General features: G+C 34.0%; 1 protein-coding gene and 1 long non-coding RNA gene across 2 annotated transcripts; both read right to left on the bottom strand.

Moving 5' to 3' along the window:
* Positions 1-9,147: 9,147 nt before the first annotated feature.
* On the bottom strand, positions 9,148-9,849 carry LOC132698898 (uncharacterized). Its single transcript, XR_009618445.1, has 3 exons — positions 9,768-9,849; positions 9,536-9,626; positions 9,148-9,264 (listed from the first exon to the last, which is right to left on the bottom strand). It is a non-coding gene; the product is annotated as an uncharacterized LOC132698898 (long non-coding RNA).
* Positions 9,850-30,252: 20,403 nt separating this feature from the next.
* LOC132699291 (uncharacterized) lies at positions 30,253-31,422 on the bottom strand. The gene is made up of 2 exons (XM_060665926.1): positions 31,009-31,422; positions 30,253-30,948 (listed from the first exon to the last, which is right to left on the bottom strand). Exons 1-2 carry the CDS (start codon positions 31,420-31,422, stop codon positions 30,253-30,255), a joined length of 1,110 nt encoding a protein of 369 aa, XP_060521909.1.
* Between the last annotated feature and the right edge of the window lie 32,200 nt (positions 31,423-63,622).

Below are 63,622 nucleotides of genomic sequence, written 5' to 3'. Positions count from 1 at the left end.
CCTTGTGGAAAATAGACAAAAGTATGGTTAATTAGAACTCCCTTTCTCTTCATATAATTTACCCACTTTTTAGAATGGAATTGAGTAGCATTATCATTCAAGATTCGTTCAGGAATTCCCATTTGCTTAAAATAGTCCTTTTCCAACCGATTAATTATAGCTGGTGCTATGGCACGCTTTAATGCATAAAGTTTGACATACCGTGAAAATGCATCCACTACCACGAGCAATTGCGTTACTCCTCCACGAGAAGTAGGTAAAGGACCCATTAAATCTAAACAAATTAACGTTCCTGAACGATCCAACACTAAAGAATTAAATGTTCCCACACTCATTTTAGATACCTTTGACTTCGGACACAAATCACAAGTTAAAACGCGCACAGATTTCGATATTTTAGGCCAGTAAAATTCATGCTTCATGTGTTCATAAGTTTTCTTATACCCCACATGACACAAATCATTATGTTGTTGTTTAACTAAATACAAAACTTGACTTTCCGGAACACAGAGTTTATAACCAGGTGACTCTAGAGTACCTTTTCGAAATAATATACCTTCATGCAGTTTTGTACCACATTATTACTCTTTTTTCTTTGGCATTTATATTACTCAAGTCAGGTTTTTCCAAAATTTTATTTAACGTTTCTATTTTTTCAAAAATCCAATTTTGATTTTGTTGGTCACACTTAAGAGTTTCAATATGTTCTTTTAACAATTTATATTCGCAACTTAATTTTAGCATCGAAATATCAACCTTACTATATATATATATATATATATATATATATATATATATATATATATATATATATATATATATATATATATATATATATATATATATATATATATATATATATATATATATATATATATATATATATATATATATATATATATATATATATATATATATATATATATATATATATATATATATATATATATATATATATATATATATATATATATATATAAGAATCACATTTGTCTACCATTCGATTAACGATAGGATGTCGAGATAAGCAATCTGTATTTTTTACCAGTTCAATTAGTTCATTTTCGGTATATTTATGACGTTTAGCAGCACTAACGGTATCATCAATAAAATTTATCGTGATAGATTTTTCATTGGCATTTTCTAGTTCGAACCTAACTTTTGAAATATTACCTTCATCTACTATTGATAAGGATAAATTAGCAAAATCTATTAAAATTTTCTCATTTATCATCCAGTCAGCACCCAATATAATATTTTTGTTTAGTTTTGGAACAATAATAAAAATAATATTTAACTCTTTACCCCCCACTTCAATAGGCAATAATATTTGTTCAGACACTTTTTGTTTCTTTGCACCTATAGCAACTGAAATTACGGTATTGCTTATTGGTAATATAGGAAAGTTTATACCTTGAAATTTTAATAAATTTGCAAATTCTTCAGAAACTGCAGAAACTTGGCTACCCGTATCTAATAAAATTTCATATCTTTTTTCATAAATTTTACCCAAGATTACAGGTGAACAGAAATGTTCCACTGGCTCATCTCCTTCGCTGTCTGATACCAAATCACCATACTCAAATTTAGTAATAACCCTCGTCGACCGATTATTATTACTGTTCTCGCCTCTGTTTTCGTAATTACGTGTCTGATTACTTTGCCTATTACTAGCACCAGCTCTCTTCTGTCTATCATCATTACTGTCCAAATTATGTCGTCTCCAGGGACCTCAGTCTCCCGGTTCAGTTTCGTCAATTTTCTTTAAAAAATGCTCTAGTTCGTCTACTGTTTTGATTCCCGTTATAAAAATTCCCCTCTGTATTTCGCAAGGAAAATGTGCCAACCATTCAACTAAAACAGACTCGCCAATTTTTTCAGTTAAATACATTGCTTTTCCAGCTAATTTTAACACATAATCAGCTCTGCTGCCCCTTCTATACTGACCATACTTGAGTTCATAGAACAACTCCCTTTCCTCAGTAACCCCCCAATAACGTTTTCGAAAAGCCAACAAAAACTCATCTAAATTATTAAAATGACCTTCTTTTGTTGCCACCCAATCTGCTGCTGACCCACGTAAACAATCTATTGCTAAATTTACTTGTAAATACTCAGGTATCATTGCTTCATTTATCAAACGTCGCAGTTTTTTCTCAAAATATATGGGGTGCACAGGGCCGTCCGGTGAAAAGACTAAATTACATCCACCTCGATCCTTCCAAGACGACAGATAATAACTTGATTCTTTTGCTTGAAAAAAATGCTCCTCATGCTCCATCTGCTTGTTTTGGGCCGCTACTTGATTCCTATCCGTTCGTTCACCTCCAACAGTAGCTAGCACTTCCTTATTTTTAGCCACTTCAGTTGTTAATTTGACCACACTATCGGCCAATGACTCAACCAAATGCCTTAAACTCATACCGGGGCTAATAATTCCATCCAAATCCTTATCCACACTAATACACTTTGTATTTCGCTTGGACATTTTTAGACACGACAATATACCACCATAAACTCGTAAATAATGATTCTGAATCCAGCAAACTGAATCGATTCCTTCTCAGGTCGTATTTTCTACAGTTCGAGCGCTCGTTGATGCGCTAATTTATGTGTTGCCTCGGCTAGCCAATCGGAAATAAACAACAACTGATTTCGTACTTTCTATTTTCCTTTCAAAATTGAATTACACGCTTACATATTTGGTAATTTAACAAGACAAATTAACAAAATAATACTCGCCAAATTGGCGTCTTCTCACCCCCCACAGTTACCCATTTCGCCGTTCTCACTCGTCTTCTTCTTAACTTCTAACAATAACACTTTACCACAAACACGACTGGGACAAGGTATTGGGCATTTGGGACATTTATTTTTAAACCAACTTTCAAATAAATCAGCGGTGGTGTCTCCATGGTAATCCAGAGAAGAATCTTTAATATTTTTCGCAGACAGAGAAAGTCCATTTGGAATCCAACCATCTTTAGAGCCAGCATGCAAAATAGTTATTCTTTTACCTCTTTTTGATGGCGTGTTTGTTTTACACTTATCAGTTGAGTCAACCCAGCTCTTTTCTGGGGTATCATAAGTGTCGAATCAGGTTTCATCTAAGTAAATAATTGGAATTTGTTGTTCTCTGTAGATCCTATTTTTTTCTAGATATTCCAGTCGCCATTTCCGAATTCTAAAATATTCTATTAAAACTTACCTTTTGTCAATTTTTTTTTTAATTCTAAAACCCCTGTGTTGAATACACTTCCATAAGGTAGTTCTGCCACAATTAACACCGGTTTCATCTTTTTCAAGCCTCCTAATTAAGATATCTTATATAGGAACGCTTTGTTCCTCGTATAACTGGTAAATTTTACGCCGTATTACATCTTGATCACTTTCATCTACATTCGAGAAAATGTCAGCATCGCTTCTTTTTTTCCTCGCTGAAATGGGATTATTCACAATTTTCCATACAATTGATGTTTTAATTTTCGTCAATGTGGCCGTTTCTTCCAAAGATTCTTGCTTACTGGCACCACGTTCAACGAGACTCAAATAAACATTGTTTATAACTTCTTTAGTCTCAATAGAAATTTTTTACATTTGAGTGGGAGCATCTCCTGAGAAACACTAGACTCGCACATATTTTGCATAATTCGCACACGATTCAATACACGCTGTATTACACACGAAATAAGAATGATTACTAATAAACTTAAACTAAGTAGTATACCAAACCAAAAAATATTAAACACAGGTAGGTATAAAATTATTTTCTATTACGGACCACAATTTTACTTGTATTTAAATTCCGAAACTTTAGGTAAAAATCTTGTTGCATTGTATGTTAATGACAACCCATGGATAATCCCATTCAAATGCAATTAGTCACTTTCCTATATCTATAAACAGACCATACCAATTATTTAAATGAATTTTACTGCATCACTTATTCAAAAATGGTTTTTACACTTAAAGAAAAGTGCGACATGGTTGAATGTTGTGTCGTGTTAAATTTAAAAGGAGTACATTTTACTCATTTAATCCTACATTCAATTGTTCTTCTGTTTTCACCAGCACAATCAGTGGAAAAAATGCTACTTTATATCTCTACCCATAACAAAGTTACCAATGATGAACACTTAATTTAGATCAGTCTGGGTAAATGCAGCTTTCGATTCGATCCAGCTGAAGTTTCTTTCGAATTTGCGTTTGCGAAGACAGACGGAAAAAAAATGGCACGTACCGGAAAAGAAAAGCATTTCGGCATTTCTGCTGAACATTCTAATTCGAACGAGCGTACAAGTCTTAAATCGTGCCTGCCGATTTATCAAATGCCTGCTCACACGCTTTGTCTACGTTGTGGCATGCGTTCCCATTGTCGCGGCCTAAAATAAAGTGGCGACTGACAAAAAAGACCTTAATTTTGGCGGGCCGTGGTGATTTTTCACCCGCTCGAATAGATGGTATGTTCCGCAGTAGATTAGCTGTTGGCAATTAATTGACGTCATTTAGGTTTATTTATTTTCGGCAAGGAGACGATTGACGTTGATGATTTCTTTTGTTTAAAAATGGAGACAAGTTTACGTTATCCTGTTCGCGAAATAAATTACCCGGGTATGATAAAAACAAGTTCCCCCCAAAAACAAAAAATCATAGTCACTTAAAGTGATTATTCGTTTAGGACACCTTTTTTGACGCTCTATATAAGATAGGAAGCTTTTTATAATTGTAACGTAAAATATGGTCCATTCTTTCCACCTTCTGTAAATTTCGCTTTGTCATAAATCATTTATTTTGATCGTAGAATCCAAATATATATATATATATATATATATATATATATATATATATATATATATATATATATATATATATATATATATATATATATATATATATATATATATATATATATTCTCACGTATTGATTCACGGATGGAAAAATGTGATGACACTATATTCCGGGATATCATCCGTTCGCTCGTTGAACTCCGACTGGAATCCTGCATCCGACTGGAATCCTGCAAATCTTGCATCCGACTGGAATCCTGCAGACGTTTCGCCAAAATCTCACTTGGCATCTTCAATGCTCGCGCTCCGAAAACACTTCGAACACTGGGAGGTTATCGGCGGTGCGTGCGGTATTTATACTCTGCGCCGGAGATGGTAACGGTGCTGCTTGTGCGTGGGGGGAGGTGGCTCCGCCCCCTGAATTGTCGCGTTGTTAATTTCGCCCGATCGTAGTTGCGATGTCCCCGTTGGCTGCTGCGCATCGCTCTGCTGTTTGATTATCGTTCTCCACGTGTTGGATAAATGCAGAGCGTCGTCTCTCGTATTGAGGTGTCCGGACTTTTCTATCATCTGATCATCTGAATTCCATTCACCCAAGGATTCAATTTACAATAGAACTTGAAGAGGATAACAGTCTGCCCTTTTTAGATGTGCACATCACAAGGACCGAAGATGGACACTTGGAACACACTGTCTATAGAAAACCAACACACACTAATAGATATCTGAACGCTAAATCTCATCACCACCCATCACAGATACAGGCAGTGGCAAATACATTAATTGCTCGGTCCTTCAGGCTCACAAACGAGAGGAACAGAGATAAAGAACTGAAGAAAATTAGTACCTGTCTTCAACAAAACGGATACCAAAGGCGCACCATCAACAAGGCAATCAATAAACAACAACAGCCGCAGCAGAGAGTACAGGACGAGACCCAACGAAGATCGATCGCTGTCCTGCCATACATCAAGGGGGTTACTGACAAAATCGGCCGAATATTACGGAAACACGACATATCAACGGCATACAAACCTGACCATACCATCGGAGCAATACTAAGAAACCCAAAACAAAAAATTACTCTGGAAAACCAAGGAGTATACAGTGTAGCATGCGGATCGTGCAGCCTGACGTATGTGGGACAGACCAACAGAAGGATTTCAGCCAGGCTCGAGGAACATCGTTTAGCCATAAGAAACAAACAAACAACATCTGCTTTGTTTCAGCACCAACATCAGACAGGCCATAAAATTGATTTCGGCACTTGCAAACAAATAGCTAATATTCCTGATTTTAGGACTAGGATTATACGAGAGGCCATCGAAATAGAAAAGTCCGGACACCTCAATACGAGAGACGACGCTCTGCATTTATCCAACACGTGGAGAACGATAATCAAACAGCAGAGCGATGCGCAGCAGCCAACGGGGACATCGCAACTACGATCGGGCGAAATTAACAACGCGACAATTCAGGGGGCGGAGCCACCTCCCCCCACGCACAAGCAGCACCGTTACCATCTCCGGCGCAGAGTATAAATACCGCACGCACCGCCGATAACCTCCCAGTGTTCGAAGTGTTTTCGGAGCGCGAGCATTGAAGATGCCAAGTGAGATTTTGGCGAAACGTCTGCAGGATTCCAGTCGGATGCAAGATTTGCAGGATTCCAGTCGGATGCAAGATTTGCAGGATTCCAGTCGGATGCAGGATTCCAGTCGGAGTTCAACGAGCGAACGGATGATATCCCGGAATATAGTGTCATCATATATATATATATATATATATATATATATATATATATATATATATATATATATATATATATATATATATATATATATATATATATATTGTGTTTCACGAAGTCACATGACGATGCTCTATAGATTAAATACAATTTTAATCCTGCGGCCGCTTCAATGAAAAAGTACAACATTGATATTTTAAATGGGAAGCCATGTATATTATTGTATTTTCCGACCTCAAAATACTATATGATTGTTTTTAATTAATACGTTCCTGTATCTATCTCTAGTGGTTTTTCGAGAAATTAATTATTACATTTTCATTCACTGGAGCCAGTAGAAAGTTAAAATTTTCTACAGCTTAGGGAGGTACTGTACATTATTTCCTAATATCGAGATTGGTTCTATATTATACAGGGCTGGTCAAAAGTAATGAATTGTCTACGATATACAAAAATGGTGAAAAGTACATTATTTCAAAATTTAGCACCCTGTGTATTATCACATATTATAAAAGCAAATTAAATTTTCTCTTCAATACATAAATCGTATGATTTAGGTAAAATACTTATGTTAAATATTTCATTTTCCGTTTAACAGTCCAATAAAGATTTGCTCATTATTGATTGCGGTGCAAATGTTTTCCATAAAATCTATTCTAAATGGGAGGAAACTAGTATTCTAATGCTAGTTTAAAGAGTTTCTTTATTATGCATGGATAATGCAACCACATCATAGCCAGAACATGCGGAAAGTTTATTGAAACTAACCTTGATTTACAACACACCAACAAGAGAAAATTTTTCTTTTCTTATTTTTTTAATTTTTTAATTTATATTTCAGGTAGCTGTGAAGTAGGTCGTCACCAAATATTATTTTATTTTTGAATGTTGCATTTATGTCAAAAGAGCAAATGTATCAAAAACTATTGGATTTGGTTATAGGAATGTGGCGAAAAATATGTAACTTTTATCTTTGGGTAATTTCAGCAACACCAACATAATGTATATATAAAAATATATATAGTATATATAAAAATATATCTTTTCTATTTGAGTTTTTTTCCCAAACATTGAATAAAAAAGTTGAAGTTGTGCATTATAAATGATCACCCGTTACAAGAAACAATTACAATAAAAGAATCAGAACAGAATTTCATACAATACACGAGTTTTATTAAACTCTTCCTAAAGCATTTAAGTTATTTCATTTCTTAATACTTTTTGGCAGCCATTTAAGCTGTAAGTTCTCTAAGCTCTAATTTATTTAGCACAACAGTATTTAACATCTGTGTAGTGTTACATTGATTGACTAGAATGAAATTAGTATGGTGTTTAGTATTAAAGTGATGAACATTTATAAATATTTAAGAAATAATTAACTCTATCAGAAATGTATCATATTACTATTAGATAATATGACGGCAATGATATAACTTGCTTTGTTTTAAATATAATATCTAGTATATTTTATTATATTGTTTTAAAATAATATCATAAACTGTGTGTGTTTTTTTTCTATTCTGTATTACCAAAATATAATATAAAAAACTCTACTTAAAATTATAATATTAAAAAAAAGCAAACGAAAAAAATTAATGCAAAATTGCCACACTTTTCTAATCCTAAGTGATTCGTTGCTGCTAGTAAACATCTCTATATCGGGTCAATCGAATTTCTTCCAGCAATTCTGGCGTAAATTCCTCAAGGATTTCTAGGTATAAGCTTGCTGTCATACCTCCTTCAAAAATCTTAAAAACTATATGCATCAAAATTTTCATTACTCTATATAAAAGAAGTTGGTAAGTTTCAGTTAAAAAGATGGAAATATACTCCTTTAAATCCATCCAAAAATTCAACATATTTTAAAATTAAATATTTGAAATTTATTTTTGTTTATTGTCACAAACAATAGTCATTTCCTTAAATCAAGCATTTAGTTTTCTAAAATTGTCATTTCTGTGCTTGTTTCTGAGAACAAATGCGTACTATATTTTTGAAAAGGTATAAAAGACAAATTTTATATTCTATAAATATATAATACAATAACTTGTTGACCTGCCCACAGAATCCAAGACTTTACAATGTTGAACAATACATTATAGTGGTTCAGTGATGTAGTCCTTTTCACTGTCTTGTGGAGTCTTTTTTTTAAATAAATAAAATAAAACGTCATAGAAAACATAACCCCCTATTCATTAATAACTAGTACCAAGCGACCAACATCAACATAGTAAAACGCATTAGATTTATGCAGTAAAGTGCCTATTAAGTTCGCTGCTTGCTAGACAGGCTGGATTTACTGGGTCAACAGGATCGAAAGCATTAGATGCCTAATCTTGGAAAAAAACTAGCAACGACTCAGTGCAGTTTTTCATTACACTGAACCAAGCAAATGTATGGAAATAAATTAAGTTGAGGATAAAGAAATAAAATTTTAAGAAAAAAAATTAAGGAAGCTTAATATCCATGATTTCATATTTTCCTTATTTGATTGGTAAAAAAATTGTTTATAGTTTATTTAGGTTACTTATAAAACATTAATTACAACATAACATTCTCCAACAATAATATCGTGCAGAATCAGTGTGAGCAAGTGCTAAAAACAATTTTGCGAATTATGCTATATTATTCGTAAATTATTTTTAGTGACAATCAAAGGGTCTATTATGGTACTATCTACAGATCTTCTAGAGTTCTCCTGAGGCGTTGGCTCCTTCAGAGCTTAACTGAAACCGAAAAAAAATTCATTTATGGTTTTACTGGCTTAGCCTAACGCACAGTAAGTACACTTCTGTATTCATAAACTTTCTAGTTGACAATATTTATAGATTACTTTCCTGACATATATTCAATGTGCTTTTGCCATCTTCAATTTGAATCTATAATGACTCCAAATTTTGTAATTTAACTAGATTTATTTATTTTAAGGATAAAATTGGTGGCGTTTTTGACGGCTATTCAATGTTGTTATTGAGAAGTCAAGAAGGTTTGACTCACCAACGGCCAGCATTTTTATCATGTTTCATATTCCCTTCGGCTCTTTCTTTACACCTCAGACCACTCTTCTCCAATAAAGTAGCCGTGTCATCTGCAAAACAAACCATGTCTCATTAAGGTAGATATTAAAGAGCACTGGGCCAAGCAGTGTCTCCTGGAGGACATTAAGATGTACTATTTACAATCTACGTTCTATTTTATATGTAAGATTTGATTAGTTTATTAACAATACCTGTCACTCCCAGTTTTTCCATTTTTATTAGCAAATTTTGATAAGCCACTATGTCAGATGTATCTCTTACTGACATCTGTTGGCAGGCGACAGCGTTCCCCGTACTAGATTTAGGCTAAAGGCATACTGGTATTCTGAAATAAGATTTTTCTTTTCGAGATATTCAGGTAATACATTTTTCAATTATTTTTGACAAGTTACTGGTCAGAACTAGGGTTGTGCAATTGACCGGTCAATTTTTTTTGTGTCAATAGACCGAAATAATTTTTAAAATAACATGAAATTTATTTGAATTATCATTTCATTTTATCTAATTGGTCAGAGTAATATTGATTTATTTGCATTATAATTCTCTGTGTATAATTTTAAATTTATCTGAAGGAACTGGTTACTTTGGCTACCATTCAAGGTTAGGGCAGTTTGTTAGATAGATGCAAATAATCAAAAATGACGTTTTAAAAGGTTATGCATAAATTATATAATCAAATGTATGGGGTGAAACGTGAAAATTTGAGAAATCGCACAACAAAGAAGCACAATTAAAAAAATAGAAAAACCATGTGATACAAAAACATTAAAAACAGCCTACTACAGAAGAAAATCGATTTTAGCTCCGACAAGACACTTGAAACGTTGAATTGTCGTTTCGCAGCCCCAACAGTACCTGATTTTTTTTTGCGTCTAACCAAATTCTATAGCGAGTTATCTTAATTAAGTGACTTATAATTAATAATTTTCCTTATGAAATTGAACACGTGCTTTTAGAAATACTTTTTTACTTGATTAATTAGGTCATTTACCAATGGAAACTCGTCTCTTATACACTCGGCATCCAAACCACGTGATCAAATATTGCCGTCTGGGGCAAACGATTATCATACTACAGGTAGAAAATTTTCAGATATTGGAAGTAATTGGTGAAAGGCGATATTAGAAAAAAATTTCAAATAGTTGTTATGATTTTTTTCGTAGATATCAGATGAATCTGAAAATAGGCGTTTTTGCATAGCTTTCACACTAAGGAACAGACGACGGCTTTTAATCGTTTGCAAAGAAGCATAATTAGGAAAGAAGAAAAACCTTGTTATGCAATGGCGACATTAAAAATCGCGGACTACAGAAGAAAATTGATTTTAGCGAAAAACGTTAAAGCTTTTAGCTTCCGCGGATTTGCTCGTATTTTGTAATATACAAATACAATAACGAAATTCAACTCTAACAAGACACTTGAAACGTTGAATTGTCGTTTCACGCTTGACTTTTTTCGCGTGCCTCAAAAAATAACAATGCCGGGCTAAAATTTTACGTAAAACTTTCACTGACTGACATGACGTTCTGCTAGTCATTATATTCCTTTTTGTTTTAAAATTGGGAAAATAAGTGAAGAACCGTGTTAAAATCTCGCGCCTTCCCATCAAAGTTTCGTATACATTTGTGTCTGAACGCAACAGGAAATTTAAATTCTTAGCTAATGGATTTGTCATTTTTGTAGGGGGGTCCAAAGCGTGTCGTTCTGCTCTCTGGGCGTTACTAAGTGGCGGCTAATGCTGTAAAGTACCCACTTAAAAAATTATGAAGATTTTGTAAATGTTTATTAACAATTAAAAAACAGCCATCTTAGACGGTATTTTGCCCTAACTTTTGTGTTAACCGATTCACTGAAACCCTAGGTATTTTCAAGTTTCCCAACTTTTGTATCAACTAACAAAAACTATAGCGTCAACGATAAGTCAAAAAACTATTGTTTCATATCTTTAATTTTAATAACCTAACTAAAACTAACTTTCAAAATGAAACATTGTCTACCAAATTAACATTGTCTACCACTGTCCTCAAACCGCGATTAGAACCTAGTTCGGCCGGCTGTGTTAACTTGGGCTAGTTGGAATTGGGATCTTGACTACTGTTTACAAAGAAAAATTGAATACAGAAAAGTTGGAATTTGAGCATAAATGTTTAAATAACATTTCCTTCTTATCTTGTTTTAAAAAAAAAAAACGATCAAAAATAAAGACAACGAGAAACAAAATAAAGATAAATAAAAAAAAGACAACCATAAAACTATGTGTATATGTAATGTGCTACAAGAGCATACAGCTTTTTTGTTTTAATATTATGGCTTTTCCCCTCCATTATGGAACGAATTTTTGCAGTAAATTGCAAATATACATTGTGGATCAAAAATTAAAGGTCGATACCAAGCTAATTCTTTTTAAATATAACAACGTTTTCAAATTAAAAATAACTGCATGTCCATTTTTTTTTAAATGATCGATAAGCGCAATTTTTCAATTTTGAGTTATATGATGATTATTTAAATACCTTCCAGTTTGTCCTATGCATTCACTGTTACTTCGTTGCAGTGTGTGCATCATTCAGTTTTGAAAATCAACAATAAACAACAAACTATTCTTTGCAGTTATAAAAGTAATTGATAAATCAATGTTTTTCAAAATTTCCCAAACGAAAAATGTGTCTTTTATCGGTAAACGGTATATTTAAATATGGAAAAACTTCGTTCAACATCTACAGACATGATCGGACAGTTTTAGTTTTGGAATTTAATTTATACAAATATAAAAAATAGTGAAATTGTCAATAAAAACTTCAGAAATATTCTTAGGATGCTGAAACCTGTGTTATTTTCAATTGCTGATATATTTTTTCATAATTATTACATATATTGTAATCGCACCCCTGATTTTTTTGTTCAATCTACCTCAAATTGATTTATTAAGGCAGTGAATCTGTGAAAGAACTAAAGATAGCCTCCAATTTAGTGAGTGCTATAAGTACCAGACAATAATTTGTTTTTACAAATATTAAATTTTCTTCCACTGTTGAGTTAGATATTTTGCATTTATTAAAGCGGCAGCAGATGCGTAGTCTAGATCTTCAATAACTTTTTCAACTGTTCAAAATGTTCGTCATAAAATATAACAGCGGCTAATTTTCAGATGGGGAGTCACTATTGGAAAAAATTATTTCAAGAAAATCCCTATATTGAAAAAAATCTAAAATAGTTGGTTTTGTTTTTTTTTTGTAGACATCAGATGAAACTGCAAATAGATGTTTTCCCATAGCTTTCACACTAAGGAACAAATGACAGCTTTCACGAATTTGCAAGCTTATCGGTACTTTGAATCTGTTTTAAATGTGAGTACTATCTCAACCAACTGCATCTCCAGGAGGATTCGTGTTTTGTGAGTGTTGTAAGGGGGGTGCTTGGAAATTAAATATTCATATTTATTGAAAGCAAATCATACTGTGAACATTGACGAATATCTTAAATTGAAAAGCCTAAAAATGAGGGACGAGTATGTTTGAAAACGGGTCATATTTATTCAAATATTTGTATAAAATTTGCAATATTGTGATTTTGGTATGTGGTCGCCGAATGCATTCTTTAAGCAAAGAATGAGTGAAAGATGCACGTGGAACAGAATGGTTTCATTTTGAATGTGTAAATTTAGAAACTGTTCTCAATATATTTTAGTATAGCAACCAATGTTCTGATTAAAAATAGAATTTTAAAAATGAAGTATATTTTTTTGCAAAACAATAAATAGTTTTATTTTATACTTCTAGCTTTCATTAAAATAGATGTGAGTATTTGTTTGTTATATGATTATTACTTGTGTGTAATGGTTCAAATTTGAAAAACGCACACCGTTGCAATATTTATTTTATTTTACATAAAAAAAATTTGATGTTTACAGCTCACACATTTGTTACATAATATTATAAAATAGGTATTTTAAAAGATCAAATTCTTAAAATGATTTTCAGTCTTTATAACTTTGTAAAGGCGAGGATCAACAGACTAAAGCAACTTAATGCTGTGGTACATGTAATGGGAACATATTCCGTTATCCTTTCAAATATTAACAAATGAACCATTCCATATTAAAAGCGAGCATAATATTTAAATTTGTTTATATCTGATGGATCATTAAAGCTTATGGCTAATTCTTTGTTCCAAATCTTCAATTTTTTTGGATGTAAAACAAAGCTATTCCAAATTTATAGTCAACGTCAAATCGGTTTGAGTGAATTTTTCAGTAGGTTGATTCTGATCTTTTCCGAAACATCGATTTCAGTTATTCTTAGCTGTTTGTTCTTTTGAGCAGTTGACACTGAAAAAAACTTACTCGATCGTGATTTAGTTTGCAATATTTTGTCAAAAATAATCTTAAATTGGAGTTGCTCAATGAATGCCTTATATAAGTGCTCATTCAACGGGGCTTGATATCTGCTTTCGACGAAAGGTGGGTTAAGCATACAAAAAATAAGAATATCTTTTTCGCTTAGAAACAAGCAGTGTATCAGATATTTCATCAAAAATTGCTAAAAATTTTCTAAGTAAAAAGTTATCACAAAAATATACCATTGAAACGTAACGCTAGTACAAGCAACCTAAAAACTAAGCTCGCCATTCTCTTCAAAACTGATCAAATTGTAAAATAAATAATAAATAATAAATAATAATTTTGTAAAAGCATTTTTGTTTCCCGTGGTATAATTTAGTGTTTAGAATTGATCCCTGTATAATTGTTTTGTTATGCTAACCCTTACGGGAAAATAAATAAATAAATGAAATAATGACTTGCAAAAGAGGATTAACTGCAAACAGTCAAGGTATGACGTCACCACACCTCGTGCTATCTTGTTATAAATTAAATCGAAATTGGGATGCGATAAATCTCGTACAGACAACGAAAATAGATGATCGAACGAAAATAGCATGGAAGTTCTTATTGCTCGGTTTGTCTTGGCGGCCCCGGCTATGCCAAAAGACACAAAAGCAATTTGAATTATTGTATTTTATATTCTTCTAAGCGTCACTAACTCGGCAAAAATTTGCATAAAAGCATTCTTGGCAGATATTTCGATGTTTTATTAGCCGTTTAACGGCTGGAAGCCGTAATATATAAGGCTGAAAGCGCGGCACAATTGAGATTAAATGTCGGTACGGTAAGTAAATGGTACGTTTTTAATTTATTTCGATATAAGTCACAAAAGGAGTTTCGGAAACGGCATATGATCGGTTCGAAAAGATCCGATTAGTTTTTTGGTGTTCCAAAATACATTTCGTACTATACAATCGATATTTTCAAAACTTTGAAAATGATTTTTCTTACAACCACAAAAAGTTTTGGCACCTTGTGTCAGTTAAAAGTAACGCGGATAATTGATAATGAGTAGGAGATATTTGACCATTCTCAGACATGTAATTTGTTTGTGAAGTTCTTTAAAAGCATATTTGTTGCGTCGAAGACTAATGTTGGATACCGCGCCCTAGCAAATATAATGAGCAACGGTGTCTTAAGGTCCCTTTCTCTAAGCAAAAGTGAACGAAGTACTCAACTCGCTTGATCCTAACAAGATTGCTTTCGTAATCTCGTCGATGCTTGTGCCCCTGCTTACCACTATGTGTGTCTTTTCACGTCTCGCCAAGCTTCAAAGTGACGGCAAACTTTGTAAAATATAAAAATTTGTATCAGTAGTAGCGATTTCCTAAGATTTTTCTTCAAATATCTCGCGCACCCTGCATGATAAACGAAAACTTTCTCTCTCGACACAGTTTACGCTACTATTCAAACCAAATTATTCCATCTTTAACAGTTTTTTATTTACGGCGAATAATTTATAAACAAAGACGGAAATTTTCAGGAACTTTAAAATTTTTTAGCTATAAACGACACACCAGATATATAATTCAAAGAATGTTCGAGGTAGGAGTTATAGCTTTGGATCTGCCACGTGTATATGAATTTTTCCAGTAGAGTAAATGGTTTCTGTTTTCTGAAGGCATACAGAACGTTGTAATATTAAATGACGATATCGCGTCTAGATTAAGTGCGAGAAATAGTGGTTTTCTTATCGTTTTTTTCAAATATTTCGACAGCGTATGTGACAGACGAACACCTAAAATACAAAAATTATAGCACTTGATGCGGGTAATAATACTATAAAAACCAATTAGCCATATTTTTTACGAATTTTGATTTATGGCTAATAATTTACTCCAGAAAAAACAAATTTCAGGATCTTTTAATTGAAAAATCCTGTATATAATCGAAAAAAATGTTTGAAATAAAAGTTATTGCGCCAGATCTTCCGCGTTTCTTGGTTAAGTATGAGATTTGGTAACTCCCAACAGTTTAGATGTGACACCTATTCAGTTTTTTTTATAGCACAGAACAACCTTCACAATGTGACAAATTCCTCAACGCAAAAGTTTTATTTTTGAAAATTATAAAGAATAACTGTCTACAGTACTCGAACTCAGTCACCTCAATTTCAATAGGTGCCTTCGGGGAGCTAAGCTTCATATGTACGCGAAATTTCGAGTAGATAGCATAAAATAACACTTATTATATTTCATAGCAATGTTCCAAAAATAGTCGAAAATTGCAAAAAAAAAAAAATGGATACCGACGTCGGATTCGGGCCATTTTTTACAGGCTTATGTGTTTCCAGGAGAGCTGAAAAGAAAATAAACCTCAATTTCGTAGATCAAAATGTTCAAAAGTTATTCCAGCATAAATACTTTCGAAAAATTCGATTTCATCGTAGCAATAAATGTGGTGGTTCGGAAGGAATTTCGACATTTTTTCGGAAGAGGATGCTGCAACGCTCTCTCGGACCTTTGCTTATATTATTTAATCAATGATTCGCTGCCGGCGTCTTTCCAGAAATTTGGAACATATTGGATGTCATTCCACATTATCGCATAATGAATAAATTTGGTTTACTTTCTAAAATAAAAAAATGCTGACATTTTCCATGGCATAGATACTAACAGAAACAGTTCCATTTCAATGCTTTGAAAACAAATACGAAACATATCCTTCTACAGGTAGAAGAGGCTTTTTTTTACAAATTAGGTCACTAAAATGCACTTAAGATCTTAGTCTCATTGACATTTAAAAATCGCTATTATAGTTTTGGCTATTTCAAAATTTCGAATTTTATGTTGACACATGGGTAATATTCAAACAAATTATTAACACTAAACTAACCAAAATGCCCTCTACCGGCGATACGAGCAATCTAAATCAATCTGCTCAGAGTAACGTTGACAGCTTGAAAACGACTCCAATTTTGATGAAATGAATTATTGATGTTTGTTTTCTATAATGTTCGAATAAAGCATAAAGCAAAAAAATTTTCTCATTTCTGCTGTCTGTCATATAATATTATTTCCCAAAAAACGGACTGAAAAATTCGAGAATGTGAAATCTCATTATTTTCTTTTGTGCGTTTTAGTTTTTTCATCCCAGGTCTTTACGATAAATACTTACTTAATTACTTCAGTTGAAATTATGTTGAAGTGATTGAAATTCCACTAAACCGCGTTACTTTATAGTACAGATTTTTGTAGTGACAGTACATTGTTTATCTATGTACGTCGAGTACAGGGTGGTCTATTTAAGATGCTCTTATACCTTATCTCAATAAGTACGACGCTGAGGAAAAGAGTTTACTTCAAAAAGTATTTCACCCAACCACTCAGTAACCAAATGTTTTTTCTAATTAAAAGAATTCATTTTTTTAAATAGAACACTCTGTATTTAGCACTTTTCTTGGGTTTGCGATTTAATTCTTTATCATTCTATATATATAGCTTTTATTACGGAAATTGGTAGTTTGGAAGTTATAACCAATTTTCTGCAACAACTTGTGTATTTTATTTTACGTCTAACTAAACATATATAATATTGTACCGGAACGAAGTTTTTTTTTAATATTAATAACTTAAGTTCGATATAAAATCAACAAGTAATGCTAGGAAATTACAATTCGTGAAAAAACATGTTTTTCTACTCCCGTCAGTAAAATACTTAATTACACACCGATCCAGCGTGCGGGAAGCATCACTTTACCACATCAGTTTAATTTCCCACCGATCCAAGCCACTTCCGGAATTGGGAGCAATCGCATATTTTCGTAGATATTTCTCGCGCTTTGAATTTTGCCGTTTGTCAATTCTGACGGTCATGTCAGTGAATGTATTAGTGTTGTTTTGAGAAAATGTACCCAAAGATTAACGGTCGTAGAAAAAGTATAGTATGAAACATATTCGGTAAACTTTTTTTCTACTCCCGTTTGTAACATACCTAATTACCCACCGATCTAGCGTGCGGTAAGCGTCACTTTACCACGTCAGTTTCCTTTCCCACGAATCCGACCCACTTCTGACATTTCCGGTATTTTACCGCACGGATTTGGGAGCAATCGGATATTTTCGGAGATATTTCCTACGCTTTGAATTTTGACGTTTGTCAATTCTGACGGTCATGTCAGCGAATGTATTCGTGTTGTTTCATGAAAATGTACCCAAAAACTAGCGGTCGTAGAAAAAGAATAGTGTGCAACACATTCGGTAAACTTTTTAACTCATTCGCTCTGCTCGTGTCAAATAAACTCGTGAGTCAAATGCCGTTTACGCATAACATACTATTACTTGCTTGTTGATTTTATTTTGAATTTAAATAATTAATGTTTGAAAAAAAACTTAGAATAGGATATTACATAGGTTTAGTTAGGTTTAAAATAAAATGCAGGAATTGTTGCAGAAAATTGTTATTAAATTCTAAATTGTAGTTATAGTTATACGAGTATATAAAAAATGATACTGAATTAAATAAAAGTGCTAAATACAGGGTGCTTCATTAAAAACAATGTTTTTTTTTTAATTAGAAAAAACATTTTTTTGTTAATGGTACTTGTGTCCACCCTGTATAATATATTTTTGCCATAGGTTGCTCAAAGTATTAAATATTAACCACTTCAATGAATCTATTATAAAAATTTGCAATTTTACTTTTCAACTGTAAAAAAACACATTTTTCCGAAGACCCGTTTTTTCGCAAAAAAAAAAATGGAAAAGTTTATTTATCTCAAGAACTACTCAAAATTTCGTATGCTATGTAATGACAAAAAATACTAATGGACCTGATGGAATTTCCAATAAAATCTTGAAAGCGTGTGCTGCTGTGCGTGCAGAGTCCATTTATATTATTTTGAGAAAATCTTTGGACTCCCGGCGCACTCCCAACCCAGTGGTTATCCGCAAATGTAACACCGATTTATAAAAAGGGTTATAAGCTCGATGTTTCAAATTACCGCCCTATCAGCCTAGTGTGTTTTATAAGTTCTTGAACGAGTTGTAGTAAATCAGCTGTTACCGTTTTGGATCGACTGCCATATTATACCTACATCGCAGCATGGCTTTGTACCCGGCAGATCCGATCATATTTTTGAATCACTGAACGTTATCTCTTGACACAGGAGATACGGTGGATATTATTTACCACGACGTCACCAAAGCTTTCAACAAAATGCCACATCTACGCTTGTTATTCAAACTTGAAAAGGGCGGAGTGGGGAGTAAACTGCTAGAGTGGATAGCGGTGTTTTTAAGCCATCAATCGTTTAGAGTTCCCCACGGATCGGTGCTGGGACCAGTGTTATTTTTAGTGTATACCGTGGATTTGCTCTCCAGCATTGATTCTCATGTGAGCGCTTATGCTGATGACACAAAATTATTTGAAAATCCTTTAAGACATGCGGACGTATTCCAGAGAGACTTGAATAATATTTCGAAGTGCTGTTCAACTTGGCTATTGCTGCTGAACGCTCAAAAGTGCTCTGTGCTGCATTTTGGCAAGAACAATCCCGGTTCGAACTATTATATCAATGGAAACTTTGTGTTAAGTGTTGATTCTCAGATGGACCTAAGTATGACAGTTGCTAATGATCTTGTGTGGTCTGTACATGCATCAAATAATATAAAGAAAAAAAAACTGGGCGTTATTTTTGTTAAAAAAACTTTTAAAAATGCTAGTCCTCGTATCGCCACTTACATTCACTCTATCCTGGAGTTTGCTTGCCCAGTCTGGAACCCTGGAACTATTGCGTGACTGTGATATTCTGGAAAGAGTGCAACAAGCAGCTGCGCGCTGACCATTTCAACTTAGTTAACCGTCTTAAAATACTAAGTATGCCAACATTAAGTCAGCGTCGGCTGCGAGGGGATCTCATTCAAATGTATAGGTTTGCGCATGACCAATTTCCATCTGACGTGCCCTCTGTGGTCTTAAGCAATCATAAACACCTACGTAGTCTTCCATTTACAATAAGAAAGGAACAATTTAGGAGTTCACATCGCTTGCATTTTATAGGTAACAGGACTTTCGATTATTGGAACAGTTTATCCCCAAGTGTTGTGTGTGCGTGGAACTTGTCTGTATTTAAACGTCGCTTGAACAGTGTATTGTTTCACAGCAATAAGTAAATATTTATTATATGTATATCATTCTCATGCTACTAATTATCAATGTGCATAATAGATTCTCCTCTGCACTTTATTCTTTGTAATAAAAATAATAATAATATTTCTATAAATAAAAGAGCAATAAGGAAATTTAGATCACAGGCAAAGTTTTCTAGAAGTTTTAATTAACAAAAACTATAAATTCCTGGAATTTCCATTTTCGAATTTATCATGTACTAGCATTAGTTCTAATACTTGAATCTTAGTGCCTCTTATCATACGAGAGGCAGGGAATCAGACTCTAATCATCCTTTACCTTCGTTGTCTCCTTCTGAGATGAATTCTCACTATACAGCTGTGGATTTTTATAATGTACCGCCCAAAAATAAAAAATTTTCTTCGGGTCTATTCTTTTTGTATACACCGATCATGAATACTTATAATTTAAACAGAGCACAGACGAGCAAACATCATTCGAAAAGCGCTTAAGCTCTTTCCTACCCCGTCCCGTGCATCCCTTTTGCATATTCGACCACGTCACATGTTTCAATGACCGAAATGATTGGCAATAGCAAATTAATTACTACAGGGGGCGGAAGGGGCAGGAGTTTGGGGGTGCGATTTTCGCTTTGGTTCCCGGCATTCACACACATGTGCTCCTCTAGAACACTACGTCATAGGGTTTTTTAATGAGCATATGATGACTCAGACATTCACTCTTTTATATTTCGATTGAAATTTCGAATGAAGTTATTAGAAGTTTAATTCCTCGCGCTTTGTACCGTGGGGTCGGAAATGGTGTTTGTCGTACTAATAATAGAATGAATTTTTCTATTTTGCTCTATATGGGGATTAATGGAGTTCGATGTCAGTAACGTGATTAAGGGCGTGCTGCTAGGGCATCGGTTCTTAGGTAAAAGCTAATACATTTTGTTTGCGTAATTGATGTAGATTTTTGATATACCGGGGAAGCAGAAGTACAGATTGTTATGTGGCTAAATATTGGCTCCCTTGTACATTTTATAGCAAAGTTGTAATAAAACTTTTTGAAGGAGCTGGTATAATTAACTCATGTACCGAGTTTGAATAAATTTTAGTGAGCCAATCTTCAGTTATTCAATTAAATACGCTGGCAAATTTTTTTCTATTCTCGTCTGTAAAATACCTATTTATCCATCTAGTGTGCGGGAAGCGTCACTTTACCACGTCAGCCTTATTTATTTATTTTGTTATTTATTTATTTCGAATTTGAACTTTGTGAATTCTGACGGCCATATCAGTGAAAGTATTCGTGTTCTTTTGCGAAAATGTACCCAAGAGCTAAAGTTTCGCTCGTGTGAAATATACTCGTGAGTAAAATGCCGTTTACCACACTTGTTGCATAATACACTATCGACAACATGAAAATTCGTGACGGTAACTATATTTTTATTTGTTATTGCTATAAGTTATTAAACGCGCTTTAATTAAAGCTAAATATGTGTTATTCAATTAAAGAAATAGCAACAATAGTTAAGTGTTATTTTGCAAGAAACTGTATTAGAGCAGTGTCTGAAATGTTTTCAGTTTATTTTCCTGCTAAAACCATATCTTCGATTTCAATCAAACGTATTATTACCCAATTCGAGTCCAAAGATACGGTAATAAATAACTGCAAATGTTGAGCTGAAAATGTTGATAATAGAGTAGAAGAAAAGGATAACTCAAGATTGGACAAGCTGTAAATCGACACCGTGTGAAAAATAAAACGACCCACTATACGATCCGAAAACCCATAAGAGATACGAAAAAATCTTTCGTTCAAGTGTTTCTTCGACTCTCCTAATGATTTAAAATATTATAATTTTGTTCGAAATTTTTGGAATTCTTGGTTAAAATAAAGGTCATTTTTTTAAGAAATTCCTATTCGAATTTTGCATAGTTTAGGCAGCAATTGACGTTATGTGTTTTTTTTTTCATATTTTGATTGCTCCATATAAAATTGTGACTAAGACTAAGACTAAGGAGGTGATGCACTACTCAATTGGTTTGGACAGGATGTCCCAAATAGGTGGTCCCGTTTTGGCGAATTCAATTAACAACATCTCAAAATTTTCAAATGGAACTCCCTATATTTTTATTCAGATGTCATTTCTAGGATTAAAAATTAGGGAAGTTTGTAATTTAACTTGTATTTAAATTTTTCTTACTTTTTGAGATTCAAAGTTTAAGCAAAGCCACAAGCCTACTTCTTTTAAAGATATAATACTCCAGATATAGTAATAAAACCTATTGCTAACAATACAGATTTAATAAAGGTTCAGAATTCACATTTAAAGAAACGTTTATTGGTTAATTATCTAAATTGATTGAAAATACCAAATAACAAAAATATGTAATTAAAGTTTATAGGCTAATTAGGTCCATAAGGTTAAGTTAAAAATGTTCTCCTTAAAATTCTCGTTTCATCTGGCATCAAAATAATAAAGAAATATCAAAATATTTAAAAATGACTACATAAACAAACTTTGACATTTCTGTTTGTTTTTGTTGTTTTTCATATTTCTATTTAAAAAGTTCATAGTTGTCAAGTTTTTTGTTCGTATGTATTTTATTTGTATTTTAAATAAGTAATACTTTTTTGGTTAACCTATAAACTTTAATTATTTATTGTTGTTATTAAGTATTTTCAATCAAGCTAGATAATTAACTGTTAAATGTTTCTTTAAATATGAATTCTGAATATGAATAACTCTATTAAAATATAGAGTCGATTTTTCTCAAAATCTCAAAATCAAAAATCTTCAAGTATTAATGGACACCCTGTATTGTTAGCAATAGGTTTTATTCGTATATCTGGAGCATTATATCTTTAAAAGAAGTAGTATCCTGCTATGCTATTTAAAAAATACCTAACATTGCCAACAAGTCACCTAATGTGGTTAGCTTTAAATTCAACAAGTTTTTATCTTAAACCTTGAATATCTCAAAAAGTTAGTAAAATTTAAATATAACAAACTTATATATAAAAAAAAACATAATTTCAAATTCTGCCAAAAATTTCTTAGGAAAGTTATCTTTATTTTATCCAATTATTTCAATATATATATATATATATATATATATATATATATATATATATATATATATATATATATATATATATATATATATATATATATATATATATATATATACAGAATATATATATATATATATATATATATATATATATATATATATATATATATATATATATATATATATATATATATATATATATATATATATATATATATATATATATATATACAGAATATTACATTTAAAATAACAAAGTTGATATCGGAGGGGACACTTTTTGGACACCCTGTATCACCAAATTAAAATATTTTAAATCTTCTGGAAAGTCCAAGAAACTTTTGTAAGAACCTTTTTTTCGTACTCCTATGGGTTTCCAGATCATACAGTGGGTCGTTATATTTGGCACACTGTGTACATGAAACCACAGTGTTGCGCACATTAAAAAAAATCGAATATTCTTCCTACAAATACGAAAAGAGCCCCAGGAAGACGATGAAGAAAGAAGGGTTTTGTTTTGAAATGTTGGAAAAAACAAGTAATGATAGGGATCTTTAACAAAATACTTTACATTGACACTCAACATCAACTGTCGGTATTGCATTCAAGACAATGAATACCTTTTTATTCATATTCGAAGCCAATATCCTCAAAAAATAAATATTATTATTTTTTTATGGACAGACAGATACCTATTTGGACTTATTACAAAGTCAGATTGAAACCGCACTAGAAGAAGTTGTTCGGATAAGATCTGGTACCAGATGAATGATTATCCCGCCAATAATTCTCGTACGGTTAGGGAGTATTTGGAAAATACTTCCTTCTGTGGGGTCACTATAAAAATGTCACATCTGAAAATCTGAACCTTCACAAATCGCTATTTCCTTGGAATGTGACAGGATTTCACAATATCAACTAAGCAATGTTACAAATGAATTCTACGATCGCTTAGGATATTGTTTAGCTGTTAATGGAGGGTTGTTTTAACATTTACTTCAAAAATAATCTTTAATTTAAGTAATGTTTCTTTTTAGCAGTGTTTTATAGCTGCATTTTTTTTATAATTATTAATTATTTTTAATAAAAGGGTCCATTTTATAGTCGTTCCTTGAAGCTTGTTTCTTGCTTAAACCGTCATTCCAAGAACCCTTTAAGGGACAAGGATGTCTTAAGAATCGAGTGGGAGTTTGATCCTAAGCAAGACATACTTAGTTTATTTTGTATTTAGTGTACACCAACTTTTATTTAATATGTCATTGTCCAACTTGTCCAAGGCCAATTTCTTGCTTTAAATGATCACATGTAGTGATTCACAGTAATGATGATAAAATCCAAAATCAAAAAACTGAAATTGAGTATGAAATTATTATCAAGTACTGTCGTCACCGATGAATTTAGAAATTATATACTAAGCTGATTTCTAAATTCATTATAACGGACTTTTCATAAAACTAACTTCTTCTTTAAGTGCCATCTTCGTTCCGAAAGTCGGCAATCCTTAAAACTATGTGTATTTTTAACCAGGAATGTCTCCTCCTTCCCACTGATCCTCGATTTATTTTTCGTTGCATTATGAGTTGAAGTATTGGATAGTTGCTTTCCCTCATAATGTGTCCGATGTACAGCAGTTTCTTCTTTTTAATAGTCATAAGAACATATCTCTCTTTTTTCATTCTTCTAGGTACCTTAGGTACCTTGGTTATTCTCTGCATTCATGAAATTCGTAATCTGCTACTATTCACTCAGACCTCCAAAGCTTCTATTTTCTTAATATCGTCCTCATCTTCATAAAAGTACTCTGGATTTTTTCAATCCGGGTTTTTATTTCCTAACAGATGTCATCATTTTCATTAAGATAAGTTTTTTTGTCCCGATAGTTCTTTATGTCCCAAAGTTTTTTATGTCTATTGAATCGATCTTCTTTTTGTTGTAATTCTTAAATTTCTTCGCACTTTGTTTTTTAAAAATATTTTGCCACTCCCATTTATTTTTAAAAGCCTTGCCTTGTGTGTTCTGGTTTGACATATTGCGTTCGTAGGTTCCATCAGTGCCGATTTGAAATAATGACAATTTTAATTTATACACTGTCTTGTCTGATATTCTCCTTTTAACTCAAGCCTCCGTAAGTTGTTGTAGGTTGTGGCTTATCTCCTCTTTTTGATTTTTTTTAGTTTGACTTGAAATTACCGATTTAATACAGATTTTATATCTGTCTCTTATTAACCAGTAACCAATCTGATTTCTTACCAGTCTCGCTTTGTTATCACGCGGGGATTTCAAGGTAAAGGTCTTCGCATAGGAACTTTGAAAAAGGTTATGTGATTGTGTAATTTTTCTCTTGCCGGAATTGTACTAATCTGGCGCCTCTTTTATTTCTTATTCCTATTCCTTATTCGCCAACATATCCATCGCACTAACCATTTCCAACCTTAGCATTACAATCCTTCAGGTTAATTGTGACGTCCCGTAATTTTGTCAAGAATAGAACCGCGTTTACATTTTCGTAAAACCGCTTGATTTTTTCGTCGGGCTTGATGGCTATGGGAGTACATACCTGTATAATATTGAGCTTGGTCGTGTTCGTTTTAAGTTGGCACGATTCTGTCTGATATAATAGCAAAACTAATCACGGATGACGCAACATATATCGATTTGACATTGTTTCCAGAGAAACGAACCTTCTTAGACTACGAAAATATGCAGGTGTTATGGATATTATATTCGTTCGTCTTCCCCTGTTCAGTTTTTTTCTGGGAGTAATATACTAGTGCCGGTTCTGAGCCACTTTTGGCGGGAAAATCTCAATTTTGGTTAATGTTCAGGTGTGTTCGGGTTTTCGTATGCGTTCTCATTCGGTTTTTCGGGGAAAATGTTCAGGGTCCGCATGCACAGTATAAATCGCATTCGGCTATGTTCGGACTAACTCACATATGCAGAAGAGAGGGGGAAGTTTTGTGGAGAGGTATGTAAACAGGGGTGTATAAACAGCAACTTCTTAAGTTTGAATCGAAGTTGATCTGTTTCACTGAATAATAAATATGAACAACCAGAACTTTTGTATAACGGAAGATGGAAACATGTTGAAACTTTCTAATTTATTTTTAATAAATTTAATACTAGCTCTATTTTAGATTTCGTTCTAAAATGTCAAGGTCGATTTGCATTTCAACCCTCTCCTCTCAATATGTCGGCATGGCCTCGACAAATCGGTTACAGTTATTGCAACCCGTCTGAAAACTTGATTCAGGAAGAAGAAGAAAGTACAAATGAAAATGAAAAAATCGAATATCACAACAATTATTCCAATTTGCGACGAGATTCTAAATCTTCAGTAATGGCAAACAAGACTTTTGAACATCATCAGTTTATTCAAACAGGAAATTGATCATTCTCTACATGTTCTGAATGATAAATTAAATAAATCGTTTTTATTGTTTTGTATAGGTATAGGTATAATGGAAATAAAGAAATATTATTTATCAAATTGCGTTATTTGGGAGGAGAGGTATTGTAACGGGTTCAATTTGTCATTGGCTACTTCGACTTATGTTTCTCACATGTAGGTTAATAATGCTCGAAGACTACCAATTAAATGTTTTATTCTCACAATTACACACTGTCTTAATCCTCAAAGCTACTGGTATTGCTAATTATTCTTCACTACTTCATTCTGTTCGAACACACTGTAACTGTTTAATTGGTTGGTGTGGTTTGCCTGTCCTAAAATAAATGTAAATAAGTGTAAGTCCTTGCATTTTTGCTGCAATTTAAGATGTTACTGCGGAATGCGGTTGGATTGCACGAGACGATCATCCTGTATTCCTTCTTATTTCCGAACTAACGACAATTTCTATTCTTGTCCCTTGCTTTCATTTATTTACACTTGTTGCTTTTTGGAGAGGTTATATTTCAATCCTCTGTCAACGCGAATGCACTTGGCCATTAGTACAGTTAAGCACTCTACCTCTGGCCCACGTTCGTCTTCAATTTCCTAAGACGTTACTGTGTAATCTCATTCATGTGTGTGTAATAATTGATTATTATTGGTAATAGCGGGTAGTAATTAGGTAATATTTAGTCTCCTTGCGTTGATTAACTTCTGTCATTATTGGCCCATTGACCCTAGTGGTGTCGGAACCGAACATCGTATTGCCAGCACCATCGGTCTCTTTTTTTGGAACTTTGTGAAACTTCATCGGTATTTCTTTCTTTGGCTCTACGATTTCCGCCGGTGCAAGTGGTTGCAAGATTTCAATCCGAATAAGTTTGTGGCATCTCGTAGTTTTCGAGGATTAAACCGGATTGAAATCGTATAGAAGTTGCGGATCGTCGTTTTTTGGTAGTATTTTGCTTGTACGTCCCCAACATTACAGCTTAGGCTGGATTAAAGCTAACCAACCTTGCACCTGGCACTCTTCACCGCCACCCACGATCATCAGGCGGTTCTGGTTTTTGGTTTTGGGATTTGGTTTTCCTTTTGGAACCAGTTTTTGATTGTTGGACTGGTTTTGGCTTCCCATTTGGTACCGGCTTCCTTAGTTCCGGTTCAATTGGATTTGGTGCCTCCTTACATCGTGGACGGCACGTGTTACGAATTCTGCAACCCAAGAATTCGTCAAGTCTTCAAGTTAGCTCGGTTCAGGACGTTGCTGTGCATATCTCCTTGTCCAAGAGTGATAAGCATTCGTGCTTATCCCACTGACTGGTGAACCCGTACGCAGCATACAGGACAGCTATCTTAGAGCTTGCCCGACTCGTTCGTTGCTGGTAACTGGAGGATCACAGATAAGCCTCTATTTACGTTTCGGCTAATTTTATTCCAATTAAATACAAATTTCAATTTTTAAATATCGATATAAATTAAAGAGCTCAGTTAGGGTAAAGATAAAGTACACAATTATAGAAACATTTTGTTTGTAAGAGTTATTTGTAAACGATCGATCGTAACCAAGCTTCTTGTGCTTAGTGTGTACTTGAGCCAATATATGGAGATTTAAACTGACGTGCCGGTTTATTTATTAATTATTTATTTGGTTTTTGGTTATTTGGGTTCGAACTTTGTTAACTTTGTGAGTTTGTTGGGTGGCTAGTGAGCAAGGACACTAGTCACTATCACTAATTTATAGTATAGGTTGGGGTTTTGTCCTAGCTGGCGCCCCGGTTTGCAACCTTTGATTTATTTACTTTCTTTTTTTATACCCCGCCCATATTTTGAGAAACTGAGCTGCTTGGGCCCTATATTTACTGCTTCCAATCGGTAGCAAAGTGAGCAAAGTATAGTAGGATTGCTTCGGTCTCCCCTCCACCTTCAGTGGAAAAAAGACGTGGCAGTATGTAACCAAAGATTGAACGTTATTCAAGGAACACAGACATTTTTCCAACATCCAACCAACATTTACAATTCTAGGGCAATCAGTTTCTTTAATATCTCCTTTAACATCAACCATATTCTTCGTCCGTCAATATCAATTAGAACTACAATAAATATTTCTAGGTTCATATGTTATCAAGTCACATTTTGTTTATCTCTCCAACTATTGCGGACATTACTGAGACCTTACCACTTACAATATTGTAAGCTATATTTTGTTATTTGCTTACCGCTGATTATTAACCCAAAGCATAGAAGTTTAGGAAGAAGATTTTATAGATCGCTTCCAAACGTTTGAGCACCACGACCGATCAATCATCAAATTTTTCATGTGCGATACATCGCGCGCGACGCACCCTCAAACAAACAGGGTGAAATTCAAAAGAGAGGCGTTAAAAAAACGAATCAGCAACGGACCGCGGAAAAGGATAATTTATTGCCGGCACGTTCTAGGATAATGCCGAAAGGATTTTCGGTCCCTTTGATTTCCAGTCGTGTTTGTTTCTTCGTTTCCAAAGGCGCTAATTGAATTTTTTTGTTAAGAAGTTCCGGAACATATATCCTAACTCACGAACTTAAACCGATGATTTATCGCCGTTTTTTCATGAGTACCGCGGGATATAATTTATAATTGAGGAACAATTCTTGTATCGATTGAAAAGGAGATGAAAACAAATAGATTGACTTAAAAGGAAATAAAATTTTTCTTATTAATACATACAAAAAGCTACAGTTTGTTCTAACAGTGATTCGTGGACCATGCCATGCCCTAAATTTATAAAACAATAAAATACATATGAGAACCTAGAAAATTTCAAAACATCTATCTAAATTCGGTCTTAAGATTGATTTGAAAACACCATAAGAAATTTTTTAAAAAACAATAAAACTAAATCATGAAAAACTCAAAAATCAGGAGTCTACCTGTTAAAACGTGGATTACGTCAATCAAATCTTTATCGGACATGTAAGTAGAACATTTAAGAAACGCATTAACGGGCGTATAAAAATAAACATTCGTATTCTAAGTATTCAATTCGTTTTAGTTCAGAAATGCACAGGTTTGACAATAATTTTGATATTTTACAAAACTAAGTTTCTTGAAAACTGTGGAAATTAACAAAAAAGATATTCGAACGAAGTAACACATGTAATAATGACTAATGAGGCGCCGTGGTCAAATTAATAGTATATTATTTAACGAGCGTATTATGAAGGCCATAATAAACGAGGATGATTTATAAAACGAGCCGCTTGCGGCGAGTGTTATAATCATCTGAGTTTATTATGGTCCATAATACTCGAGTCAAATACTATACTTTATCTACAACCATCCACTTATATAGGGTACCTCACCGGAATTGAAATGTGTCATTTTATTGTGAAAAAAAACTATACATGGGAGAAACCTGAAAATTCGGTAGGAAGCTAATGCTGATGGCAGAGCAATTCAGCTAGAATATTCTCAAGATGGTGGCACTTCCGGTTAGGCCGGAAGTGGATGTTAACTTGCTTTATATGAAATGGAACATAATATCATACATTTTTAGATTCTACCATTCACTCAATATCAACACTGGTTACTGTTTATGTATGCTGTTTATGTTATATGTTTATGTGTTATGAGTTGTGATGTAATAAGGAATAAATTCAATGAAAGTCCTGGATTGAACATTTAATAAGTTTAATAATATTTAATTAACATTTACACTTCAGCACACAATTATTTTTAAATTGACGCTTAATAGGATCATTATGTATTACTCTGTCTATTTCATAAAATTGATTGTTATATTAGGGCAGTTATTGAAATTCATCGTAGTTGGTGTAGTACCAATACTAATGTCCGTGGTGTCTTTACTAATCGAAAAAGTGTTATGAGAAGATTCGCTCGTAATAGTAGACATACCTGGATATTGTGAGGGGGTAGAAACAAAAGTACTGTTATTAATATTACAATTAGGGTTGATTTGACTTAATATTTTAGTAGCTGCATCGGTCTTGTTCTTCTGCGAGTCTGCAATATAGCCTTCAGCTACAGAAGCCGACTTCCAGCCTCCGTGGCGCTTCAGAGCTGTCATACTTGCCCCTGCGTCGACATACAATGTGGCTGAAGATCGTCGTAGACAGTGCCCGGTATATCTTTCTGGGTTTTTGATTTGTAAGAAACTTGCAATTTCTCTGCCCATTTTGGCAAACTTGTTAATGCCGATAACTTGTTTTGTGCATTTTCCATTTTGAAAATTCATAAAAAAAGAATCTGATGCATTTGGCAGTCTCAGATTTGCATATTTTTTAACAATATCATGGAACTTCTCAGTAATAGTAAAATTCCTAGGGATCTTGGTCTTCGTAACGGGAACTATTACTCTAGTGCAACCTTCATAAAATGTAACGTGTTGTATTTTCATTGCATGTAGTTCATTTGAGCGGCATGCACCCATCACTCCCATAATTAATGCAACCTAAAAAATTAACACCTCTTGGTAAATACCGTAGGTATGTAACGTCTTATCATTCCTTACCTTTGTAGCCAAATATTTTGTATCAGGAGCTTCATAAATAAATTTATTTATTTCCTGTCCGGTAAATGCCTTAGATTTTTTGGGTTGATAGCCTTCTGATTGTCTTTTTAATAAAGCATGTAGCTTCGCGTAGTGGTCGATCTTGACATTGTGTTTAATATAAAGTGTGCTTTTCAGCATGGAATAAAACGTCCACAAGGAGGACGACTTATACTTTTTAGCCAATTCTTTGAAATACACTAATAATGTATCTTCAGAGAAGGAGGTGGCCTTGTTTCTTGATCGCCAATCCATGAAATTGTTGTAGGCAATTTCATAATTGTTTCTTGATTTCTTGGGAAGTAAATCCAGAGACGCAGCTTCCGCTGCCGCTCGAATTTCCGGGGGTGTTAGTACTTCGTTTTCAGAATCCATTTTTATTAAATCTTATGTTTTAATTGCAAGGCGAAATTTTAAAGCTTCTCTATATGAATATTATTTACTTTACAATTATTATTTCATGAAAGAAAATGTTTGTATTCACGATGAGCGTCGCGTCGGGTAAGCTGTCGCTATGGATACCCGCTGCGCGCTGTCAGATTTAGCCTGCACGGCCTACTAATTCTTTTTAATTATTGTCATATTGGTTTGTATTTTTTGAACTGTTTTTGAATAATAGAATTGAATTGGTAACGTGTGTATGACTTTAATATGGGTAACTTTATAGTAAATTTTCATAAAAATAATAAATGAAATGTGTGAATTCTGCGCCGATTAATTGAAGCCCGGATTATTAAGAATTCCAGAATATTTTATTACACTTGTTGTTTTATGATATAATTACACTTGTTTTTTTATGATATAATTACACTTGTTGTATTATGCGTAGCATAATACTCTCACTGTCAGAAGTATTATGCGTCTATTATTAAATGGTTGTAGATAAAATTTATAACACTACAATGACGATAATTAAGAATCGATATATATGCAATGCTGTTGGTTCACTTAGTTCGATTAAATATCCACATTGCGAAAGACCCAAATCAAGTATTATTCCAAACTAAGCAATCATGATAATCGTTAATGTGGCATTTTATAAAAAAATACATAATACATTTTGTTGAAACCCACTACGCGGTATTTTTTTTTAATTTTTTTTTGGGTGGCATTAATCCTCGTATACCCGCAAAACTCCACGGAGCCCTGCAGCCGACAGCTATTTCCGTTTTCCAGGAGCGGTTCGGATTTTTTTCGGGCCATTAGCTAATGGGTAATTAAAAGTGTGGTTTGTTTCGGCGCGTCATGGGCGTCGATATTCCCTTTGAAGTAAGGTCAGTTACGAAACTTGATTTGGGACAATAGCAGAGTTCATGATGCCAAATTATTTTATTTATTTTTTTAATTTTACCTCAGTGTATCTCTTTTAGCTAATTTTATGTTTCGTTAATAGTATATAATATAAAGTGTGTGTGCAAATTTTTTATTATAATTTTTGTCGTAGGCCATCACTTAACTCGTGAATACGTCTCTATGTTTTTATATTTTATGTTTTATGTTATGTTTTTATCCGCTTTGGCGTTTTTGGGACAACAAATTAAATCCGTTTAGTATTGCAGTATCGCGGACTGTAGAATTGTAATTATATAAATAATAAATACATATTAAATAATATTATTCATCAGAATACTTGGAATCTGTGCTATCGCTATCAGCCAGGAATATAATTAATGACTTTACGTTGTCCCATTTTTTTTTTATAATGAGATCCTCTTCAAGTAGAGTTTTATAAATATTGATACGGCTTGAAAATATCGCTTAATATTTTGAGCAGTATACACATCAGGCTATCATGTCACATTTTGACAAAACAAAGTTTGTTTTGACGTTCAATATGGGATCTAAATGCGAACATTTTGAATAATAAGAATGAATACGCATATTTTTAAGAGTTTGGGGTTTTTCCTTTGTGATGTTTAACTGCTTCGTTATTGCATCCATCTTTTAAAATAAAATGAATTATTAAATATATATCTATTACTAAAAACTCTTGTTGAACTGAGTTGGCTTTTACTTGATGAAAATCTATTTATCAAAATAAATAAGAACTAAAAGTTCAGATTTTCACGAAATTATATATTATGACATGACAATTGTTTCGACAACACCGTGTCTTTATCAAATGTTTTTTTTTTAACTCTTGCATTAATTAGCCTTTCCAGTGTGTTTGAATACTAAATTATTGTATTCTCTTTGGTAAATTTGTGAAAAAACCTTGTCAAAAGTGTAAACTATGCTTATTTTATATCGGTATTAGAGTATTCAGTATTTTGTTCATTTCTATTGTTTATCGTTGTTTGTTATCGTAAGTTTTATCGTTAAAAAACTTCTAAACTAAACAGACTCAACTTTTATTTATCTCAAAAATCAAAAGATAATTTTAAACTTTTAAATAAACATCTTAAAAATAAGTAGATTTAGTTCTTCTACTTCTTCTTCTTCATATTAGGCGAGTCGCCTGTTCCTTCGTCGTCCCTGCCAATTAGACTTGTCGCACCAACGTTTTCGAGGACTTCCTATACTTCTGCGGTGATTAGTCGCGTGCAACTCTTACTGTCCTTCTGTCGTTCATTCAGCTGATGTGTTCCTTCCATTCTTTCTTTCTACTGTGTACCCATTCATTTACATTTTCCACCTTGCATGCTCTTCTTATCCTCTGATTTCTTTCTCTGTCTCACAGTGTTTTTCCAGCCATTCTGCAAAGTACTCGCATTTCTGCTATTCTTTCTGACTATAATAAGTTCTGAACGTTTAAAGATCCGGCTTACCTCTGACATCCCATTATGATTAACTTTGGTTAATAAAAATTGTCAATATATTCAAAAACAAAAATAACCTATCTTAATAATTGTATCCAAGTGGTTTTTCTAATTTTAATTCATGCAGAGGTATTCCTAAAGAAATAACTAAATTAAAAATAAACTTTTATTTTGATAACTAAAATCTAGTTTGATCCAACTAATAGAACAATTAGCTAAATAAGAACTAGTAGCTTTTCTTCAACTGAGAGTTGATTTTCTAGGTGCTACTAAGCTGGTCCAAAAGTAAAAATGAAAAGCTGCACTTGTTCCCACTTTTTTCCGAGTGATATTAAAAATTTGGCATTTTTAGACACCCTTTGTAGCAGGAATATGCTTTATCTTATCGAAAATGTGAAAACTCACCTGGATAGCCCACAAATTTTGATATATAAACTAAACTTGCATTTGCATTAAGGCAGCGGTTTGTATGTGTAGGTTTTCTGTTAACGTTAAGTCTCAGTTTCTGATAATAAGAATATCTAATTCAATGGTAAACGTATGTTAAGATGTGTAGAGTTTAAATGGCTAAGAAAATCTCGGAGGGCTTCTCGACTATGAGGTTCAATAACAAAAGTGTAACCAACTTAGCGTCTCCATGGTTTTGATTATAGCTGGAGTATTTTTTAATTATGATGATTGGTTTCCAGGTTCTCGAATTTTATTGTACTAGAAAATTGTTTATGAAAAGGTAATTGAAAAACAGTAGGGGCATTTTATTAATTTATCTTCGGCTGTGGCTCATGGTTAACCCAAATCATGACAATCTGGAGAAATTTTATATATAAGCGGTCTTTTATCAATGCGCTTTTATTATTAGACACACCCAAGTTTATTTCGAAGGAACTAACTTTTTGTAATTTATTTTGAAATATATATATTTTTCATAGTCTACTTATACAAAAATAAGATTAAAGATTTGCTTTGTATTTGATCTCCCTTATGTGTTATATATTTTCAACACGCTTGCTTTATTAATACGGAAGATACCGTACTTAATTTGTCACAATATTATGATCCAAAAATCACTGGACTAATGGACGAAATAAGGCTTTAATAATTGATTGCCCTGTTTAATTGGTAAGGAACAAGCTTATTGAGTTCGTCTGTTAACTCTATGAACAAAACTATTTGATCGACTTGAATTGAGTTGAATGATATGAGTCCTCCGGCATCAGTCCCAAATTCTAAAGGGACTATTGGGATCTCGAAAGCCGTAAGAGATACCGAAGCCTTTTTACAAAATTTCTGGATTTCTCCGGAGTCGAACTCGATAACGTTTTGCCAATCATCCTGTTGGCTTCTTCAGAGCTTGACTGAAACTGGCTCGCATGTTACTCTGTACCTCCTTATATATTGTTTGAGGGGAGCGGAGCTAAATAAGGGGCAGAAACACCGTCTCGGGTGACTGATTTCCATATTGGTGACAGATAAAGAGTCGCGGTTGAGATTGTTAGGTTGTTTATAGATTTCCATAGACTCACGGATTTTTCGTTGATAGAAGAATTGATTACATGCAAGAATTTTAGTTTTATCGAATTAAATTTTATGTCCGGTTTCGTGATTGTGTTCGGCAACAGCTGATGAGTTTATTTGTCTTAGTCGTAAGGCTCTTCGTGTTCTTTGAACCTAGTTGATATTTTTCGTCTTGTCTCTCCAATGCATTCTTTGCCGCATATGTATGGAATGCTGTAAACTCCTGGCATCTCAAATGGAATTTTGTCTTTGACGGACCGAAGATATTGAGAGATTTTTGGACAAGTGGTAAATCTGGGTTAGACGTTATACTTCTTTACAACTTTTGATATGCGGTCAGTGATGTTTCGAATGGAAGTGGCAAGTGTAGGATTGTTTTCCGCCTCATTGCTAGTGGAAGATTGTGGTGAAGTGTATTATTTGATGGAAAGCTTAATATCTTTAATGTGGAAATTAATAGGCAGAAGAGCAGAAATAGGTGTTTTCATTCTGGGTTTAGTGACTCGGGCTGAGATAGTTTTACGGCTCTGTAAACAAGAGAGTTGATAACCTATGATTTTAGGGCCGGATGGTGATGTGACAATGCACTAAGGTATATCGGTCTCTTTGCGTAGGTTTTCTGTAAACACAATGACCCGATGTAAGGTCCGATTTTCTATTGATAAGAATATCTACGAATGGAAGGTTATTATTAGTTTAACACTCAATGGTAAAACGTATGTTAGGTTGTATAGAGTTTAAATGTCTAAGAAAATCTACTTGGGTTTCTTGACCATGAGGCCAAATAAGAAAAGTATCATCGAAATAACGCTTCCATAATTTTGGTTTTAGATGAAAGGTGTCGAGAGCATTCTTATCAAAGGTTTCCATAAATATATTCGCGATGACTGGTGATAGTGACCGTTATAAGAAAAATATGTTCCAGATAAGCATTTTTCGAATAAGGTGAGAAGGTTTGGTTCAGGAAAAGCAACTTTGGTAAAGAGGGATTCTACGTCTAAATTAACTAGAATATCTTGTGTATCTAATGTAATGCTTTTCAATTGTTCAATGAAGTGAAAGGAATTAAGTACGAAACTATCAGAAAGTTAGGTATTTTGGCTAGAGAATATGTTGGAGATGACAATAGGTCGAAGGGGTAATCCTGGTTTTTAGATCTTTGGGAGTCCGTAGAGACGCCGAATTTTAGAATCTTGAGGCTGACAGATTTTTTCACGGTATCTGGTAGAGAAGAAGCCTTAATAACCAGTTTAAGGTGGCGATCCGTAGATGATGTAGGATCTTTTTAAAGTTGACGATATGATCCGTCTGTAAGAATATCTTGAATTTTTTCCTGATATTCATTTGTGTTCATGACGACTGTAGCAGGTCTTTATCTGTTACCGATATGGGAATCAGTCATCCGGGACCGTATTTATGCCCCTCATTTAGCTTCGCCACCCTCAAACGATATTAAAGCCGGTACAGAGAAAAGTGCAAGCCAGTTTCAGTTAAGCACTGAAGAAGCCAAGAGGATGATTGGCGAAACGTCAGCAAGTTCGATTCAACAAAAACCGACGCAGGAGGAATCCAGAAGTTTTGTAAAAAGTATTACAGTAGCCTGTGGAAGTTTCTTTGAAAAACTTGATACGATACACATTATTAAGTTGTTAGCATGATGTTTCGGTTTTGTGGGCACACCATTAACTTGGTTTTTTTTAAATACAGAACTGAATTTAATATTTTGAATGAGTTTGTCACTCTCACAAAAATAAGGTGGCCAAGAAACAGAAGCATTGCTCTGTCAAATAGTCATTTGTTTTCAAAAAATTGATTAATGAAAGCCTGGAGAAAAATCAAAAGAAATTCGGGAGGGGGAATTTTCTTTATAATTTTGGACATCCTGTCCACAAATGAATAAGTTTTTCAAACAGATTTAGATGGAAAATGTTTTACCAGCAACAGCATATTTTTTCCCGAATGATAAATTGAAGAAATCTTCCCACCAACACAGTTTTACCTGATCGGCTCCTGTCTGGTAGACTTCACATTTATCTAAGCAAAAGCACTCGGCAAATTGTTGCCTCCGGGGCATTATTAATATTAAAGCATCCGCTTAATTGTCAGTGCAGTGTTAGTTTGCCCCGAGATAGTTAAACGCGAACTACACATTTCATTATTTAAATTCAGTGTTTGGATTTAAGCCATAATCTGTTATTGTGCAAAGTCTATTGTAATGGACCATAAATAAAGTTGAGCCGGTTTGCTGAATGCATACATAATTGAACCCTCAGGGTCATGCATACTGTAAGCAAAGTGTTTCTGAGCTAAATATATTACGCATTTGGTCTCCGGTTTGCGGGAAAACAGCTACCGCTAATGTCCGTCTCGTTATAAGAGGAGAAATAATGTTTCCTATTGAATAATTGCTCGACGAGAAATTATTACTTAGGTTGCAATTTGTAGTTAAAGAATTACAAGCGAATACAAAAAGTATAATTATTGAAAACACAACCAGTTAACAAATGTATAAAACAGATAGTGTATGTACTAAAATAAAGTCGGAGTCATTCACAGCAACACTTCGAGAAAACAGTGTTTAAAAAGTTTGTTGATCACCTTACGATTTCTATAACGGGTAGTTGTGATTCGTGTCTGAATGACAAATGAAACGTGATTTTGAGTGGGTGAGAATATCTTATATCTTAATTCATTAAAAATATCTTCTATACGATTCGATCATTGTCAAAAACCAAGTAGAGACCTTTCGCCTCACATAAGTAGATTTGGAGTTGGCACATGATGTAATTTTTAAACTCATTGCTCTTCTTTGGTCTCCGGGTTGGGAGCCAACATCAATTTACTACAAAACTTGAATGATATATTAACAGAATCACAAAAATTAAGTGTTTATTATGTTCCCAAATAGCACAAGGACGTCCGTAAGACGTCCTCGGGAAATCTGACGGGACATAGCGTATATCCTAGGGATATACGCTATATATATAGTTAAGGGATATCCGTAAGACGTCTAAAGTATGTACTATGTTACGAATTGGAACGTCCCCAGTATATCAGATCTGTATGTCCGTAGGATGTTTGTTAGGACATATTAAGGATATCCAGTAATACTATATCCGACTGTGAGGATATAGGATCTTATTTAGATATATCAGGGACCTTACTTATTAGGTTATTTCCAACAGCCTATAAAAAATACTGGAAAGGTAATGTCCAGTAGTCCAATTTATTTGTACGACTATAAAAATTCTATCCCAATATTTAGTACTCGCGTGTGATAGAATTAACCTATTGGGTATGGTTGGTGAAGTCATCATATTTAATCTTAAATTTTGATTTTGATGGTAAAAGTGAAGGACTGCCGATTGATGCCATTAATAAAACACATTTTATTATGCACATTTTTTTCTATTGTAGATATGAAAACATTGTAGGCATATAATATAGCAAAAATATAGAACGACTAAAACCTAAAAGAACAACTAATATTTGACAGGTTTTCTGTCATTCTTTGGTGAAAGTAGCTCTTTTCAGCCAAGCAGCTATTGAATTCTCACATCCTTTTGATGTTTGTGATGTGTTTGCCTTCTTATCCGCAACTGAAAATATTTTAGTTTTGAGAAAGACAGGTTTTATATCTGTACTTTATAAAAAAATAAACAGAACGGGACTATATATACATGTATGTATTTCATTTCATTAAATACGAAAGACAGGTTTTATATAACTGTAACTTATAAAAAAAAACAAACAGAATGAGACTATATATACATTTTTCATTTCATTAAATACAAAGCTATCTACAAAGATCTCTTTCATGAAAGTAGGTACAAACGCACGCAAAAAAAACTAGAATAAATGTGACTTTTCAGTAAAAGCCTATTTTCATGGAATATTTTTTGTCAACCTAAAAATTTTCCTAGTTTTTTTTTGCTCTCGATGGTACCTACTATCACCATGAAAACGAGCCTAAAAAAATAGGAAAAACGTTTTCATGAATTGACCCAACAGGATGCAGGGTGATTCCTAAAATTAATACTTTACTTTTGGGGGCTGATTCCTGCATCCATTTTAAGAAAAAATGTACTAACTATACTATATTACTATATAATTAAAAATATAATTTTGTTCTGCGGGAAATTTAACTGCTCAAAAACCATGAAGAGAAAGTGGATTTTATTTTTGTTTAAAAACAAAATAGGTATATAGGTTACAAAAAGTCAGTTTTATCTTAACTCGATCCAGCAATCACCCCTTGAAAAAAATATCAAGGAAGCAATCGCCATAATATATATTTTATTAAATTATATTTCTTATCCTTTATTTATAATACATTTACGTCCCATTTATTTTTAAAAAACATAACGTCTACTTACCAAATATTAATTTGGCCAATTGTGATTTTGAAAATTTTTTCTTTTTCTTCACCAATTAAATTTCATTGCAAGTTTATTTGAAATCAGTAGGGTCAGAGCTTGTTTTACAAATCCACAACTGCTACCGCCGCCTGATCTTGCTATCTCATTGACCTAGTAAAATATTGAAAAACAAGGCATGATGTTGATAGACTACACAACAATGATTCGTTCAAGTTAGAATTTATCATATCTTATGTTATATATACTCGTAAATAAAAAATACACTAATTATCCTAGTTTGAGACATGTCTTGGAGAGGGAAAATTGGTTGGATGTGTACAATGCGAACGATGTCAGTGCTGGCATGGAAAATTTTATTAATAAATTAAAGACATACATAGAAAATAACACAAATAACATTTTTTATAAACATAAAAGTAGTTTTAAAAAAGAATGGATGACGAAAGAGCTACAAAAAACAATTAGGGAAAAAAATCAATTATATAGAGACTTAGTTAAGAACTCGAACAACCAATTATTAAAAAGCAGTTACAACAGTTATAAAAATAAATTGCGGGTGCAAATAAAAAATGCTAAGCGTAAACATGTACAAAATGAAATTAATAAAAATCAAACTTCTTCGTCTACGTTGTGGAATTGTGTCAATCGCATCTGTTCTACCTCCAAACCTAAAACACAGATTAGACAGATAGTAAGTGAAAACAATGAGAAAATAACAGATAGGTTAAAAATTGCGAACGAGTTTAATAAATTTTATATTGAACTGGGTACAAAGCTGGAAGAAAAAATAGAACCACTCCCTAATTATCGAAATGATTTTTCCATGCTGGCAAGTACAATGCTCTTATGTAACGTAGATGTACAGGAAATTGAAAAAGTTAATAAAAAAACTGCAAACGAAAAAAGCTCCTGGATTGGACTGTATTAGAAGCGAGACACTAAGAGAGATTTCTTCTCAAATATCCGAACCCCTAACGTTTCTTATAAATAAATGTTTTGAGAGTGGGTGTTTTCCAGATTGTTTAAAAGTTGCCATTATTAAGCCATTATATAAAAATGACAACAGAGAAAAAGTTGAAAATTATCGTCCAATATCCACTTTCAGTGTTTTCTAAAATTTTTGAACAAGTACTTAAGACGATTGTTAAATTTCTTGATAAATTCAATACAATCTCAGACTTTCAATTTATTAAATTAACATTCCAAATATACGACTCATTAGATTCAAGTAACCCTTGCATGTGCGTTTTTTTAGATTTAGCCAAGGCTTTTGATACTGTTTGCCACAAGAAGTTACTTGATAAACTAAACCGTTGTGGACTGAGAGGGAGAGTATTTGAGTTGCTGCGTAGTTATTTGTTCAATCGTAAACAGTGCGTAATCATAGACAAACTCACCTCTCCTATGGCATCCTGGGTTGGGGCGGGGTCTCTGAAAATCACCTGAAAAATCTAAATGTGTTGCAAAAGTGGTTTCTAAAAATAATGTATAGCAAACAAAAAACTTACTCATCGAACCTACTGTTTGAGGAGAATGAAATTCTCGATATACATCAGTTATACTGCTTTAGTATATTAAAAGACATCCAAAAAGGAAAAATTCTTGTTCTTAATGCTAATCACACTTAACATACCCGGAACAGCCAAAACAATGACGTCTATCCCACAGTTAGAACAAAAACACACGGACAATGATCATATACGTATTTCTCACCTAGGTTATATAACATGCTACCAGCATATATAAGAGAACAAACCATCTTTACGAAATTTAAAAAAGATGTCAGAATATGGATATTTCAGACGGGCAGACGACTTTTTGATAACCTCATTAACTTAAAATATCAAAGGTAAATAAGACTTAAATTATATTTAATCAAGCATAGTCTTTTTTTACCTAAATCCTAAATTATGTATATACACATGCCTAGTAAGTTAATGTTTTTATCCTCGTTTTACTTTTATTTTTATTTTTGCTTACATGTATGAATAGATATTATATTACTATAAATGTATCCGTATTTTCTGTGGTATTTTTATTAAAAAAGCGTTTCTTGTCTCGTTCGTATTCAAAAATAATAAAAACAAGTACATTTTAAAGGTTGGATTCCGTTTTTTTTTTAGGACTTGCCAACACTGACGTCGATGTAAATGAGCACAAAAACGTTGCCAATAAAAAGTCTCCCAAAACACCAGAAATCTAAAAAACTAAGTATTTTCCTTCTCGGTTGTTCAAAATTTAACTTTTTAGGTTTCATTTTGTTTTAGGGTTTTTCACTCTTTTCCCTTATTTCTATTCTAATGTTCCCATAATGGCGCAAGAGAATATCCTCTCACCATCTATTTGGAGGATATCTGTGGTATATCGTGTACCGTAAATCCGCAACCTATCCATTCAGAGGATATCCCTGGAACGTATTTTACAGTATATCCTTAGTATATGTAGTATATCCTAAGAATATTCTCGACATGTCCCGGGACATGCGACTTCGTGAGTGAATTCGCGCATTGACCGGATATACGAGGATATTGTGTGCTATCTTGACTCATGTTGAGAGTAGAATTAGGTATAGTTATATTATATTTTGTGGGGATGGTCGACTGATTCGACTCATATATTCGTGATTCAGAAAAGGATCATACGATATATGACCGCTGTTTCCAAATCTACTTCTTGTAAAACCTATATTAAAAATTTAATATTTTAATAATGTATAGTCTAAATCTGTTTGAAATGTATGTCGTGTGTTTCAAAATAAATCAGGTTTTGTGTTGACCAGTAATTTTCACTCAGCGAATACAAGATCCAAAGACGACTTTAGAGTTCCTTATGCAAAATATAAAAGTTCTTATAGAATTCCGAATTAACGAAAGAAATAAAAATGTGTCATAATAAAATGTGTTTCCTTGTTTATATATTACTAATCTTGGATTATGCGCCATTTTATTTTATTTTTTTGATATTTTGCTATACAAACGTTGTATGTGTCGATTGGGAAAATAAAGATTATTATCACTATTATGACACCTCAAGCAAATAAAAACAAAATTAATGAACATATTATAACTAAATCTACTGCAACCCATTTCGCGCTTTTTAAATCAATTTGGTTAACGAAAAACTAAATATTTCACAGGTATCAGAAAAAGTACTACCATGTTTACAAGCAATGCTTATTGGGCAACACAAGCGCAGATTAGTTTTCTGTTCACTGCGTAATGCGGCAGCAATGCTGGAATTAATTCAAGGTATAGTCCTAAACACGATAAATGATCATGACTCTCATAATGCTATTTCCGTTTTTATCTGTTCTTAAGCAATTTTGGGCCAATAAAGCAAACTGATGCAGGGTAGTACTAAGAGGGAATCTTTTACCCAATTTTCAAAAAGTTTACTTGTCATACCGTAATGGTAGTCTAATGAGTAGTTTTTTATGTTTTTTTGCTGAAAGAGCAAAGCGTGTGGCACCCTAACTTCCATGGAGCCATATTGAAAAATTGACTTTCATTTTTTTCCCTCTTTTCATAATGTCATGGGTGTTGAACCAAGTATACGCTAAATTTCAACAATCGTTTGGTCGGGATTTATTTTTCCGCCAGTAAATCCAAAACGGCTAAATTGTCAAAATGTGACATTATTCGAACACTTTTTAAAGCGCCTTTTTTATGACTGCCATCTTGGAATTTTCGATTTTTGAATAGAGCGTACAATTTCAAGTTCGTTGATATCTCTCTCTATTCGCTAAAGTTTTTGAAAGTACAATTGCGGATAAAGTCAATCCACACTTTAAAAACGTCATTAGTAATGAGCAACATGGTTTGAGGAACTTATCAACAATTTTTGCTGACTTAAGTTTTCGACAATCGGATGTTTTCGGAGATTTTACCGTACGGTTTGAATTTTGACGTTTGTCAATTCTGGCGATCAGGTCAGTGAGTGTATCCGTGTTGATCTGTAAAAATGTATACAAATACTATAGGTCGTAGAAAAAATATAGTATGCAACACGTGCCAAATAAACTCATGACTCAAATGCTATTTACCACACTTGTTGCATCATATATTATTACCACACTGATTGCATAATATACTATTTTTCAGAGGTTTCAGTTACTTCTGGTGTTGCCACTTGTCAACACTTCTTTTAATTGCTTTCTGATTGATACCAGACATGTATTTGACTGAAATTCGTTTCATTCATTTGCTGACGACTTAAAACCATTCAATTAAATCTATTGATGATCGTATTTTCTTGCAGGATGACCTGCAATTCTTGATGCTAAGCAAATAATTCAACTTTAAATATCCAGAATTCTATTTTATTTAACTATACACTCGAAAGGGCACATCCTGGTTTAGGACCTGCGCATATGGCTGGACAGCGAGCTAACCTTTACGAACCGTATTGATATAATTACTAATCGAGCAGTGAGATTGTTAGGGTCTGTGTTTCGGACTTTAGAAGGGTTTAATAATATTTTCACAATAAGAGAGGTCTACTGTGCCTTAGTACGCTCAATTCTAGAGTACGGAAATGAATTTAAAAAAGCTGGACCATATTAAAAAAAATTTTTTTCAAAGAAACTTCCACAGGTTACTATAATATTATTTACAAAACTTCTGGATTCGTCGGTTGTTGATTAATCGAATTTGCTTGAGAACTTGAAAATAATATACATTTGGAAATGATAAACTTTTTTGTAATTAATAAATAAATGAAAAACGGTTATTGCTAACAGCATGAAAAATTACAATTGCTATACATAAGTGTGAGTAAATTAGGAAAACGTGCAGCAAAAGGTTTGAAATAAAACGCAGCCATCTAGGCAAAATCCCAGATACTGTTGAAGCGTCAAGAGGGAAGGAAAAGGTAAAAGGTAGCAATAAAAAGGAGAAGAATAGGAAAAGTTGAACAAAAATGAACAAGTATTGCAAAACAGTACTGTTGATGTTGGAAAAGATTAAATTTAAACTTAACTCTAAATGAATGGTAGGCAGCACCGAGACCAGACCAGTCCACAGAGTTAACTAGTGAAGCGACATTGTTGAGTATGACCTTATAAATACGTCCTTCCTGTGTTGGGGTACAGTAATCAATCGCAAATCAAGCCCATGGAGGTTTGCCGTAAAGAATTTTTTTTAAACAGATGCCGAGGTGACTTATTTTTAATGATCTTGAAATAAAAAGACGCCATATGGAACTTGAATCTATTATGTATATTGAGCCAATCAGCAGTTCAGAGAAAATTTGAAATTCTTGAGCGTCTTTGAATTCCATAAATCAAAATATATAAGAACTAAAAGTCCAGATTTTCACGAAATTATATATTTTTACATGACAACATTCACAATTGATAAAGACACGGTGTTGTCGAGACAATTGTCATGTAAAAATATATAATTTCGTGAAAATCTGGATTTTTAGTTCTTATTTATTTTGATAAATGGATGTTCATCAAGTAAAAGCCAACTCAGTTCAATTTCCATAAATCAACCTGAAGCATGAGTTTTGAAGTTTTTGAATCCGTCTTTGATCGGCTGCATCAAGGCAAGGGCTGTAAACACTAGAACTGGTTAAGCTGAGACCAACACCATAGAGTCGTAAAGCAGCCTCTTAATCTCTTGTGATAAGTAATATCTATAAGTAGTAGAATAAAGTAGTTTTAAAGTACCATAAACTTTTTTAATTTTTTTTGTGAGTCAAGTCTGCCAGGAGATCAGGCAACAGTATGAAATGTGACAACAATAAACAACACAGAAAATTTGTAAATAGTATAGTTAAACATAAATTTAACTTTACTCGTTTTCAAAATTGATGATTTACTTCGACGATATCTAGATTAGATAGGACATAAGCTACATAAAGATTTATTATTGTTGCTGTCATCATTATGACGTAGTTCTTATAGAAGAATATTTTAAAGATAAGTTTTAAACAAAAAAAAATAAAAAGTTGTCAGTCCCAGCACTAGGCTTACTTGCTGGGCAGTTTTATAACTAAACCCAAATACGTCAAACCGTGAAATAATGTGTATGCGAAGCGCAGCGGAGCGAGTGTTTAATAAACGAGTGACTTAAGAAGTTTACCGAACATGTTGCATACTATACTTTTTCTACGACCGTTGGTTTTTAGTTAGTTAGTACATTTTCGCAAAATAATACGAATACATTCATTGACATGACCGTCAGAATTGACAAACGTCAAAGTTCAAGGCGTGGGATATATCTCCGAAAACATCCGATTGCTCCCAAACCCGTGCGGTAAAATCCCAGAAAAGTGGCTCGAATTCGTGGGAAACGAAACTGACCTGGTAAAGTGACGCTTCCCGCACGCTAGATCGGTGTATAATTTAACATTTTACAGACGAGAGTAGAAAAAATAAATTAATATAGGATGGGCAAAGTGAAGTACAAAATTTAAATTATACACAACGTAAAAGGTCAATTTTAACAAAGTGACTTTGTATAAGGCACAGAAACGTCAATTTACAAATTATCATCTACTCATATATCAATTTGATACAAGTTCTTTGTCATTCATTTATTATTTAATTTCATAAATTTGATTTTTTTAAATTAAAACTCAGAACGCATCCAAAAAACAAACAATTGGACCTATAAAATTGTCATGTTGTTAAGAAAAGCATTGCTGTAACAACGAAGCATGACTTAAAGTAGAAGAAGAGGGATAATATTTGAAAGATCTCCCGACAGAAGCGGGATAATAAATTATTTCATAATATGTGTATCTATTACATTTATTTTAAAATTCAAAAATAAATAAATAACATTCCAAATCGGATAAAATTAGATTTTCATTTTAAACTTACTATTTTTTATGCTTACACGATTTGATATGCTTTATGTATTTTTCTACTTCCAGCTGTAAAATACCCAATTACCCACCCATCTAGCGTGCGGGAAGCGTCACTTTACCTCGTCAGTTTCGTTTACCACGGATCCGAGCCACTTCGGACATTTCCGTGGTTTGGGAGCAATCGGATGTTTTCGGAGCTATTTCCCACGCTTTGAATTTTGACGTTTGTCAATTACGATGTGCGAAAATGTACCCAAAAACTGACGGTCGTAGAAAAAGTATAGTATGCAACACGTTCGGTAAACCTTTTAACTCACTCGTTTATTAAACACTAGCTCCGCTCGTGTCAAATGAACTCATGGTTCAAATATCAATTTTGTAACTAAATTCAAATATGTACGTAACACGTTACTGCGACGTGATTTCCGTTACACCCTGTTTATCGAGTAAACTAAGACGAGGACAGATAATACCTTCGACTGATAAGGAGTCCCTCTTGTGCGATCGCTAGTGCGCTATTAATTAATCAAATCGGCATGTCGATAAAATTTCAAAGTTGCCGAGTGAGACGCGCTTATCCGTGTGTGACTCAGACGCTCGACGCGATACAAAAGGCACGTCACGTGACCAGCACGCGACGACAGGCCGTGGCCGTACTCGGCAAGCAAGTGCGGATCAAAGAACGCCATGTTAGTCCGTGTAATACAAAGACAATCGAACAGCGATGGCCACGGCTTGCCTGTAATTTATAGAGGAAGCGCGTGGACGCTCGCTCTTTATTGGTACTGGGGAAAATTATCTATGCAAATAAATGTAAGGATCATCAAAAATAAAACCACGTAATGAAGCAGAATCGAGTTTAATCCTCTCCGTTCGACAACTACGTCTTCACTAACTCATCGTAAACCCCCAAAAACATCGCATAATAATACCCTAATTATCTCCTCACCGCAGCTTGCCCACCCTGTCCTTTTTGCCTGAGACGCCGATACATTTTACGATCGGCAAAAAAAACAAGGCGGCGCCTCTTTGTTACGGGGTCTTGTCGGATATGACGTAATAATATAAATATTCCAACACTCGGCCATCCTGACTATTGGTCTGTCCTCAGACCTAATGGTGAAATTTAAACGTAACTTAAATCTTTCAAAACTACAATAATTTGACTATTCTAGCTTGGTTCCTAGTCTTACGTAATAAAAAAAACATAATCAATTAGTAGGGTATCTTAAACATAAGCGATATTCCTTTATAAACAATAAAATAAGCAACATTTGCTTATAGGCAACGTTTGCCAAACTACAAAACACGAGCGACGTTCGCTCATAGGCACGTTTGCCAAAATACAAAACACGAGCGACGTTCGCTCATAGGCACGTTTGCCAAAATACAAAGCACGAGCGACGTTCGCTCATAGGCACGTTTGCCAAAATACAAAACACGAGCGACGTTCGCTCATAGGCACGTTTGCCAAAATACAAAACACGAGCGACGTTCGCTCATAGGCACGTTTGCCAAAATACAAAACACGAGCGACGTTCGCTCATAGGCACGTTTGCCAAAATACAAAACACGAGCGACGTTCGCTCATAGGCACGTTTGCCAAAATACAAAACACGAGCGACGTTCGCTCATAGGCACGTTTGCCAAAATACAAAACACGAGCGACGTTCGCTCATAGGCACGTTTGCCAAAATACAAAACACGAGCGACGTTCGCTCATAGGCACGTTTGCCAAAATACAAAACACGAGCGACGTTCGCTCATAGGCACGTTTGCCAAAATACAAAACACGAGCGACGTTCGCTCATAGGCACGTTTGCCAAAATACAAAACACGAGCGACGTTCGCTCATAGGCACGTTTGCCAAAATACAAAACACGAGCGACGTTCGCTCATAGGCACGTTTGCCAAAATACAAAACACGAGCGACGTTCGCTCATAGGCACGTTTGCCAAAATACAAAACACGAGCGACGTTCGCTCATAGGCACGTTTGCCAAAATACAAAACACGAGCGACGTTCGCTCATAGGCACGTTTGCCAAAATACAAAACACGAGCGACGTTCGCTCATAGGCACGTTTGCCATTAATCCTCTTCGTTTTGTATACTAATCCACTTTTTAACATGGTCTGCGGCTACAACAGTTCGTCTACGTTTGAACCCCTCTCGTAAGTCTTCAACTTCGTATCTGTCATTAAATAGTACTTTTGTGATGCGAAAAGGGCCTTTGTATTTCGGATGAAGCTTATGACTGGCACCCGTAGTAGGTATACTCGTTATTAATACTCTAACTAGGTCACCGTCGTTGTACCTTTTGGCATCTCGTCGTGTTTTATCATAGCGTTCTTTTTGTTTTTTCTGGTCCCTCGATATGTGATCCGAAATTTTACACCTAAGCTCTTCCAGGTCTAGCCTATCGATTTCGTCTTGGATTTCATTCAGAATTATTGCCTCTGCCGCATGTTTTGAATTATAGCCAATAAGCGCCTTCATGGGGGTCGAATTAATACCCTTATTAAAACTTGTATTAAGTGCGCTTTGCACTTGTTTTATATATTTGTCCCAATCTCTTTCATCCTTGCCTGCAGCTGTTGTTGATAGCGCACTCACAATGGTTTTGTTATATCGCTCACATTGGCCATTACTTCTGGGCGAGGCAACGGCATTTAAAACGTGCTTAATCCCATAAGTATTACAAAATGTTCTAAAAGTTCGAGATGTAAAAGCTGTCCCTCTATCGCTTATAATTCTGCTAGGTACTCCAAATAGATATATTAGGTCGGTTAAAACCCTAATAACGTATTTACTTTTTTGATTATGTACTGGTTCGATTACAGTGAATTTAGTAAATGCGTCAACAATTACAAAAATATACTTATTCTTCTTTTTGCTTGTCATAAACGGCCCAACATGATCTACATGTAATGTATGAAAAGGAATCGGATGTTTCTCAATAGGGTTCAATTTACATTCTCGTTTAGAAAACGACTGTTTGTAATACATACAACTTAGACATGCGTTAACATATTTCGTTACGAATTTCCTCATTTTTGCGAACCAATAGTTTTCACAAATTCTTTGTAACACTTTTTCTACACCAAGATGCCCAGAATCATCGTGACACAAACGACAAATTTGCATACGTGCTGCTCGTGGAACAACCCATGCTTTGGTTCCATTTCCTAATTTTTTGTATAATTTGTTATTCCTTAACTCATACTGCTCAAAGTAAAACTTTGTATCGCTATTTTTTATTTTATCGGCTAAAATGTTTCGGATTCTACAAATCTGTTCATCTTGCATTTGTGCGGCGGTAATCCAGTCAGCTTCTGTCAAGTCTATATGAAAAACTTCAACTTTAAAATTATTGTTCGATATAGGGTTTCTGCTAAGAGCGTCAACATGCGTCATCTTTTTGCCGGCCCTGTACTCAATTTCGAAGGTATATTCTTGAATTTCCAGCCACCATCTTCCAATGCGCGGGATCAAATCCTTCTTTGATAAGGTCGTTCGCAAGGCATTACAATCCGTAACCACTTTAAAGTTTATCCCCAATAAATAAACCCGAAAATATTTTAAGGCATAAACTACAGCCATAGTCTCGAGTTCGTATGAGTGGTACTGCCTTTGGTCGCTTGTTGTTTTTTTGCTAAAATAAGAGACAACATGTGTATTACCCTCAGCATCATATTGAAGCAATATTGCCCCGACACCGATGGAACATGCGTCTGTGTGAAGTTCGGTTTCTAATTTAGGGTTATATATTGCAAGAATTGGACAAGATATAAGCTTTTGTTGAATTTGGTGAAATGCTTCTTTTTGTGGTGCGCTCCATATCCAATTCGCACTTTTGCGAGTTAATTTTGTTAGAGGCTCGACAATCATGGAGAAGTTCTTGACAAATTTTCGAAAATAACTTGCTAATCCAAGAAATTGACGCACTTGCTTAACGTTGGAAGGATAATTCATATCCAATACCGCTTGAATTTTCTTCTTACCTGGCCTCACTCCTTCTGCACTGATTTCTCTCCCAAGATATTCTATAGTAGTTGCAAGAAATACGCACTTACTGATTTTTAAAGTAAGGTTATGTGCACGAAGTTGGATTAACACCTTTTTTAAGCGTTCTAGTCCCTCCGCAACCGTCAATGAAGGAATTATAATGTCATCTATATAGGGGAAGGCAAATTCATCTTTTAACGGTCCCAGAACCTTGTTTATTAATGATTGAAAAACTGAAGGCGCATTTGCTAACCCAAAGGGCATCCTTAAAAATTCGTAATGGCCATCGGGTGTTACAAATGCAGTCTTTTCAATGGAATTAGCAGCCATGCGAACTTGATAAAAACCGGATGCTAAATCTAAACTGGTGAAATACTTAAATCCTCCTAATTTGTCGATTTGGTCTTCGATATGTGGCAATACACCACGGTTTTTAATGGTTACTGCATTGAGATGTCTAAAATCAACGCACATTCTATAGCCTCCATCCTTTTTTTTAACAAGTGTAATCGGGCTGGAGTACGGAGAATTGGATTCGCGGATGACTTCATTATCCAAAAGTTCTTGAATCATATTTCGGAGAATACCCCTTTCAACCTCAGGCATACGATAAGGATAACGTACAACCGGTGTGTCGACTATACATTTTATCTCCATCTCTACCGTATTCGTATTTCCTAAATTTTCCATGGAAGATGAAATGCAATCCGAAAAACTATGCAATAAGGAAATACATTTTACTTTATCAGCCTCTGAAATAGGGCCCAAATTTACACTATTTAAATCCATAGTGTCATAAACCTCAACCAAACTCACAGACACACTTGTAATGGGGAATAAGCTGTATAAAACTAATCGATCGTCACGTTTAATCATGATTACATGTTCTTGGTTAATAAAATCCCGACCAACTAATAAATCATATTTAAGGTATTTGTCCGGAAGAATTATGGCACTTACTTGTGCCGAAACCCCTTGTATAGTAGCGGTTATTTTACAAAGGGACCTACTATCTAAAGAAGTGCCCATAAAACTACACAAAGTCATACTCTCCGAATCAATACGTTGCAATCCAAATCTCTTAACGAGGGACTCCTTTATTAGCGTATTTGAACTGCCCGAATCTATTAAACATTTTATTTTTTTGCCAAAAATTCGGGCGGGCTGTAAGAATATATTAGGAAACTTTTCCTTTGCTAACAGATTAACGTGCTGTATTTCCTTTTGTAAAAAGGGACACTTTTCTTTAGTGTGACCTAGTTTTTTGCAATTATTACATTCAAGACGTGGTTTTTTGCAGTTAACTGAAATGTGACCCGGAATACCACAATTGTAACACGTTGGGCGGGACTCAGATTTTCTAGAAAATTCTTTATTATTCGAATTTCCTCGATTGAAGCCAGTCCAAGGCAGACGTTTGAATTTAGTATTATTCTGACGAAAACTACAAATTTCCGTAGGCATGTTACCCACGGTGTTTAGATACGCATAAAGTGCATTGGCATTCTCATGCTGTGCGGCTCTAACAGTTCGCGATATATTATCGTCTTTAATACCGCCGATTACTGCGTCAATCAAATAAACGTCAGGTATATTTATGTTAAGTGCCCTTAATTTAGACATTTTTTTAAAACAATAATCTCCTAGGTTTTGTCCCGGCTTAGTTTCGTAATTAGCAGCGTCCTTTAGTAACTTGGAAAATGGAACAGACTTACGGAAATAGAGGCTCATTGATGTTTTAATTTCAATCCAGCTTGAGTCATACTCCACGTTCTCGTCGTACCATTGACGAGCATTACCTCGTAATCGTCCGGAAATTATTCGAAGAATAGTATCATCGTCCCACTGATAACGTTCTGCCAAACTATCCACTTTACTCAACCAATTATCCACCATCACGTCATCCCGACTTGGGTCAAATTTTGGCACTAAAAGTTCGTCTCCCGCGCGAAAGACCGGCTTACGCCTTTTTAAATCATTTAATTCTTTTCTCAAACGTTTTATTGTCCGTTTTCTCCTCGAGCTATTATCGGAAGAGCTATAACTCGAATTCGAACTGTCACTATCACTTCCCGAAGACGAGGATGAACGTTCTTTCCGTTTATTACGCTTTTCACTTGTAACTGTTTTCGATTTAAATCTTCCCATGACGTACAATAATTTTAACTTGTCCGAGAAGAGAAAAAAAAAAAACGATTGTAAGTGATTTTAGTAAAATCCCACCGCTGCTTTGTAAGGATCATCAAAAATAAAACCACGTAATGAAGCAGAATCGAGTTTAATCCTCTCCGTTCGACAACTACGTCTTCACTAACTCATCGTAAACCCCCAAAAACATCGCATAATAATACCCTAATTATCTCCTCACCGCAGCTTGCCCACCCTGTCCTTTTTGCCTGAGACGCCGATACATTTTACGATCGGCAAAAAAAACAAGGCGGCGCCTCTTTGTTACGGGGTCTTGTCGGATATGACGTAATAATATAAATATTCCAACATAAATTTTGCAGATATGATGAGCAGTTTGCGGTTAAGACAATAAATGGGCCGGGGGTCGGTGTCGGCGACATTGCGGAATTTACGGCGTCCGTTGCGAATAAAATGTGACAATGTTGTCGTACAATGAGCAGCCACTACTTAAACTTATTCTGCGGACGACGTACAGTGGCCAGCAAAACTCTAAACGCGGTAACAATTTTTTTTAAGCTTGCATAAAGTATTATATAAACATTTTGGACACAAGGCATTATGATCCTGATTTCCTGCAATTAAATTTTCTTACCATATGGTCAGCGTTTTCTTAAAGATTTAGATAGCTTTATTTCCATAAGACTTGAGTTACAAGTGTTGGGTATTGTCAGTATAATACGAATGTAAAAATATAAAATTATCTTAGTATAATTAATTGATGAATAATAATAATAATAATAATAAGTAATAATACATATAAATGTATCACAAGAAAGAAAATACTTACTATTGTAATAGGCGAGGCGCTGCAATTTCTCTTTAAGAGTGCATTTGAATTTTGTTTGACTAGCTAACTCCTTCAATCCGATAGGCAATTTATTATAAATTTTTACAGTCAAAACAAAGGGACTATTTGATGTAAGAGACAGTCCATGTCTAGGTATTTTTATGTTAATATTCGGTCTTAAACTGCAGTGAATATCTGAGCTTCTTGAGAGCATATGAAGATTAGAGTTACTTTTTACATACGTGGCACAGTGTGGTATGCACATAAATGTCAATAAAGAGTGTAGTGGAAAGAGGTCTCGACATGAAAAATTGCACGGCTTAAACAGTATAGTCCGTAAAATGCGATTCTGCGTCCTAAAGACTTGTTCCGCACGTGGGGAACCTCCCCACAAGCCAAGGTGTAATTTAGACAGGAATAGACAGAAAAAATAGTACATTTTTAGCAAGGGGAAAGAAAGGTGGTGGCAAAGCCTCCATATGACAAAGCAGTAAACAGAAAGTTTTTTGAGAATGTGATCCACCTTCTTCTTCGCAGCTTCCAATGATTAATTAATTGGTCATCTACGAGAAACAGGGTGGTTATTGATATTCAGACCCTTTCCTGCACATTTTTGTCGCCAGTTGCTGAGGCTGCCTGAACCTATGTTTTGAATAATGTAGGCGAGAGACAGCATCCATCCTTGTTTCAGACCCTTCGTTACCTTACGTTACCATGCATTGTGGATTTATGAAGATGTTATAAAACGCTTTTATGTTCCTTGGTAATATCAGATTTATTGAACGTGTCAAAGTGAAGCTTCAAATGTAGTGTATCGTAAGCCTTCTCGAGATCGATAAAAATCATATGTGTTTTCAGGTTTCGAGTTGTTAGTTTTTGTAGTATTTGTAGGAGAGTGAAGATATGTACGAGACCTTCTATCCTGCTCTTTACGAAACGGCTTCCCCAAAGAGCTAGTTACACTTATGCCTCTCTAGTTGTCACATGATTTTCTATCACACTTTTCAAATATGGAGCTAGTATGTGCTAAGTTCCAATCGAATGGGATATTCACGCTTATTAAAAATTCGTACTATTCGTTGCAAAAGTGACTCTGGTCCATTATCACCTCGATAGGACTATCTGCCAGTTCCGAAGCACTTCCGTTCTTTACTTCTTTCAATTCTTTCCTTACGTCTTCCCTGCTTTTTAAGTTCAGTTCAAGAATCTATCGTATTTTCTATCAATAGTGTTCTTGTTCAATTAAGTTCTTATGTACTCTTTTCTTTTCTGAGACTTTTCAAAAACTTCCCACATTTCGTTCTTTCTTTTGGCAACTTATTTTTTCGTTTCTCTGCTTAGTTGAACATAAATTTCACGATATTGTAGTTTTTTCGTGTTTTGCCATGTATGGTAAGCTCTCTTCTTCTACTCAACTTTTCCCTTTAACTGCTGTTTTGCTCATTTTCTTCTTCAATAGTTTCTTTTTTTTCATTTTTGCATTCGTCGCTAACCTTAGTTTGTTTAAAATTTGAATCGATTCTCGTGTTAGACTCTCTAAAATATATCTTTTCTTATCAGCTTTGGTGTGATCGTAATTTTCAAAAGTTTTGCTATAATCTATTGTTGTTGTTGGTACCAGCAGCTAATGGACCTATCCACAATGAGCTTAACGATATACCCTCAGGTCCATTGTTTATAATCTTGCGATTGAATGAAGTAATCTCTTATTGTCCGTAATTTTTTCTTTGGTGGTTCCCAAGTGCGTATTTCCATAGCTGCGCAAGACATTCACCGTTATTATTAATTCGTTTTTCGCCATACATTTTTCTCCCTTGCTGAAATCACCAAAAAGGCAGATTTCCTTGTCGTGTTTTATATTTGCAAGCATATTTTCAAGCTTGTCGAAAAATTCGTCTTTTATTTTCATCTTCCGTACTCTAGCTGTAACTCCTTGTCAATTTTTCTCTAACTTCATTGTAGTAATCTGTTCGTACATTTCTTCCCAACGCTTTATTATTCTCTTGTGCCTTATCACTCCTCTTTTTGCTCCAAGCTTTTCTCCACACCGCTATAGAAATTGATATATTCATTATTTACTATTACTCTTCCTTTACCTTTTTCTTTGTTTCAGTTAGAATACACAAATCAATGTTATCTTGTTTTAATTTTCAAGAACACTTCTTCTTCCTAAGTTGTACATTTCATGTAGCCAATCTCATCGTCCTTCACCATCACCACACTTGGCTGGCCAGGATTTTCTATTACCTCTCGTTAGCTACCCAACTCACAACGTACAACGTATGCTACGTATTTCCCGAAGAACACCAAAGATGAGTGTAGGATTTTTTGGTACATCTTTTAGAGACTGTAGGTATTTCCAAGAGTTTTATAGTAGTTACAGCATTGGCATCCTTAGCGTCCTCTCAGACCCAAAACCAACCATTTGACTCCCCTTTACAAATAAATAAAGCACCTAAGCAATGCAGACACATGCCAAAGAAGCCCTGCTAGAAGTGTACAATAGACTCTCGAACGAGAATGTATCCCAACTATTGGATAAAAGCAATGGATAGATGCAATAGTGTTTCCTATCCCTAAGCTTAACTTGCTGCTGGGGAACACAGGAGATACTTCAGAGCTACCTATAGTCCAAGTCACGCTAAAAATAGAGTTTAGGAAGCATAGACAATGCATTTCAAATTGGAAAAAGCGGCACAACGTTACTAAGAATCTTATAGCAGTCCCAGAGATGGTTCAGCTCCTATGTGTCATGCAGATAGATATCAATAAACATATTAAATGGATCACTCATAGAAACATTAGAGAGACATGTTTCGAATTTGTTTTTAAAATAGGTAAAAGAAGCCAAGTGGTATCAGTGTTTAAGGGCAGGTATATTGGATTAGTTTAGTGTGGTATTAATGACTGAAATAAGTCACTCAAAATGGCTTATAGTATCCCCAAATATGAAATTGTGCTTTCTCTGGTTTCTAACATTAATAAATAATAATGAGTTCGACAGAATTCTGGTGCGCTAGGTTTAGTAACAATCAAAAGTAGCACAGTCATGTCAATAGTAAAAATATAATTTTACTTTACAACAGTTAGTAAATTTGTAATACGTCCTGCCTTCATTTGGTCGCTTAATGGGTTTTAATGTCAATGAGCAGTAATAAGTTCTATAGATGTCTATTGCTACGATAACTTAAATTTCAGTAGCAATAAAAAGAAGCGCAGTAATGTAAATAGTAGACATATAATTTAACTATCAGACGTACATTTTTTCAGTCAGTAACAAGTCCGTCCCTGCTTTTATTCAACCCATTCCTGGGTTTTAGCGTTAATAATGGGTTCGATAGATGTCTGGTGCTACTATACCTTAAACTTTGGTAGCAATAAAAAGATGCGCAGTAATATCAATAGCAGAAATATAATTTAAATTATCAGCGCTACATTTTTTCAATCAGTAACAAGTCCGTCCCTGCCTTCATTCAGCCCATTCCTGGATTTTTGCGTTTTTCAGTAATAATGAGTTCGATATATATCTTGTCCTACTAAACAAACTAAATTCTGTTTTAGTGCTTTAAGACTTTTCAAAGGCTTTCGATACAATTAATCGCGAGTTATTGGTGTCTAAACTACGAGTCTACAATTTCAATGTTGAATCTTCCAATCTTCTCGAATCATACTTAACTTTTAGATTTCAGTCAATTTCTTCAAGTGATAAATACTTGGTGTCCTTCGGAGATAAATTTTAGGGTCACTGCTTTTCCTTATTTAAACTTCTGATATTTTGAGATCTTTAAAATTTTGTTAAGTCCAATCCTTTGCGGATGACACAAATTTATTGTAGGTTCATCCCTGACAATTGTAAAGAATTTGAAGCATACATTAACGATGACCTTAAAACTTTAAAACTGATGTGTCAACACTACAACTTAAAACTTGATCCAAGTAAATCATGTTTTATGGTGTTTGGGAACGATATCAATGTTAACTTCCTAAAGAATAAATTAAATATGGTGATCAGCAACTCAAATTTTAATTTTAAAGATTGTGCCAAGAATCTGCAAGTTATCTTAGACAGCAAACTTAGATTCAAATATCAACCAAAAAAATATTTGAAAAATCCTTTTGCCTCCATAAAAGTTTTATATAATAATTGACATATTTATAGTCCTCTATAATTTCAATTATTGTGACTTTGTTTATGCCTTTTGTGTATTCCAGGAAAGCGCCTTCAGATAGTACAGAATGCATGTACTAGGTTTGAGAAAATTTGATCATTTATCACACTAAAACAATGATATAATGATATGACAGGCTACTATAATGCTTTTTACAAAACTTCTGGATTCCTCCTGCGTCGGTTTGTGCTTAGTCGAAATTGCTGACGTTTCGCCAAAAACTATCTCAGCCAGAGTCACTGCAAACAGAATTAAAACACTTGACCTCTGCCCTTCTCTCTAATAATTTCCAAATTAAACATATTAAACGTTTCATCAAAATATAGACTTCACCACAACCTTCCAATAGCAATGAGGCCGAAGGTAATCCTACAATTGCCACTGTGGTCCTTCCTTACATTGAAAACATCACTGACCAAATATCAAAAGTTCTAAAGGAGTATAACGTCAAAACCAGATTTACCACTTGTACAAAAATCTCTCAACATCTGCGGTCCGTCAAAGACAAAATTCCATTTGAGATGGCAGGAGTTTACAGCATTCCATGCATATGCGGCAAGGAATACATTGGAGAGACCGGACGAAAAATATCAACTAGGCTCAAAGAACACGAAAGAGCCTTACGACTAAGACAAATAAACTCATCAGATGTTGCCGAACACACTCATGATATTTGATTTCATAAAACTAAAATTCTTGCATGTAATCAGTTCTTCTACCAACGAAAAATCCGAGAGTCTATAGAAATCTATAAACAACCAAACAATCTTAATCCCGACTCAGGTCTCTACCTGTCACCAATTTGGGAATCAGTCATCCGAGACAGTGTTTATACTCCTCATTAGCGCCCTTTAAGCAGGTACAGAGTAAAATACGAACCAGCTCTGAAGAAGCCAACAGGATGATTGGCGAAACGTCAGCCATTTCGACTAAGCAAAAACCGAAGTAGAAGGAATCCAGAAGTTTTGTAAAAAGATATAAAATGACTCAAACTGAATGAGCGCAGAATACTAAATTTTTCGACATTTTTGTTTGGTGTAATAAATAATAATAATTAGCCATTTAAGATTAGAATTAATGCCAAACTAATTATGCCACATCATAACACTGCAATCTTTCAACGCTCATTTTTATACAACGCTGTAAATTATTTCAACTTAACTCAGAACCAGTTTATTTGTGTGTCATTATATAATTTCAAAATAAAATATAAAAAATATGTCTTCAATCTCTTTTAACGGACTTGAACTAAAATAACTAATATAGTACCTACATATCACTGAGTCTAAAATATTATAAAACCAATTAATTCTCCTGCAATGTTATAACCGAAAACTGACTATAATGTATATAATTTGTTTTTTATTTAACTTATTTTCACAGGTATAATTTCAGTAAATTTTTATTGGATTAACATAGTATGTTTGTCTCAATTTGGTTCAGTAGCCACAAGCTAGACTTGCATGAAACTTGGACCGGTAAATGAAATTACTTCTTTGTAGCAACTTTGTCATATCATACTGTTCAAATAATGTCAATATTATTATTAATATTATTGAATCTTGGTAATCTTGGTGATGTCAGTAAGAAGTCCGTGCATGCTTTGTTTCAGTCACTTCCTTTAAAGTTAATCAATAACAACCAGTTCGATAGATGTCTGGTCTCACTATACCTTAAATGCGACAATGCGATTACTAGAAATATTACTTCGCAAATTTTTAACGAGGCTCTCTAGAGGCACAATTTCGTTAGGTCGCGACCACGGTCGCCACCCCTTTTTATATGGGGGTCGGGGCGTCGAAATATATGCCGTCTGCAGCAAGCATCATTACCCTAGTCAGTGGGCCACTGGGCCGCGTTAATAAGGCATTGATCTATATTGATTTATTGCGCCGTCGAGGATACACGCACGCTGCATCTAGGCCCTCGGTCCTTTTTGTGCCCCGCAGATTTGTCATTGGGGTAGTTTTTGCGAAGGACGTGGACCTTTTGCACCGGTGGTATGTTTGTCCGAATAAAAAGCATCGAACACAGTGAGAGAATATATCAAGGGATTGATTTTCATCACAGGAAAAAAGAGAGAGAGTTTAGTAAGATCTGAAAACCACATGCTTTCTGGAACAAGGCGAACTGTCAATAAAATGTAAACAACAAAATAATAATAAATACAACAATAAATACGATTATTGTTTCGCCTGTGTTGCCTAATATACATATTGTATAGCTTTATACAGAGTGTTCCGAAATTAATGAGCCAAACTTAGCAGCATATTCTGCATAGTCACACTCCTTGAAGATTGAGTTTTATTAATATTTTCAAAACAGGAAATTTTCGAAATTAGGTAAGTTTATCATGCTGAATAGGACTCTAAAATTATGAATGTCAATTTTTGTCGTAATTTTTGAGGAGTAGAAGTAACAAAAACTGAAATAACTTTCTCCTGGATTGGCTTACTTAGGTACGATTAGATGGCCACCTAAATCTCCTGATCTTGCAAAGATGGACTATTATATATATATTAAAGGCCAGGTGTATGAAACTGTCCCCACAATAAGAGAGAACATGAAACAGACATTAGAAACCTTTGAAAGTGTTAGTCCATTTTTAATATTGTCCCTAGCGTGAAACACTGTTTCAATTATTTTTTTAAAGTTGCAAAGTTCATAATTTTATTTCTGTTTAAATCTCGGATTTAATAAATTTTCGCTCATTACATTTTAAGTAATAATAATTTTGTTGTTTGTCAACATCATATATCAACTACCCTGTAATATAATAGAATAGTTCGACACACGACAAATGGTCATGACTCTCAGAATGCTCGCATCTGCTTTGGTATTTTGGGGTTTAATCAATGAATCCTATCCAGGATTGTAGCAAGGAAATAACACAAACTATATCAATACCTTCTGTTATTTTGAATACTGTATAATTTTAAGTATATAAATAATAAAATAAAATAGATAATTAATTAATTTACTTAATTAACACATTCTCTTTAATTGATCTCTGGTATTAATTCCGACTGAGCTTTAATTACACCCATTACACAGGCGCATATTTTTGGGTTTATATTAGTGCGTAGTACGTAGTACTTCAACTTCAACTAGTAGTTTTCTTCGATGATTATTTTCACAATAAAGACCATGCTGACTAAGTAACACTTCGTTTGCACTCCCTTTCTTTATAGTGGCGAGTAATATCCCTTTAGATATTTTAATGTCTATTTGGGCAGACATTGACGCTTCTGATTTTTCTTAAAATAAAAATTATTTTTTCATTCCAATATACGGTTTTCTCTTAATTAACTTTTAGACTTTCAGATATACGGCTTATACTTAATTCGTCAGTAAACTTTTTGCTTTCAGGTTTACTTTGTTCTCAGTCTTTTGTGATATTTTCGCATAAAATTGATTAATGCGAGAAATAATATACAAGGTGGTTCCATTTGATCTTCTCAATGAAAATTAATATTCTTCTTGAACTGAGGTGGTTTTTAATTTATGAAAATCCATGTAACAAAATAAATAACAACTAAAAATTCAGATATTCACGAAATTATATATATTCACATGACAATTGTTTCGACCTGTCTTTATCAAATGTAATATTTATAAACTCCTGCTACTAAATATACCAAAAAATGACAATAAAATCTTAATTAATGTTGTTGTGAGAATTTAAGTTTAATAATGGAGAGGTATTTAAATCTAATTGATCGTTAAGCAATACATTCGAATCCAATAAATTTAATTTTCGATATTTTATATATTATATTATATATATTTATAGTTTATGGTAAATGGAAAAATCTAATTTGTTTCGCATTTTCGTAACAGCTAAGTCAAAAAAATTAATAGAGTTATCCTGTCCAATCTCGATAGTGAATTTTATACGATGATGTAATGGGTTAATGCAATTTAAAAAAGAATTCAATTGTCTGTCCGTTCCAACAAAGCAAGCAAAGACATCATCCACGTATCTATACCAACATGGAAGACTTTTACTTAAAGGATGTTCTAGTATGATATTTTTCATATTATCCATAAAAATCTCAGCTAACAAAGGAATAAGTGGGTTTCCCATAATCAAACCTCCCTTAGAGATGTAAATTTGTCCATTAAATTCAAAATAATTTTGGTCTAAAGCTACTATTAAGCAATCTAATAAATTTTGTTTAACCAATGGGTTAACCTGTTTCCGAGTGAGGGTGAAATCTACTAAATCTATCATATTCATATGTGGAATACTGGGAAATAAGTTTTGTACATCAAAAGACAATAGTGTTGCGTTAGAAGAGATTTTGATATAATTTTGTTTAATTATTCAAAAGAACTTTTTATTGCAAATTTTAGTTTAAAATCTGTGTGGAGCTTTAAAATAATTACTAATTTTGTTGTGAGTTTAACTGCTGGAGCTGTTACATAAGACACGACTGGTCTAATGGGCATATCTTGTTCATGTAATTTACCTAAAGAATATAATTTCGGCGGTTCTGCAATCATTATTGTTAAAAAATACTTGTCTTTGTCACTAAATAGTGTGGAGTTAGTAATTACTACCTTGACTTGTCTTTGATATAACTCGGTAGCATAGTGTTTGATACATTGGAAAAGTTCTTATTTAAGAAAATGGTTGGTTTTTGAAATATATTCTGGGAGATCGATAGCTATCACTATCTTCCCTTTATCTGCACGTGTAAAGAAAGCTTCTTAAAATAACATAATATTTACAAGTGCAGATAAAGGGAAAACAAGTATAGGATAAATGACTGTACCACTTTATGGAATTGTTGGCATAACAAAATTACAGCTGTCAGAGACAACGTCAAAATGTGTAGATTGAGTATAAAATCTATTAATCCCATAATATACAGGGTGTTCCGTTAAAAGAAATATATGTTTGTTGTTTCGTTTTTTTTGGTCTAATCTATAACTTTTATATTTCATATGTTTTTCTAAAACAAATGATAAACTAGACTCGGTAGAACATTGAAATCTTTCTTTCAAAGATTGAAGATCATACTGCTTTGATATCTGTACATCTATTATCAACTGCTTGAAGTACACAGAGGCAAAGACACCTTCAGACTGAACTCCTTCTATCATTACTATCCTACCCGAAAAGGTGAGTTTCTGCGTAACAAGAAATTTAAATATAATGAAAGGTAAAAATATGGTTAAATCCGGGTAATACAAAATTTAAAGAGATATGTAAAGAAGTTCCTTCAAAAGTACTTCTTCCCCGTGCGGGAGTACATGGAGACCACCATGAAAGTGATGATGTCTAGTGGTACATGATTTAATAGTATTTGTAAGTGGTATTGTGTTTATAATTCTCCCTTAATGTCTTAATAGTCTGTTTTTTTGCAGTTTTTTTTTACACTTTATATGTTTTAGATTTTATATATTTTATCTTAACAACATTGCAATTATATTGTTTTTGGAACAAAAAGTGGTCAATAAAGATGTCTGCGCCGGTTTGAATTTGTGCGACTTGAAAGTTATTGGGTGTTGAGGAAAAACGGACTGCGATGAGTTTCCTTTCTTTGGATCTCCCGCCACCCCCTGTAGTTTCAGTTTCTTCAACTACAGAAAATTAATTTTAATTGCAACAAGTCGGCTAAACGCCACAACAAAAGGATATATCTATATATATTTTGGTGTTGCCGTTGTCGGAAATAACCTTCCGCCTTGGACTAGGGCTCCCGACCGCGGGGTTGATTTTACACCACCAAAGGAACACTGTGCACGCGGCAAACACAATTACGTACCATTGAAAATTGCGCCCTCCTGCGGCTCTAATGAAAACTGTGTCGTGCGCGCTTTTAATAGCTTCTCTCGTAAAAATGCAGGGATTATCTTGTTTTTTAGTGCTTTTTTTTTCGAGAGGGGACCAGCAGCAAAAATAACGGGCCACAGGTCTGGCCCACGTGGTGAGGCTCGCGTGTTGT

The sequence above is a fragment of the Cylas formicarius genome, unplaced genomic scaffold, assembly GCF_029955315.1.
Source record: "Cylas formicarius isolate icCylForm1 unplaced genomic scaffold, icCylForm1.1 PGA_scaffold_3__17_contigs__length_32017465, whole genome shotgun sequence".
NCBI lineage: Eukaryota > Metazoa > Arthropoda > Insecta > Coleoptera > Brentidae > Cylas > Cylas formicarius.
The sequence above is the reverse complement of the archived record's forward strand: the minus strand, read 5'-3'. Positions and strand labels throughout refer to the sequence as shown.

Bases quoted from the DNA above. Each gene is read 5' to 3' on its own strand.
- LOC132699291 (XM_060665926.1), bottom strand. From the start codon at position 31,422: ATGGATTCTGAAAACGAAGTACTAACACCCCCGGAAATTCGAGCGGCA. The intron at 30,949-31,008 runs GTAAGGAATGAT...TTAATTTTTTAG, and splicing joins CAAAATATTTGGCTACAAAG to GTTGCATTAATTATGGGAGT.